General features: G+C 38.0%; 1 protein-coding gene across 1 annotated transcript; it reads right to left on the bottom strand.

Annotated features, from left to right (window-relative positions):
• Positions 1-25,231: 25,231 nt before the first annotated feature.
• Positions 25,232-31,162, bottom strand: LOC124245909 (putative MAGE domain-containing protein MAGEA13P). Its single transcript, XM_046673733.1, has 4 exons — positions 31,130-31,162; positions 30,354-30,579; positions 29,567-29,709; positions 25,232-26,494 (listed from the first exon to the last, which is right to left on the bottom strand). Exons 1-4 carry the CDS (start codon positions 31,160-31,162, stop codon positions 25,382-25,384), a joined length of 1,515 nt encoding a protein of 504 aa, XP_046529689.1. The 3' UTR covers positions 25,232-25,381.
• Positions 31,163-72,089: the final 40,927 nt, after the last annotated feature.

Raw genomic sequence — 72,089 nt, forward strand, 5'->3', positions numbered from 1 at the left:
GCTAGAGTTTAGGCCAGAAGACCTTTAACATTCATTCAGAATCTCAGACTGACGGAACAAATGTCCCAGCACACTCGTTGTCAATTGACCCAGAAGGTATGGTGGGATTTTGTATATTTTTTACATGCACAACTAGCAATTGTCATAGGTACTAATGGAACTTTGAGTCTGAACTACTAAAAAAGTGATTTACTTTTATATATTAGAATCAACTTTAGTTTGGTAGTGAGAAACTTCCTTTTGAAGACCCAGTATGGTAGGGATTAGGAAAAAATACTGCTATTTGGATATGCCTGGCTAGGCCTTCACATTTCGATGTGGGAAATATATATTCATATTTATATTATATGTAATATTATATATTGTGTAGATATATATACATTGCTTTTTTGTATTTTACATATATTTAGAAGAAGTCCTTAGCTATTGTGAGATTATTTACCTTTTCTCTATTACCTTGTGCCTCTGAAAGTACTGGTCATATTATAGCTCAAATGAATATTTAAGCATCGGTTTGTTTTATTTACCAATACAAATTATCATTGTGATTTTACTGTGGGAGAATGTGAAGCAATAACACATACCATCAAAATAATACCTTCGTGAAAATAAGTGAAAAGAATCATTGATCAGTGCTTACTAAGTCTGCAAAATATCTGTAGCATTGGTCCCAGACAGGCAGAGTGTGAATAGCAGTAAGGAAGCTTGTACTTTAATAAAAGTTATACCTCTAGAGAAGCCATTTTGTGTGTGTGCAGACTTTGGTGAAGAATAATTGGCATGTCCAGTTTACTATGGTACTTTCCACTCAATTCATTCAATGCATTGCAGTTAAATTAACGGATTCAGTTGATGAGCCTTGAAAGACTAACTAGGCTAGTAAATCAAGGGAATGCTATTGAACCTACAGGTCTGAAATTCAGCAAAAAATACAGCTAAACAATAGCCCATCAAATATGTTCACATCCTAAACCCTAGAATCTGTGACTATGATAATTTACATAGTAAAATACAGATATGACTAAATTAAGGTCCTGAGATGGGGAGACTAATGTGAAATATCCAGGTGGACCCAATGTAATCAGTCTTATAAAAGCAAGGCAGTAGAATTAGGGTCAGAGAGAGAGGAGCGGTGATGATGGAAGCAGAAGTTAGAATGATGCTTTCAACATTGATGAAGGGAGTACAAGGCAAGGAATGCAAATATTCTCTGAAAAGTGGAAAAGGTAAGGAGATATATTCTCTCTTGGCATCTCCAAAAGGAATGCAGCCCTGCCAATGCCTTGATTTTGACCATGTCAACCCCAGTTCAGACTTCTGACCTTCAGCATTATAAGATGATAAATTCATATTATTTTAAGCCTTTAAGTTTGTAGCAATTCGTTACAGAAGCAATAGTAACTAATACAGATATTCATTAAATTCAGCAAGGAATTTCACTATAGCCTTAGAAACAAGAGGGAGAAACATGGACAAAATGATAGGATAGGTAAGTGGCATCAAACCTGATGGAAACGTACACAAATATGAATGGAGCAATGTTAATATGGGTAGAAAATGCCACTGACATGCTAGCTGGCTTTGTGTTTTGCCTTGGCCCTTTTATCAGTTTCTCTAAAGACATGGAAGGCAGATGGCTTAGATGAGTCTCAAGGGAATTATGCTGAATGAAAACAGCTGATCTCAAAAGGTTACATGCTATATGATTGCGTTTATATAGCTTTAATTTTTGAGATGAAATTCACATAACATAAAATTAACCATTTTAGAGTATACATTTCAGTAGCATTCAGGACACCTGCAATGTTGTGCAACTACCACCTTTATCAACTTCCAAATTTTTTTTATCACCCCAAAAGGAAATCCCATACCCATTTATCAGTCACTCTCCATTCAACCCTTCTCCCAGTCCCTGACAAAACCAATCTGCTTTTAGTCTCTAAGGGTTTACCAATTCTGGGTGTTTCATACAAATGGACTCCTATGACGTACGACCTTTTATGTCTGGCTTCTTTCACTCAGCATAATGTTTTCAAGACTCATCCACATTGTGGCATGTTTCAGTACTTCATTCCTTTTTCTGGCTTAGTAATATCCTATTGTATGGGCATACCACTGTTGTTTATTCACTCACCTATTGATGGACATTCGAGTTGTTTCTACTTTTTGGTCATTGTGAATAGTGCTGCTAAGAACATTTGTGTTCAAGTTTTTGTTTGAATGTTTTCAGATCTCTTGAGCATATACTCAGGAGTGGAATTGCTAGGTCATATGGTAATTCTATGTTTAACTTGAGGAATTGCCAAACTCCTTTCCATAGCAGCTGTACCATTTTGCATTCCGACTAACGATTTCTCAACATCCATGCCAGCACTTTTTATTTTGCTTTTTTAAAATATTTTGGACATCCTAGTAAGTGTCAAGTGATATCTCATTGTGGTTTTGATTTGCATTTCCCTAATGACTAATGATGTTGAGCATCTTTTCATGTGCTTGTTTGTCATTAGGATATCTTTGGATAAATGGCTATTGAAGTCTTTAACCCATTTTCAATTAGCTTGTTTGGATTTTTTATTGTTGTTGAGTTGTAAGAGTTTTTACATATTCTGGACACTGGATCATTATCAGATATGTAGTTTTCAAATAGTTTCTCCTATTCTGTAGGCTGTTTTTCCCTGTTGTGGTAATGCCCTTTGATGCACAAAAGTTTGTTTTTTAAAAAATTTCAATGAAGTCCAATTTACCTATTTTTTTCTTTTGTTGCTTGTGATTTGATACGATATCTAAGACTGAATTGCCAAATCTATGGTCATGAAGATTTACATCCATGTTTTCTTCTAAGAGATTTATATTTTTAGTTCTTTCATTTAGGTTGCTGATCCATTTTATGTTGATTTTTATGTGTGGTGTGAGGTAGGGGTCCAAATTTATCTTTTTGCTTGTGGATATACAGTTGTTTAAACACCATTCGTTAAAGAGACTGTTCTTTTCCCCATTGAATGGGCTTGGCACCCTTGTTGAAAATCAATTGGCCATAGATGTTTGTGTTTGCTTCTGGACTCTCAATTTTATTCTACTGGTCTGTAAGTCTATCCTTATTCCAATACTACACTGTTTTGATCATTGTAACTTTGTAGTCAGTTTGAAATTGGAAAGCGTGAGTCCTGCAACTTTGTTCTTTTTTCAAAGATTGTACTGGCTATTCAGGGTGACCTTCAATTTTACACAAATTTTAGGATCAGCTTTTCCATTTCTGTAAAAAAGGATGTTGCAATTTTAGTAGGATCACATTGAATCTGTAGATTGATTTTGGTAGTATTTAACTATTGTCTTAACAATATTGTATCTTCCAATCCATGAATATGGCATATATTTCCATTTATTTAAGTCCTCTTTAATTTCTTTCAGTAATATTTTATAGTTTTCAGTGTATAAGACTTTCACCTCTTTGGTTAAATTTATTCATAGGTACTTTATTCTTTTGGATGCTATTATAAATGGAATTTTTAAAATTTACTTTTCAAATTGCTCATTGCTGGTGTATAGAATTACAACTGAATTTTGTGTGTTGATTTCATATCCTGCAATTTGGCTGATTTTCTTTTAATAGTGATACTGAACCTCTTAATCTCAAGTTCATGTGCCCAATGCACAGTAAGCCAATCACTGAGACACTAGTGCTTGGGGGTAGAGAAAGGTTTATTTGAATTGACCAAAATGAGAAGGCAGAAGGATAGGTTATCACAAATCTGCCTTAGCAAAAGAAGGAAGAAAGGGGTCTTTATAGAGCTAAATGGCTGGGGAGGTGGAGTTTCAGAGAAACAAAAGGGAAGTCTGTGTTTTTTTCACTCCAGATAAGACCTTCGGCAACCAGAATTCTTGGCATCAGTGGCAGCTGGGGGCTGGTTATCTGGTGGCCAAAACTTCCTTAAAAGCATTCTTTTTCTACTGCAAAACAAGCTCATAAATCCGTGTGACCCTTGAGCCCTCCCTCAGGTTAAATGAGAAAACACAAATTAACAAGCTTATAATAATGTGCGGGTTAACTTCTTTTCATGTGTGTCTGTGTTGGGAACAAGATCAGAGGGTATCCATATTCTTATTGAATATTTACAGTAACCATCAGCTACCTGGCTTTAATAGCACTAATGTTTTGTGTGTATTCTTTAGGATTTGCCATATAAAAGATATTATCTACAAAGATGAGTTGATTTGCTTTTGCCTATAGATCTCTGAGGAATTTTCTCCTCTCATGATTTTCCAATGTGAAAGTTAGGTTTGCCTCATTTTCAGATGAGTTTAAAAGATAAATTTTGTTAGAATTGAAACAAGCACAGATCATCATACTGTATCCTTCCCCTCCACCCCTATCATTAACAGTAACGCACGTTTCCTGATGCATTAGATAAAAACAAACAAATGTGATAGGAGAAAGTGGTTTTTCGCCCTTATGGTTCTCTTTGAAATAGTAAGACCTTAAAAAAAAATCCTAGTTTCCTAAAATAAAGTGAAGTAAAAAATGGGGTCAAACAAAAGTTATGAAGTACTGTGGAGGAGCCAGAAGACAAAGTATATATATATAAAAAATGATCTGAACAGACATTTTTCCAAAGAAGGCATACAGATGGCCAACAGGCACATGAAAAGATGCTCAACATCGCTAATCATCAGAGAAATGCAAATCAAAACCACAATGAGATATCACCTCACACCTGTTAGAATGGCTATTATCAAAAGCACAAGAAGTAACAAGAGTTGCTGAAGATGTGGACAAAAGGGAACCCTTGTATACTGTTGGTGGGAATGTAAATTGGTGCAGCTGTTATGGAAAACAGTATGAAAGTTCCTCAGAAAATTAAAAATAGAACTATTATATGATACAGCAATTCCACTTCTGGGTATGTATCTGAAGAAAATGAAAACATTAATTTGAAAAAATATCTGCACCCTCATGTTCACTGCAACACTATTCGCAATAGCCAAGACATGGAAACAACCTAACGTCCACCAATAGCTGAATGGATAAAGAATATGTATATTCTTTAGAATATGTATACACACACACACACACACACACACACACAATGGAATGGTATTCAGCCATAAAAAAGAATGAAATCTTGCCATTTGTGACAACGTGCATGGAACGTTAAATCTTTAGAAGACAGATTTAGGACGTACCTCATCTGTCCAACAATAGAATTGGTACCTTTGTCCTCCTAGTCACAGCAGATATTTGAGCAGGGCCTAAAAAACCATATGTCCAGAATGCCAAAGAGAGATGCCTCTACAGAAAGGGAGGTTGGACTTGACAAACTTTAAAATAGTTTGAGATTCTATGACTGAAATCAAGGAAGGTAAACTGACATATAACAAAGCAATATGTTGATTATTTAATTTCATAGCTGTCTAGAGAGAGAGGAATCTATGTTATACTATTCCATTTGAAGAAGTGAACTGTGAACCAAGCAGTGAAATTAGAAATGGTTACTTTAACAGTGATAAAAAGTAACTAAGCTATACATTTTCATAAAGATATGTGTATCTTATGCATATACGCACACATATATATGCGTGTGTATGTATGTATATGTCTTATCTCTCTATAGAAATTATATACGTAATATTTTTAAATGTAGAGTTTGGAAATAACTGTCTCTCTGTAAATGTTAAGCAACGTCTCTGAGTTTCAATTTCCTCAATGATAAAATGGTAATGACCATATACCTAACTCACAGAGCTTCTATGAAAATTATGAGATACTATGTGAATTGTTTAGTTCTATGCTCGGCATGCCAAGCTCTCCATGATCCACCCATATGCTTATTATTTATGTACATATGTTAGAGCTTTGATAGGCAATGTAAGACCCATTTTTATTTAACATATAAATGTTCTTTCTCTCCAAGTTAAACTGCTCTTCATATGAACCTCACATTTGCACCTACATTATTCTATATATTGGCATTTAATTGAACAAGATCCTTTGCTACCTGAAGCTATAACCAACGTTACCAAGTAGAAGTTTTAAACCGAATTAAAGGTCAGAAGTTCCCTTTTATAAATGCTGACATTGGCCCGGATAAGTCATCTTGCTGTTCATGTTAGGTCATACCTTATTATGAGAATGACATATGCATTCCACAAGAATATTGATTGATAGTTTTTTCTACAAGTTGACCTATTCCTAGCTGCAATTTCTCACATTATATTCAGGAATATTCAATATGAGACAATTCCACAAATAAGATAAAAAGGAACTCCACCACATGGTTTACAGTAAGTACAGTGCCCTTCCATAATTATATTTTCATTGTATTGAATCTTTTTATGGTATATTGATGAGCAAAAATTAGAACTACATTGAGTAGCAATTTTCCTTCAAGAAGATTTTTAATTATACCAACTTCAAGAATGAGTGATCTTAATTGGTTCTATGGCTTTTATAGTTTTGACCGTATCCAGATGACTCCCAAGTCTATATTGTCAACATAGAATGCTCCCCTGATACCTGTTGGTCATTTCCATTTGGCTAGTCCACTAGCACTACCAGCTCAACATGCCTAAAATATAACTTGTTATCTTCCCTAAAAATCTTGCTCTTCTACATTTCCTGTGTCATATACCCAGTCACTAGGATAGGATCTTTGGAGTCATTGTAGACTCCCTCTCTCCCTTATCGCTCCATTTAGTCAACTTCCCAAACTTCTGGATTTTACTCCTAAAAGTTTCTTCCATCATCTTATCTCCATCTCTCTCAACAACTGTGCTAGTTTAAACTACCATCATCTCTCGTGGATCAACCTTAGTCTATATAATAATTTCCCTGTCCCTAGTCTTATTTACTTCCATGTATGCTCCACGTATTGTCAGAATATCCCATCTAAAAGAGAAGTCTGATTGTATTACTCTTCTGCTAAAAACTTTTCAATAAAAGGGAGTCTTTTCAATAAAACTCTTCAATAAAAGAGAGAGTCTACAATGACTTTTCAAATAAACAATTAATATTTTTTTAGTATAAGTATGTACCATGTAACATGTTGTTTCTTGCCTTTGCTTTTAGTTCATGCTATCACATCTTCCTGGAATGCATTTGCCAATTTTGAGATTCAGCTCATTTACTATCTCTCATAAGACACCCATCCTTCACACTCTCTCTCACCAATCCTAAATGAATGAGATGACTCTCTTATCATCACATACCATAATTGTTATTTTTTCTGCCATCTCCTATCAGTGAGATTCCTTAAGGGCAGGGGCCATATCTTATTTGTCTCTGTATTGCCATTGTCCAGCATGGTGCCGAATATATAGGAAACAGTAAATATTTAACAAATAAATGATTCCGCTGATACCAATGTTTATATTTTCTCTTTATATCCAACAGGAAGAATATTTTTACCACTACACAAAATAAAATAAAAAGAAAACCCTTCCTAAAATGGAACCCCAAATTCAAATTTGATAGGACAATATATTTTTCCCTAGAGATTAAAAAATTAAAGTAAATTTAATGGAAACAATTTTTCTTTGTTTTTTAACATTGTGAAACCAATTCTACTTCATGAATTTTCAGCAGCTTCTTTGACCTCAAAACAACATGACGTACTGGATCATATTTTTGATTTTTGATTATGCTCCCATACAACTTTAAACTCCTATATTTTCCATATTTCACAGATCTAAGGGCAGGGAAACTCATATAAATCCCCATTAATAACCTGAGAAGGAACTCACACTAACAATTCAGTAGGTACAAGTTTATTTGCCCATCGCCTACATTTTATTTCACTAAGGATAAGTTTTTACTTAGCATTTGAAAAAGACTGTGTTTGAATATCCATTAAAAAATGAGTCAGCTACAAATTTGATATTCAAGTCTATGCTCATGGAGGAGACAGGTAAACACATTCATCAATGAGTAAGCAAAGGTTAGTCATACGGAGAATCTGAATACTGGAATGAAATTTGTGCTACCAGTGTATCCTGTTTTCAAAGCACACTCTTTAGGAGTTCATTAAATTATGCTATGATTTTTAAAAGGTATAATATTATCTAGTCTTAGTCATAGTTCTAGCTGCTGAACAAATACCTGAAAATGGAAAGATCCTGGGTTTTACAGTTTGCTAAAGAAAAAATTATGGATGAGACTTGAAAGTGAGTGTATTAGTTTGCTAGGGATGCCAAAATAAAGTACCACAAATTGAGTGTTTTGAAACAATAGAAATTCATTGCCTCACTGTTCTAGAGACTAGAAGTCTGAAATCATGGTGTCAGCAGAGTTGGTTCCTTCTGAGGGCTCTGAAGGAAAATCTGTTTCTCTCCTCTCTCCTAGCTTCTGCTGACAGCCAAATATCCTTTGCGTTCCTTAGCTTGTAGATGCATCACTCCAGTCTCTGACAGCATCTTTCCATGGCATTCTTCTGTGTTTGTGTCTTCATGCCATCTTCCTTTTTTTATAAGGACAGTGGTCATATTGGATTAGAGCCCACAATAATGGCTTGATTACATCTGCAAAGAACCCATTTCCAAATAAAGTAACTTTCACAGGTACTGGGAATTAGAACTTCAACATATCTTCTGCGGGGACACAATTCAACCCATAACAATCTTCCCTCTGTGCACCCCAAAAATCCTTGTCTTTTCCAGATACAAAATACATTAACTCCATCCCAACATCCCCAAAAATCTTAACCCATTCCGGCATCAATTTTAAGTCTGAAATATCACCTAAATATAATCAACTCAAAAAGTTCCAAATCTTATCATCTTCATCGTTTAAATAAATTATGGGTGATACTTTGAGTATGGTCTGTCCTGGGGCAAAATTCCTTTCCATCTGGAGACCTATGAAACCTACAAAAGAAATATCTGCTTCTAAGATACAATTATCGGACAGACATAAGATAGATATCCTAGTTCCAAAGAGAGAAATTGGAAGGAAAAAAAGGGGTCATTGCTCTAAAGTAAGTTCACAACACAGCAGGACAAATTCCATTAGATTTCAAGGGCTAAGACTAATTCTGTGACTTGATGCTTTGTCCTCTTAGCCCTGGGCAGCAGCCCCACCCTCTGGTAACAAGGAGGTAGCAACTTCGCCCCTTGTACCTGTGCTCTCTCTGTCCTTTGCATCCATGGCTCTGCCCTTGGAGTCATTCCTCCTTCATTTTTTAAAAATTATTTTATTGCGGTCACATTGATTTATAACATGGTGTAAATTTCAGGTATAAATTATTATATTTCAGTTTCTGTATAGATGGCATCGTGTTCACCACCAATAGTCTAGTTTTTAATCTGTCATTATCCATATATCCCCCTTTACTCCTTTCACCCTACTCCAAGCCCCCTTCCCCTCTAGTAACCATCAATCTGTTCTCATTATCCATGTGTTTGTTTATCTTCCACATATAAGTGAAATCATATGCTGTTTGTCTTTCTCTGTCTGGTTTATTTCGCTAAGAATAATACCCTCAAGGTCCATCCATGTTGTTGCAAATGACAAAGTTTTGTCTTTTGTATGGCTGAGTAGTATTCCATCGTGTATATATACCACATCTTCTTGATCCATTCATCCATTGATGGGCGCTTGGGTTGCTTCCACATGTTGGCTATTGTGAGTAATGCTGCAATGAACATAGAGATGCATAAATCTCTTTGAATTGTTAATTTCATGTTCTTTGGATAAATACCCAATAATGGGATAGTTGGATCATATGGTATTTCTATCTTTAATTTTTTGAGAAATCTTCATACTGCATTCTTCCTTCATTTTGTCTTACCTCTGTCCCTTTCAATTCAGGCTGGCAATGCTTTGTTGGTATATTTCTCAGAAACCTTTTTGGGCTTCTGTGAATGTCAAGGGAATCCACACCATTAGGCATGGGAGTTCTCCCAGATCCTTCCTGGATAACCACATTTGTATTCCTGGCTTTTGCTGAGATGATTGATTGGATCCATAAGGTGCATACTTAATCTATTTAGCAAACAGTTGTTCAGCCGCACTCTTGGCCTTGTTTCCAGATCATGATACCTGGGTAGCCTGAGAATTTTCCAAAATATTAAGTGCTTGTTGCTTTTCACTTCATAACTTATTCCTTAATCTTCTTCACTCTTCTATTTTAGTACAAGCAGAAATGAGAAATCAGGCTGCATTTTACACACTTTGCTTCAAAAATTTCTCCGTTAAATATCCAAGTTTATAGCTTACAAGTTCTACATTCTACCCAACAGCAGAACACAATTCAAACAAGTTTCCTGCCACTTTATAACAAGGATTGCTTTTCCTTCAGTGTTCAATAACATATTCATCATTTCCTTCTAAGGTGTCTCCAGAAGCACATTTAATGTTCATATTTATACCAACCTCTCTTAAAAGGCAATCTAGGCTTTTTCTATCAATACCTCAGAATTCTTCCAAACTCTACCCATTGCCCAATTCCAAAGCCATTTCTCTATTTTAGCTATTTGCTACAGCAGCAAACCCACTTCCTGGTACGAAAATCTGTATTAGTTTCCTAGGGCTGCCAAAACAAAGTACTACAAACTGAGTTGCTTCAATCAACAGAAGTATATTGTTCTGCAATTCTGGAGGCCAGAAGCCTGAAATCAAGGAGCCAGCATTGTTGGTTCCTTCTGAGTGTTCTAGGGGAGAATGTCTTCCATGCCTCTGTTCTAGCTTCTGGTGACAACTTGCAGTCTTTGGTGTTCCATGAGTTATAAGCACATCACTCTAATCTCTGTCTCTGTCTTCACGTGGCATTCTGCCTGTATGTCTGTGTCTTCACATTATTTTCCCTCTTCTTGTAGGAACACCAATCATATTTGGTTAGTGCCCATCCTAACGTCTTGATTACACCTGGAAAGACTTTATTTCTAAAGAGGGTTACCTTCAGAGGTATTTGGAGTTAGGACTCCAACATATCTTTTTGAGAGACACAATTAAATTATTGGGGAGGGAGGAATTTATCAACCCTCTGAAATTATAGACAAAATTATGAGATTTATGCACATATAAGGAAATTTTCTTGGCAAAAGTTCCTGTTTCCCCTGCTTTCATCAGATTCTGAAAGGGATCCATACTCAAAAACATTAAGAGCCACAGTCTTAATGAAAGCAACATTGAAGGGATTGTCAAAAAGTGTGTCCTTAACAAAGTTCTGGAGTGTTCTTTGAAAACTACTATGTGACTTCAGAATGAGTGTTGTATATCCAATTCATGATTCGAGAGTCTCTCTTATGTTGACTGTCTATGAAGAGCCAAGTAAGGGAAAGTGACAGCCCTACCAGATTCTTTTAACTGCAGGCTGTGGCTTAATATGCTTTGCCTTTCTCCCATTCATGAAAAGTAATTATTCCTATTTCCATATATATTCAACAGAATATGCTAACTTCCTGCCTATATAATATGGGTATTGTTGGACTTAGATGTATTGAAAAAATAAAAATCTTTAAATTTGCAGAATCTTTGCTGAATAAAATGTAAAGTTATTTTATGAACCTAGGCTAACTTGGTCACACATGTTGAGTGACAATTGTTCTAGTTCCACAGTATTTGTAAGTTCCAAGAGATTTGTTGAAATAAATGTTTTGATTTAAAAGAGCATGAAACCTTGTAGAAATATATAGCAATCAGACTTCTAGGTATATGATTCAGAAAAATTAGGCAGAGATTTACGTTTTTGATTTCACACTAATTATGTCCCATGACAATTACATTTTAGGTTCTAAGGAGCTAAGTAGCAATTACTTATAGTTTGAAGTGCATATATTAAATGTAAATATCTATTCCACTAACAACAATTTTAGCCTAATTTGAGCAACTTAACTGGCTTGGCCATAATAATGGTTAAATCAATCATTCATGTAGATAAAGTGTGTGCTAATTAGGTTTGCAGAGGATACTAACTAGTGAATTTGCTAGTACATTTAAATTGGAATTTAAATTCAAGTGACCTGAATAGTTAGAGAAATGCTCTTTTAGAAACAGAGAGAATTATAAGAGAGTACTACAAAAAGCTACACACCAACAAATTGGATAATTTAGAAGAAATGGGTAAATTTTTAGAATCATACAAGGTTCCAAAACTGAATCAAGAAGAAATAGAGAATTTGAATAGACCAATCACAAGGTAAGGAGATCAATAGAGTAATCAAAAACCTCCCCAAAAATAAAAGTGCAGGACCAGACGGATTCTCTGGTGAATTCTACCAAACATTCAAAGAAGACTTAATACCTATCATTCTCAAACTCTTCCAAAATATTGAAGAGGGGAAGCTTCTAACTCATTCTACAAAACCAATGTTACCCTGACACCAAAACCAGGAAAGGACATCACAAAAAAAATTACAGACCAATATCACTGATTAACATCAATGCAAAAATCCTCAACAAATACTAGCAAATCAAATACAACAATACATTGAAAAGATAATACACCATGATCAAGTGAGATTTATTCCAGGGATGCAGGGATGGTTCAATATTCACAAATCAATCAATGTGATACACCACATTAACAAAATGAAGAATGAAAATCATACAATCATCTCAAGAGGCAAGAAAGCACTTGACAAGATTCAACATCCATTTATGAGAAAACTCTCAATAAAATGGATATAGAAGGAAAGTACCTCAACATAATAAAGGCCATATATGACAAACCCACAGCTAATCTCATTATCAATGGAGAAAAACTGGAAGATATTCTTTTAAGAACAGGAACCAGACAAGGATGCCCACTTTTATCACTCTTATTTAACATGGTATTGGAAGACTCAGCCAGAGAAATCAGGCAAAAAAAAAAAAAAAAAAAAGGAAAAGAAATAAAGGGGTCCAAATTGGAAAGGAAGAAGTGAAACTGTCACTATTTGTGATTGACATGATTTTATATATAGAAAACTCTAAAGAATCCACCAAAAAACTTTTAGAAAAAATAAATGAATACAGTAAAGTTGCAGGATACAAAATCAACATACAAAAATAAGTTGCATTTCTATACACTAACAATGAAGTAGCAGAAAGAGAAATGAAGAATACAATCCCCAGGGCTGGCACTGTGGCACGGTGGTTAAGTTCGTGCACTCCACTTTGGTGGCCTGGGGTTCTCAGGTTTGGATCCTGGGCATGGACCTAGCACTACTTGTCAAGCCATGCTGTGGCAGCATCCCACATAAAATAGAGGAAGATTGGCACAGATGTTAGCTCAGCAACAATCTTCCTCAAGCAAAAAGAGGAAGATGCACAATAGATGTTAGCTCAGGGCCAATCTTCCTCACACAAAAACAAAAAAGAGTACAATCCCAATTACAAATGCAACAACAACAAACAGAATATCTAGGAATAAACTTAACCCAAGAGGTGAAAGATCTGTACACTGAAAACTATAAAACATTGTTGAAAGAAATTAAAGAAGACAAAGAAATGGAAAGATATTCTGTGCTCTTGGATTGGAATAATTAACATACTTAAAATATCCATATTTCCTAAAGCAATCTACAGCTTCGATGCAATCCTTATCAAAGTTCCAACAACATTTTTCACAGAAATAGAACAAAGAATATGAAAATTTATATGGAACAACAAAAGACCCCAAATAGCGAAAGGAATCCTGAGGAAAAAGAATAAAGCCAGAGGTATCACACTCCCGGATTTCAAAATATACTACAAAATTATAGTAATCAAAACAGCATGGTACTGGCACAAAAACAGACACACAGATCAATGGAACAGAATTGAGAGCCCAGAAATAAACCCACACATCTAGGGACAGCTAATTTTCGACAAGAGAGCCAAGAAAATAGAATGGCGAAAGGAAAGTCTCATCAATAAATGGTGTTTGGAAAAGTGGACAGCCACATGCAAAAGAATGAAAATAGACCATTATCTTTTGCCGTACACAAAAATCAACTCAAAATGGATCAAAGACTTGAAGGCAAGACCTGAGACCATAAAGCACCTAGAAGAAAATATAGGCAGTACGCTCTGTGACATCAGTCTTAGCAGCATTTTTTCAAATACCATGCCTGACCAGGCAAGGGAAACAATAGAAAAAGTAAACAAATGGGACTACACCAAACTAAAAAACTTCTGCACAGCAAAGGAAACCATCAACAAAACAAAAAGACAGCATAACAATTGGGAAAATATGCTTGCAAACCATATATCTGACAGGGGGTTAATATCCAAAATATATAAAGAACTCACACGGCTCAAAAACAAAAAAAACTAATGACCCAATTAAAAAATGGGCAAAAGATCTGAACAGACATTTCTCCAAAGAAGATAGACAGATGGCCAACAGGCACATGAAAAGATGTTCAAAATCACTAATTATCAGGGAAATGCAAATCAAAACTACAATGAGATATCACCTCATGCCCGTCAGAATAGCTATAATTAACAAGACAAGAAATAACAAGTGTTGGAGAGGATGTGGAGAAAAGGAAACCCTCATACACTGCTGGTGGGAGTGCAAACTGGTGCAGCCACTATGGAAACCAGTATGGAGATTCCTAACAAAATTAAGAATACAAATACCATACGATTCAGCCATTCCACTGCTGAGTATTTTTCCAAAGAATGTGAAAACATGAATGTGTAGAGACATATGCACTCCTATGTTCATTGCAGCATTATTATTTAATGTTATATTAATATTAATCATAATATATTATATAATATATAATATAATGTTATAATAATATTAATAATTAAAATAATATTATTAATTAATATTATAATAGCCAAGACTTGGAAGCAATCTAGGTGCCCATTAAGGGATGAATGGATAAAGAAGATGTGGTATATATACACAATGGAATACTACTCAGCCACAACAAGGATGAAATCTGACCATTTGTGACAACACAGATGGACCTTGAAGGTATTATGCTAAGCAAAATAAGTCAGAAGGAGGAAGTCAAATATCATACATAGAAGATAAAAACAACAAACAAACACATAGAGACAGAGATTGGATTGGTGGTTACCAGAGAGGAAGGCAAAATGGGTGATTAGGCACATGCAATGGTGATGGATTGTAATTAGTCTTTGGGTGGTGAACATGATGTATTCTACACAGAAATCAAAATACAATGATGTACACTTGAAATTTATATAATGTCATAAACCAACGTTACTGCAATAAAAAAATGAAAATTGGGGACTGGCCCCATGGCCGAGTGGTTAAGTTTGCCTGCTCCGCTGCCGCAGCCCAGGGTTTTGCTGGTTCGGATTCTGGGTGCGGACATGGCACTGCTGGTCAGGCCATGCTGAGGCGGCGTCCCACATGCCACAACTAGAAGGACCCACAACTAAAATATACAACTATGTACTCGGGGACTTGGGGACAAAAAAATCAGAAAGAAAAAAAACGAAGATTGGCAACAGTTGTTAGCTCAGGTGCCAATCTTTTAAAAAAATGAAAATCAATAAAAAAAGATAAAAAAAGAAACGGAGAAAAATTCAGTGGATATAAGTGCATGATATGGCATATTTGGCTAGAATGAAAAGCTGACTCCTAGCTACCTACCTACTTCCTGACTCCAGTTTATTCTATCCGTCAAGATAGATTGTCTTTTCTCAAACATAGGTCTGATCACGTCAGTATACTTTCAAAGATCATCAATAGCTCCCTATTGCTCGACACATTAGGTACAAACTCCTCACTCTGCCATTTAAGGCCCCCAGATTTATTTATTTTGTGTCAGCAAGGTCCCTAGATGTTTGGAAATTAAACAATACATTTTTATTAACCCATATTTCAAGAGAAATTATTAAGAGAAATTAGAAAATATTTTGAACTGAAAGAAAATCTAAATACAACATATCAGAATTTATGCGACTTAGCTAGAGTAGTGCTTAGTGGGAAATTTATATCATTAAATGCTTATATTAGAAAGGGAGAAAAGACTGAGTTCAATAAATATCAGCTATCAGCTTCCACTTTAAGAAGCTATAAAAAGGAAAACTAAATTAAACCCAAGGCAAACATAAGGAGAGTAATAATATAGATAAGAGCAGAAATCAATGAAATTGAAATTAGAAAAACAATAAATAATATGAGTGGATCAAAATCTGGTTCTTTGAAAGGATCAGAGAAGCTGAAATATTCAAGAATTCTTTTAAAAGAGCATTATGGGGGCCGCCCGCTGGCCGAGTGGTTGAACTTCCGTCCACTCTGCTTTGGCACCCCAGGTTCACTGCTTTGGATCCTGGGCGTGGACCTGCTCAACTCACTGGTTGTGCTATGAAGGCATCCCACATACAAAGTAGAGGAAGATTGGCACGAATGTTAGCTCAGGGCTAATCTCCCTCAAGCGAGAGAGAAAAAAAGAGGAAGATTGGCGACATATGTTAGCTCAGGGCAAGTCATCATCACCAAAAACAGAGTATAATAAAGCTATGGTTTTGCACACTGTTTTAGTCAGCTTAGGGTCCTATAACAAAATACCATAAACTGGGTGGCTTATCAACAACAGAATTCATTTCTCACAGTTCTGAAGGCTAGAAGTGTGAGATCATGGTGCTAGCATGGTTGGGTTCACATGAGAACCCTCTTCCAGACTGCACACTGCCAACTCCTCAGTATCCTCACATGGCAGGGGGAGAACTAGCCAGCTCTCTGGCTTCTTTTTATAAGGGTACCAATCCCATTCATGAGGACTCCACTTTCATGACCTAGTTAGCTCCCAAATGTCCCACCTGCAAACACATATGCATTTGTGGGAAATAGTGTTATTTGAGGATTGAGTCCATTGCAGACACAGTCTAAAGTATGTGAAACTGTGCGTATAGAGAAAAGGAAATATGATAAAGGAGTTTGCAGGAAGGGTAAAAATGAAAGGACACTTATGGTAATCATCTAAATGAATAAGTATCTTATAGTAGTAGGTTGGAATTCTTTAAAAGTGGAATAGTCATCAAATTATTTAGATTTACAGAAAATGCATATAAAGGAAATAAGGTGATAATGTGGGAAACTAAGGAGCACTTTTAATTTTGCATTTTACAAATTAAGTTTTAATTTTGAAAATTCTATCTAACTATTAAATGGTGTTGGTTAAATAAATGGTATTGGCAAAGATACTGGTCCTTATTAATTCATTTGCATCTTTTTTTGGAGAATGTGAACACATATTGTAAAAAGGGAAAAATAAAAGCATTATAAGATTGTTCCATTGCAAAGAAATAAATAACGTGTATGTATTTTATAACTGAAAATCTATAGAAACATCTTTGCATCAACCTCATTTGGTAAAACTCAGGGATTGATTAGTTTCACACAGAGGGCTATGGTCTAACAAATAAAGAGAAAATGCTCACATGAGGAAAGAGGCTGTGTGGTCTTCTAAAAGAAAAGAAAAGAACAAGGAACAAGCAATACAGTGATGAGAAAATCCTAAGGCACACAATTAATATGGAGTCCTATCAATGACCATTTAAGCTTTGTTAGGGCAGTGTGTGACTGTAGCCATTGAAACTGTGGAATTGTTGAGGGCTGAAAATGAGTATGTCAGGTGTAGCTAACAACAAAGCATATAATACATACAGTAGAGAAGCACTATCAAAATTATGAATCACAGCACTTTGTACGTGATGTTTACTTTGTGAAAAATAATCATGTGTTAAGAAGCTGTGTGTTAATAATAGTCTATGAAAGAAAGTGATAAACATTCTTATGAAAATGTTGCATCAATCATAGGAAAATAAAAGTGCGTTTTCAGGCACAACCTGGAATTAATGCAGTAATGACTGAAGAACATATTTTGAAATAACATGATTTATTTATTATGAGCTTTGACAAGAGATGTATAAACAACATTCCTAATAATGAATGTGATAATTATAATTCCTTCTCCCAAAATTGCTTGTATTCAGTCCTTCATATAAATATTGGATCTAATTATATCATGGGGAACATGATTTAGATGTAAATATGATTTTTTCTTCTAAAATGTAAGTTAATACTTTTTCTGGAGAGAGGCTTTAAAAAGAAGATGGATTCTTATCTGGGCAGCATCGTCTTTGAAAGTGTGAGGGAAGTTGTATGACTACACATCGCTTACTAATTGGATTGCATATTTTTTTCCTTCTTGTCAAACAAGCAGTAGGCACACTATAGGTTCGGTAGAATGCGTCAAGAGGTTGATCAATATCGCAAACAAACCATCTAGAGAATGTGTATTTATTTTTGGTAGTCAAAATCACATTTTAAAGTATTTATATTTTATAATTATAAAGGTAATTCATGTGTGTTTCAGAAATGTTGGAAAATTTTAAGAATGTAAATAAGAAAATAAGAAAAAATCATTTATATTTCTACTAGCAGAGAAAAGCATTGTTGGTATTTTGTTGCATATCCTCCCAATTATATATAAGTATGTCTATATTAACATAAGTGTGTCCCACAGCCTTTCAATCCCGATTTTAATTTGAGTAAGATTGAAATTTTGGGACATTTGTCATGCCTAGATAACTTAGATTTTAAATTTGGATTATAGGATTTCTGCTTCTGGCCACAATGGAGTACCAGGAAGTAAACTCCTACCTGATATATCGAACAATCCAGATGAAACATATGAAACAACAATTTTGAACTTATTGGACAGTTTACAGACCATGAAGGACAGTGATGTCTAAAAATGGAAAACAAACGAGATAAGTCCTATGTAGCACAGTTTATTTCCTGAGAAGATAATCCAGGCCACAGTGCACAGAGGCAGAGACCGGACAGTCTCCTTGAGTTGAGGAGATGAAGCTGGGAGTCTAGCAAGGCAAAGGTGGCTAGAATTTTCATGAAAGAATACTAGAGAGGAGATTGCTGCACAGACAGAGAACTCTGGCACTAATATGGGGCTAGAAATAGTTCCTGTTCCCATTAGTCAGAGTCAAAATCCTCCTAATTCATGTGGCATTAGTTAGAGTACTTGGAACGGTTTTGCCTTCATAGTGAAACATGGGTAAAAAGTCAGAGAAGGCCCTCTGTATAATTTTATGCTGAGAAGCTGTGAGGTAAAGACACTAACAGAGGCCTATCTGCAGAAGAGAGTTCGAAGCAAGCCTAGGAAGGAAGGTAGAGACTGGGATTGGGGTCAGCAGGAAGGAAAAACCTGCTGAGAATGGAGACTAGACATGTGGGTAGGAGGACAGTGTGTTCCTGTATGCGTCTACGTCAGGGGTGGGGCAGTGAAGAGTTGGGGAATGAGAAATGGGATGGTAAAGCCAGCTGGGGATGCAGAGGTTGGGGGCTCACAAGTTTTTGGCAGTGCTGGAAAGCCAGGCAGCAAAATTGGGATTCAATGTGTTGGGCAGAATGGAGTCCACACAGATAGATGCCCGTGCAGGGACACGATGAAGTCCACAGCCCGAGGAGGGGTCTTCTAGCACAGAGCTCTCCCAGCAGTGCTCAGAGGGAAGGCTAGAGTTATGTGGCTGGGTGACAGGGCCCACTACCCCCCAGGGAGAAAGGTACTGGGTAGGCAGGACTCTGGGCTTGTGGTCCTCACTTCAACCAGACTGCTCTGCCTTCCTCTTGTTCATGGGTTGGGCTTCTTTTGGAGGTTTCAGTTGGAATGCAAGGTCCCACATTTAAAATTTTGACAATTGCTGTCCACCAATTAGATATAGGTGCGTTATGGAATTTCAGCCTCTACTTACCTTGGACCTCCAGCCTCTTGTTCTGAGAAATTTTAGTTACTACATGGCTGCCAGGTGCCTAAAACAGACACACTAGTTTAGAGGAAATAAGTGCCTGGGTACTGGTGGGTATAAGCTTGGACTTGGACAAAGGATGCCAAGAGTAGATTCTTAAAAGGGACCTGAGATACTCACATATATCTGTGTTGTGTTTGCATGTATGTGTGTGTATATATATATATATATGCATATATACATGAGTATATGTATATAGAAACAGAAAATTTTCTTTAGATTGATGCATTTTTCTGAGTGAGTACTTTCTCCCTTTAATTTTTTCCCTTGGATATATCAAATTTTGTGTGATTTTGGCTGCCAATTGTTTTTGCAGGAGAGGAGATGACCGCCATATATTCAAACCTCAATTTTACCTAAACCTATGGCCTCAAATGACCTCTATTGATGCAGCCTAACCTAATCTCCAGCCTGAATTAAGTGCTTTGTCATTTTCTTTTGTTTTTCTTGAGCATATTTTCAAGAAATGTTTGCTGGATAAATGAATGAATGATTGAATGAATGAATCTAAGTACCAGAAGTTCACATTTGCTGGTTCAAAATGTGGAGCCTACCACATGCCTGGGCCTTCTGCCTCTGTGGAGAAAAAACACAGAGTGCTACAGCTGCTCATGTAACTTCAGAATTCCCATGGGAAACTCTCACTGAGAGTGTCATTCTGGACATCTCCTCCCTATGAGCAGACACCGTCTTAGAGGTGGAGATGCTCTCAACAGAATAGTACATGATGCTTTCTGCATCGGACTTCCCGCATCCCCTTGCCTCCATTCAGTTTAACAATGAAGAGCACCATCTCCACAGGTTTCCATCCGCCCTGCAAATGTCTGCACCGTGGGCCAATCTTCTATCCCAGACAGTATCTGGTGGCAGCGTAGACCAGCAGTCATAGCCACAGGGCACCTGCCCTCTACTGTGTCAACAGCTCAGAATCCGCAGAAAGCAGCCTGAGCCAGGGACACTAGCTGGAACTATTTCAAGGCACATCCACACCCAGCCCTTTACTTGCACAGTCACTGAGGTGATTATTCCCAGGGCATTGCCCCTCCAATTCCTCCCTCCCTGCAGCTGCACACTCCCTTCCACTGCTCATTGGTGTCCCTGGCCTGTCTCAACTGTCAGACATCAGTCCCCAACCCCACTCACTCACGTAGCCCCAGTCTCTATGGAGGGTCCACTGTACACAGAGGGAGCATCCCACCTCCAGCAGACATCAAGACAGCTCCCAGCCCTAGGACACTGGCAAGGGTGCACTGGACCACTAGAGTACTCAAGAGTGTTGCTCACCCAAATAATGCAGGGGAGCAGCTATGCTCTTCCTGATAGGACACAGGGGAGACTCTAAGGGAGGAGGTAGTGTCTCGCATGTCACTGGGCCTCTCTTCCAGTTCGCCTTCTACTCAGACCACACGGAGACTTCCAGCTGGTAATGATGATTCTGAGCTTTCCCAAGCCTATTCATGTAAATTGTCCAGTACCATCCACCCAGTTTCCCCATCATCTCTGCTTCTGGACTCTTCTCATCCCTAAATTGAACTCTGGACTCAGAGCCCTGACTGCCAGCCTGCCTGGGGCTCTCTGGACTTGGTTTTGCATGTGGTCTCTCTCACAGACTCTGGCAATTGCTGTTCTCCAGATGCTCTTAATGCCTTTCCCTGACTGAGGACGTCTTGTCTGGTCCACTTCCCTGGCTCCTGGTCATTCTGGCCAAATCCTTGCTCAAGTAAAGGAGAACTGTCCTGCTGACATTTTAGAATTTTAAATTGTGCCCAGAGGAATCTTTTTACTCAGGCCATCGCTGCAGAAACCCAGCTTTTTATGGGTGAGGGAGTAAGTTAATTTGCTTCTTAATCTAGTGAGGAAATGGAAGACACAAATAAAACAATAGTGAGACAATATTTTTTCTCCCATAATTTTGCCCCTAATTTGAAAGATTGATAGTATAAAATGGTTCTGAGCATGTAGGTTATTAAAGTACATTAATTTATGAGAAAACAAATTGTTACAGCATTTTTGGAATAAAGTTTCAGCAATATTTATAAAAACTTAAGATATTCACACCCTTTCCACTTTAATCCAATTTTCCACATTAAAATGTCTTTTTATGAGAAAACACACACATTTGCCTAAGAATTCATGCTTAAAGGTGTAGATTTAAGTTCTATTAATTATACAAAAAATAGGAAACAACTTATGCATTGATCAGGAGAAGAAGTGTTTAATTAATTATGGCATATACATACTTCAGGATTCTAGAGAGTATTTACTAAAGCGAGGTGGATCCATATGTGCTGCCGTGGGAAGATTCTGCATCCATTTTATTAAGCGGCGAAGGCAAATGTCAGAGGAATATGTGCTTCATTACCCATGCATGTTGACAAAACACAATATATTTTTATAGTATATCTATAAAAAAAAGCCTGGAATCAGGTTTAACATAATACACATCAGATTACTAACTGCAGTTACCCCTGAGGAGAGGGCTGAATTTGGGGGGTACTTTGTAAAGGAAAGAATTGTGATTGATCTGTCTTTTCAGAATGTTTTGCAAATAAGTATATATACACAATTACCTTTGTAATTAAAATATTTACATAAGCCTAACAACAGAAATAAGCACTGGGCATTAATCAGTTAAAGCAACTGCTAACTTATGCAACAAACAAATCCTGAAATTTGAATGGCTTAATACAACCAAGTTGTTGTTGTTGTTGTGCACATAAATTCCAATGTGGGTTGGCAGGGATTCTCCACTCTCAGGTGACCCAGGGGCCCAGGCCGCTTCCATCTTGTAGCTCCGCTATCTCAACACAAGGCCTCCATGTTTGCTGCTGAGTGGCAGAGGTGACATGGAAATGGCATACTGGCTCCTGCCCAACTCCAAGTGGACCGCCCAGGAAGGAGAGAAAGACAAGAAGTGGATGAGCACTTGGAGTCTCTCCCATAAACTGTCACATATAGGTGCTCAATAAAAGCAACTACCATAATTTGTTATGACGACAATCTTCTTCATTTCTTGAAGGAGTTCCTGGGAAGACCAAATTTGCCTGGAAATTCACCAACATTTTCACGAGCCTGCTATGGGATAGGTGCTTTTAAATACAGGATCACATGTAGTTTTCAAAGGATACTGTAAATATTAGCAGGGAGCTCTGCACTTCCCTTTGCAATAGCCTCTATAATCTCAGTAGGCTGAGAATTTTCTCTGTTCTTAAAGGGCATAAAGTCTTAACTTGTGAGTCTTGCTACCCTCCACATGACCAAACATTCTCAAGCACCTGTACAGGTGCTGTTAGGCATACCACAAACCAGGAGTTTCCCGCGGGGCAGATACACAGACAAGAGGCAGTGGAAGGATGATTAATTATTTTTTTCTTATTTAATCAGAGCTAACGTGTCCATTAAGGAACAATGGTTCACCTCCTAGGAGGACTCTAGGGTTTGAGGAATTCAGCCCCTGCAGATGCTCGCTTATACAGAGATTTCCATGGTGTTTCCTCACCTTCCGCTTATGAGGGAGGCTTTAGTTTTTGACCATTTATGTAATCTCATCCATCTGTCGATGTGGCCAGTGGCTTGTTTCAAATTATACATCTTATTAGAATCCTACTGCAAATATCAGTGACTTTTCAAAACCCCTAACTTCAGGGTTATATCCCAAGAACCAGTAGATTATGTGCAAATCAGGCTCTATTCACTAGCTCCTTTGAAAAATAATTTGAGAGTGTGTTGAAGAAGCCAGGAGGGATACCCAGGTGTCGTAAACATTCTCCAAAGTGCGCTTTTACTTCAAAGGGGCTGTTGCTACGGAGGTTCTAGAAAGGAGAATGGAACAGCCAGATGGCTTCTGCAGGGAGTAGGAATGCTCTATGTCAGGGCTGAGGCAGGTGATTTTGGGTTGTTCCACCGGGAGCAGCACACAGTGTCAGACAAAGAGGAAGTGACGAGTTGGTCAGCAGGCCAGGTTCCAGAAGACACACAGGGGAAGACCAGGGGGAGGTCTATAAAGTAGGAAAGTGCTTAGACCAGACAAAAATGCTAGCACCTGGGTAAAGTCAGCTCTCAAGGAACCCTGGAGCTCTGAGAGGACACTAGGTAAATAAAGCCCACAGATGATCCCCAAATCGTGTTTGATTCTCACTGTCACCTTCCTTCATTAGCCCTGCTTTTAGTACCTCGGCCACAGGGCCCTTCTTTTTGTTGCCTGAAAGACGTTATGGAGTACTGAGAGGCGAGATAAACTAAGAGACAGAAGGTCTGCCTTGGGCTGAGAGGAGTGGGAACAGCCTGGGCCTAGGTGAATTCAGATCAGGGATCTAGTGCTAGTCCTGTCACTTATTATACAAGTGATCTTGGGCCAACTGCCAAGTGCTATAAGCCTTAGGTTCTTCGTCTGTGAAGTAGGTTTGATAAGCCCGATCTTGTAGGACTGCTGGAATGTAATGTAATTAAGTAAAGCAACTGGCACAGTGCCTCCTGGCATTTGTTGGATCATTAATGAATGGCAGTTATTTCTAAAACTTTATCACTCTTTCCTCTGGGACTGTGTGTGTGTGTGTATGTGTGTGTGTGCATTCCATGACATCTCAGAGAATATGCAGCATTCTGGGACACAAAACATCAAGTGAGTCAAAAATGCTACTTTGTAGATAACAGTAAATTTTCCCCATTAGTGGATGTATTTTTAATTTGGATATGAGGAAGTCTTCTCCAGCTGAACGCAACTCAAAGCTCCTTGAATCTGAATCAAGGACTAACTCCTTTCCTCCCTCCCAGTGCCCTTCCATTCAAACCACTATTTTCGTTCATTTCATCCTCTTTGAAAATATGCTATTGCTTAGAGTTGGCCAAATTACACTCAAGATAACCTAATTAAAACATCCTTTCAAGGGAGTGGGCTCTGGCTCTGCCAGACTATGGAAAAAGTGCCAGCCTCTGGGCACCACTTCAAAGGATTATCACCCTATCATCAGGAAATCCTTGCAGACAATGTGTATAGAACACTTTACACACTGCATTGAGTGGCATGGGGACAAGACTGCAGGACACTTTCCACACCTGCTCCAGGTGGAGATTTCTCTCTGGTTTACCCACATCCCAAAGGAACTGCTAAAAGAAGTTTCCCATTCTAGGTTTTGCTCTCATCTGTAAGACACACCTATAGGAATAAATGAGCCAGTGAGCCAGGGCTCTCATTTATTAAGATTTAATTTCACATACATTCTTGAATTAGCCAAGCAAATCCAGGCACATAGCTTTAATTTTACAAAACAAAAGACTAAATGGGATATGGGAATCCTGGGATAATCATCTTTCATATTTTTCCCTATTTCTTGATCCCATCTATTTTATTGCTGGGCTCTTTCACATTTTTAAGGAAATTCCTATTCCAATGCCATGCTATCCTGCTTCAGGCCACAAAATAAGATGGAAGGCTTCTGAATTTGTTTTACGGAATGGCAAAATTCTTATTCTTAAATCTGATAAGCAGCAATAAATATGTAACCAATGTCATTAATGCACCTAGACTCTGAAACTAATAATCCTTTTACAAGGAAGAACATTTGAAAAATACCAAAAAGCAAAAAAAGATAAAATCTTCAACTCAACCCTCCACTGCTTAGAACCTTAATTGACCTCTTCAAACACAGAGTGGAGAATCTCCCTCAGAATTCACTCAAGGCAGGAGAAGCCGCTAGATGTGACACTGGAACTTTCACTGGCTATAGCAGTAGTACCATCGGTGGTGGCAACTTTGGTCTGGGCTCTCTCTTTCTCATCTCTCAAAGCTTCCTCATACCAGGATGGGAAGGAAGTGGGGTCAGCCCCACTGACCTTGGCGAAAAACTCCAGGACTTTCCTCTTGCTGGTTTCAGCATGGGCCCTTGGACCCCACAGGAATTCGTAGCATGGAGTATCGCTGTTGGGCATCTGCCAGTACTCCAGGTACTTTTCCTGCACTAAATCTTTGGTGATGAGCTTCCTGGGCTCCCCATAGATGAAATCCTTCCTCCCAGCATACACCTCAATCATATTCAGCACCTCCCAGATCCTCTTCTCAGGGCCACGGTTGCCTTCGATGAAGATCACACCCAGGATAAGTATCAGGAGGCCTGTCTTGGGCATGCCCTGGTCATCAGTCAGCACCCCATCATAGGTGAGGTCTAGTGTTTTGATGAGCACATAGGAGTGGCTGGTAGGATCCACTTCCTTCACTTCAATGCCAAAGACAACCTCCATGCACTCACAGACTTTCCTGAAGATTGCAGGGAAGTGGCCCTGGTGCTCTCTGATGATACTCTTCAGCATCTCTGCCTTTGTGACAGGCTCCTTTGTTATATACTTAACACTCAGGAACTGCACCGCTTCAGCCACCTTCTTGTTTAGCTCATCACTGAGCAAGTACTTAGGATCTGTTGGAGACTGAGAAGTGCTCGGACCCTCTTCTCGGCTGCTGGAGCCCTCATTTGATTTGCTCAATGGAGTGGCTTTGATGGCAGTGGGGGAGGAGCAGGTTTTCTGAGAACTCTGGGGAAGACTTGTTGTTCCAGCAGCAGGCACCACCTCTGGGGTGCCCTGGATCAAAGGAGAGACAGAGGAGGAGGCGACCTCCTTCCCCTCAGCTACAGGAACCTCTGCACCCATCAGGCCCTGAACCTCTCTTTGGGCCTGAAGGTCTAGTTCAAGCTTGCAGCACTGATTCTTCTGACCGTGAGGTATGATGACTTGTCTTGGGGGCAGCAGGCAGGAGTGTGGGCAGAAGGTGGGTGATGGGTGCCAATTGGCCTGAGGGAGAGAGGAAGAGTGTGAGAAACTCAACCTTGTCAGTTCTGACAAAGGCCATCTTAACAGGTCTTCCCTTAGATAGTGCTCAAGGGGTCTCCTGTCTTCCTGATTCATCTGCCCCCTAAGAACCTGTTGGAAGACCTGAGAAATTTCCTCAGGGTGTAGCCAGCTGGCACGGCCTGCAGATTCCAGGTCAAACAGTAGGGTGTGTGAGGTTGGCCACTGTGCTGCCCCTTCTGTTCTGGTGTGGGTAGGGGCCCTTGGTAGATATTCAGGGTCCTTACCTTGACTGACTCCTGGCACTGCCTGGGCCTCCTCTGCTCCGCTCACCCAAGGACATATGCCTCAGACCAAGGCCCTCCCTCCCAGGGTTACTTGAGCCCCTGTAAGAGAAGTTGAGGGGGCACCTCAGGCTGCAGACTGCAATTACAATCCTGGCTCTCCCAGTGCTAAGAGGAGGGGGAGGGCCAGACTTTGTTATGTCCCCACTGTCCTGGGGTGGGTGGTCCCCTCACTGCTCACTCAGGTCCTCATCTTTCTCTTGGCAGGACCTGGACTCCACCCCTCTGCTGGCTTGAGACAAAAGTCTCAGAACAAGAGCTCACAATCCTGAGACATCTGGCCACACCTCTCTAGGGCCTCCCTAGGGTGAAAGTAAGGGCTGGATGATCTCTGTGGGGATCCCTCTCTCCTAAAATAGGGGATCATCATCAATCTTCATCTTGGGATTCTTCCTTCTATTTGACTTGAGGTCACCCTCCTTAAACCAAGGCCTCACTTTCCTGATACAGCAGAGGACGACGTGAGGGGGTGCTGCATTCAACCACCAAGCCCTGGGTCCTATCACGGCTGACAGCAGGGCAGGGAGGGGCTGGGCCCCACCTGTTCTTGAGTAGGGGGTCCACCCCATCCTTAGATTTATCCCTCTGCTGAACTGAGTCCAGCCCCTTGAGACCACCAGGTGGGAGTGAGGGTGTTCTATATCTGGACACCATGCACCAGGGCCTCCCAGGGTAGAAGCAGGGCAGAGAATGGGTCTTATCTCTCCAAGGGCTGGGGGGGCCCTCAATCCTTATCCAGGGTCCTCACTTTAACTTCTGGCAGCGCCTGGGGCTGCTCCCTGGGCTGACCAATGTGACTCCCTCTGCTGATGTGAAGTTGCCCTATCAAAACAAGGCCTGCACCTCCCTGAGACCAATGAGACAAAAGTGAGGAGATGCCACATCCAGCCACCCCTGCCTCAGATTCCCCAGGCCAGCAGGGCCTGGACCTAGTATGTTTTGGGGTGGTGTGTACACTTAGTCATCCCTCAGGGTATTCACCTCAGTGCCCAGCACGGGCTGGGACTTCTCCCTCTGGTGACGGGAGTCTGGCTTCCTCAGACAAAGATCCTCACCTCCCTGGGACTCCTCATGCCAACTGGAAATGAGATGAGACTCAGACTGACCTGCCTAGGGACTCCCAAGGCTGATAACAGGGGTTGGGCAGGTTTCTGTGGGAACTTCTTTGTACGGAGTGCGAGTCACGCTCAGCCCTTCAGAAGCTATTCATATTTACTCCTACAGGGTCTGCATTCTTTCCCTTCTTCTGTCCTGAGGATGCATCCCTCATGCCAGGGCACTGTCTCCCAGAGATGCCAGATGAGGAAGTGAGAGAAGCACAGGGGACGGGAGGAGGATGCCTCTGCCTAACAGCCCCAATTGGGGTCTCCCAGGGCTGAGAGAAGGAGCAGGACAGGTCTGGAGACCCCTCGATCTGACTCCTGGTGGGGCTGGGGCTTCTCCCTCCGCGAGCTGAAGTTGCACCCCTCAGACCCAGGCTGTCATCTCACTAAGACTGCCAAGAAGGGAGTGAGGCTGGGCCTCAGCCTACAGGCCTGCCCAGGGTCTACCAAGGATGACTCAGAGGCTGCACAACTCCCTCTGTGTTCTGGCTTGACAGTTACCGTCAGTCCTCCTCAGGGAATTCATATCTATTCCCTATAGGGTCTGAAACCCCTTCTTTTTGCTAACTTGAGGATGCTTCCCTCAGGCAAAGTCCCCCATCTCCCCTAGACACCAGGCAAGGAAGTGAGGAGGATGGAGGGGACATCAGTGCCTGACAGCCCTGCCTGGGGCCTCTCAGAGGTTTCTGTGGTGCCCTCTTTATCCTTTCAGCCCTACCTAAAGGTCCTCACCTTTATGCCTGGTAGGGCCTGGGACTCCTCCCTCTGATCACCAGAGGTTGGACCCTTCAGACCAAGGCCCTCACCACCCTAAGACCCCGGATTTGGAAATGGGGGGGGAAAGGGGGAAGTTCACTGCTTTATCTCCAGAGTCCTCAGGGCTGACCGAAGGGATCAGGGTGAATTTCTGTGGAGATTTCTCTGGGTTCTGTGGAAGGGCATAGCCCTAGTCCTTCCCAAATGATTCATTTTTACTCCCGACAGGGCCTGCAGGGTCTCCCTTCAGCAGACCTGAAAACGCAGCCCTCAAGCCAAGGGTCCCAAGTCCCGGAAACCGCCCACACACAAGTACAGATGACTGGCGGAAGTGCCTCTGCCTAACTGCCCCGCACTGGGCCTCCCAAGGCTGACAGCAGGGTTGGGGGTCTGTGGCCCTCTTCTGTCTGGTGAGCTCCCCTCAGCCCTCCATAAGGGTCCTCACCTAACAGCCTGGCAGAGCCTGGGACTCCTATCTCTGAGGACCCGAGGCCGGGCTGCCCCTCAGAAAAAGCCCGCAGGTCTCTCAGACTCCCAAGATGGAGGAGCAGATACAATACATCCGGCTTGCCAGGGGCCTCCCAGGAATGACTGCGGGGGCAGGGTCGGCGGAGAAGGGGCTGGGGCACACTCTGTGGTGAGAGCGCTCCTCAGTCCTTTGACTCCTCACCTTAATCCCCGGCAGGTCCTGGGACGCCTCCAATTGATGAAGCCTCCGGTCCCTCAGAATCCCAATGTGGAAGTTCGGGATACATCACACCCAGGAACCCTGCCTGGGACCTCCCTCAGGAATGACTGCAGGGGCTCAGCGTGACTGAAGGCCCTTCTACCTGTGGTGAGAGGTCCCCTCACTCCTCCCTCTGGATCCTCACCTTGAAGCTGGGCAGGGCCTGAGACTCCTCTCTCTGCTGACCCAAGTCCAGCTCCCTCAGGGAAGATCTCGCTTCCCTCGGATTCCTGAGGTGGAAGTCAGGATATAACTTGTCGGAGTATCCTGCCTGGCGTTTTCCCAGGGCTGACAGCACAGGCAGAGTGGGTTGCATTCCACTTTACTTGGGATGAGAAAACCCCTCAGTCCTCACCTTGACTTCTGGCACTGCCTGGGCTCCCCCCTCTGTCAACCTGAGGCTTCACCCATCAGATCAAAGCCCCTACCTTACCAAGACTACCAAGATAGGAGTGAGACCGGGCCTCAGCCTGACAGGCTTGTGTGAGGTCTACCAGAAGTGAAAGCAAGGGCAGAGTGGGTTTCTGTGTGGCTCTCTGTGTGTTCTGGGTTGGGGTTTACCCTCAGTCCTCCCCAAGGTATTGTGTTTTCTCCTAACAGGGCCTGCACCCCCTGCCTTCACAAGGTCCATATCTCTGAGATGCCCACCACAGAAATGAAGATGGTGTGGGTAGTGGCGCCTGTTCTTGATAGTCCCGCCTGGGTCCTCCCAGGGCTGAAAGCAGGGGTGCACTTCTGTGAGGCTCCTCTGTCTGGGCTAGGTGGGTGGCTAATTCAGCCCTTCACAACGGTCCTTGCTTTGATGCCTGGTAGGGCTTGGGATTCCTCCCTCTGACTGGAGTCCAGCCCCCTCGGATCAAAGCTCCCACCTCCCTGAAAATGTACCTGGTCTCCTGGTGGAAGTCAAGGTCTGCCACATGTGGCCATCATACCCGAAGGTCTTTCAAGGCTAACAGCTGGGGTAGGATGGACGTGGGGACCAGTCTCTTCTGTGGTAGGAATTCTTCTTAGTCCTCCCTCAGGATCATCACACTGACACCTGGCACTGAGTTGGCCTTCTCCTTTTGTAGCGCTGAGTCCATCCACCTCAAAACAAAAGTGTAAGACAGCAAGTAACCCAAGCTTGTCATCCTGGCATATACAGGTAAGGCAATAAATCTGTAAATAATTTAAGGACAATTGACATATTTCCAATATTCTGAATCAATCAGGAATATTTTATAGTTGCCTCCATAAAGATCTTGAACGTTTTTTGTGAAGCTGTTTCTTAGATAAGTTTTGGATTTTCATGCTGTTGTGAACGGGATATTTTAAAAAATTTCATAACACATTTATTATCCTATACTTTTTCCTAGAGACAAATCAGTAAAAGTTTATATTGTCAAGGAGAGAAAGGGCAATATCCCTTTATAAATTTTAATTTTATTTTACTTCAAGTTTTGTTGAATTATATTTGACAAATAAAAATTGTGTGTACAATGTGATGTTTAGCTATACATATACATTGTGAAATGATTATGATAATCAAGCTAATTAGCATATTCATTACCTCACATACTTAGCTTTTTTTTTTGCGTATGATGAGAACACATAAGTTCTACCCTCTTAGCAAATTTCAAGTATACTATAGTGTATGATTAACTATAGTCACCATGCTGTGTATCAGATCCCCAGAACTTATCCATCCCTCATAACTGAACCTTTGTACCCTTTGACCACCATCTCCCCATTTCCGCCGCATCTCAGACCCTGGCAACCACCATCTCACTCTGCTTTTATGAATTCAACTTTTTAAGATTCCACATATAAGTGAGATCATGCAGCATTTGTCCTTTCCTGTCTGACTTACTTCATTTAGAATAATAGCTTCCAGGTTCATCAATGTTGTCACAAATAGCAGCATTTCTTTCTTTTTAAAAGTTGAATAATAATATAGTATTCAAGTATATATATATACACACACACACACATTGAGAAATATTATGTATATATATATATACACAAACAATGGAAATATATATGTGTGTGTGTGTATATATATATATATATATATACTTACATATCACATTTTCTTTATCCATTCATCCGTCAACTGACACTTAGGTTATTTCCATATCTTCGCTATTGTGCATGATGCTGAGATGAATATGGGAATGCAGATATCTCTTTCAGATACTGAGTTCATTTCCTTTGGATGTATACCCAGAAGTGAGATTGCTGGATCATATGGTAGTTCTTTTATAATTTTTTGAAAATCCTCCATACTGTCTTCCATAGCAGTTGTACCAATTTACATTCCAACTGAGTACACAAGGGTTCCCTCTTCTCCACATCCTCTCTAAAACTTGTTCTCTCCTGTCTTGATAATAGCCATCTTCACAGGTGTGAGATGATAATCTCATTATGGTTTTCATTTGCATTTCCCTGATGATTAATGATGCTGAGTACCTTCTTTTGAGAAATGTCTATTCTAGTTCTTAGCCCATTTTTTAATTCAAGTTATTTGCTTTTTGCTATTGAGTTGTTTGAGTTCCTTATACATTTTGGATATTCTCCTCTAATCAGATATATGATTTGCAAATATTTTTTCCCATTCTGTAGGTTGCTTTTTCACTCTGTTTGTTTCCTTTGGTATGCAGAAGCTTTTTAGTTTGATGCAGTCCCACTTGTTTATTTTTGCTTTTGTTGTCTGTGCTTTTGATGTCATATCCAAAATATTAGTGCCAAGATGAGTGTCTCTGTTTTCTTCTAATAGTTTTAAAATTTCAGGTCTTAAATTTAAGTTTTTAATCTATTTGGAGCTGATTTCTATGTATTGTGTGTGATACAGGTCCAGTTTCAGCCTTCTGTATGTGGATATTTACTTTTCCCAATCATTTATTGAAAAGACTGTCCTTTCCTCATTGTGTGTTCTTGGCACTCTTGTCCAAGATCAGTTGACTATAGATGTGTTGACTTATTTCTGAGCTCTTTATTCTGTTCCATTGGTTTATATGTCTGTTTTTATGCCAGTACCACACTGTTTGACTACTGTAGCTTTCTGTTTTGAAATCAAGAAGTGTGATGCCTCCAGTTTGTTCTTCTTGCTCAAGTTTGCTTTACCTATTCAGGGTCTTGTGTGGTTCTGTATGAAATTTAGGACTGTTTTTTCCTCTTTCTACAAAGAATGCCGTTGGAATTTTGATAAGGATTGTGTTGAATCTTTAGACCACTTTGGGTAGTAAGGACATTTTAGCAACATTAATTCTTCCATACCATGAACATGGAAGTCTTTCCATTTATCTGTGTGATCTTTAATTTCCTTCACTGATGTTTTTTAATTTTCAGTGTACAAGTCTTTCACCTCTTTGGTTATATTTATTCTTTTATTAAAAAAATATTTTATGGAGGTCACATTGGTTTATAAAATTGTGTAAATTTCAGCTATACATTATTATATTTCAGTTTCTGCATAGACTGCATTGTGTTCACCACCAATAGTCTAGTTTTTATCCATCACCATACATATGTGCCCCTTTATGCCTTTCACATTCCCCCTACTCCCCTCCCCTCTGGTAACCACCAGTCTGTCCTCTGTATCTATATATTCATTTGTTTATCTTTCACATATGAGTGAAATCATATGGTATTTGTCTTCCTCTGTCTGACTTATTTCACTTAGCATAATACCCTCAGGGTGCATCTATGTTGTCACAAATGGCACAATTTCGTCTTTTCTTATAGCTGAGTAGTATTCCATTGTGTGTGTGTATATATATATATATATATATATACACACACACGACATCTTCTTTATCCATTCATCTATTGATGGACACCTGGGTTGATGGGAATGCAAACTTGTGCAAGTGCTATGGAAAACAACATGGAGATTCCTCAAAAAATTAAAAATAGAAACACCATATGATCCATTTATTCCGCTACTGGGTTTTTATCCAAAGAACATGAAATCAGTAATTCAAGAAGTTTATCAATTTTATGGATCTTTCCAAAGAACCAGCTTTGGGTTTCATTGATTTTCTCTATTATTTTCCTATTTTCAACTTCATTGATTTTTACTCTAATCATTTTTCTCTCTGCTTTCTGTAAAATTTTGTTAAGTTGTAGTTTCATTTTCACTTAGATCAAAATTTGTATTTTTAATCTGTCTTTGGGCTTTTTTCTTTGACCCATGAATTATTTAGAAGTGTGTTATTTAATTTCCAAATATTTGTGGGATACTCTACCTTCTTGTTATTGATTTTCAGTTTAATTCCATTGTGGTTTGTAAACATACTTTGCATGATTTCTATTCTTTTAAATTTATTAATGTGTGTAATGCTGTGAATTTGTTCTATTTTGATACATTTTCTATGTCACTTTAGAATAATATGTATTCTGTTGTTGTTGGATGGAGTATTTTATAAATGTCAAGTAGATCAAATTGATTGATAATGCTGTTTAGGTCACCTGTATCCCTACTGATTTTTTGCCTATTTGATCTACCAATTACTGACAGAGTGGTATTGAAGTCTCCAAATATAAGTGTTATTTGTCTATTTCGCCTTCCATCTCTATCAGATTTTGCTTTGCACATTCTGACACTGTTTTTAGTTGCATATAATATTGCTATATCTTCTTGAAGAATTGACTCCTTTTTAATTATGCAATGTCCCTCTGTATCCATGATGATTTCCCTTTTCTAAAGTCTGCTTCTATGAAATTAATATAGCGACAACAGATTTCTTTGTTGTTTTTTTTTTTTGAGGAAGATTAGCCCTGAGCTAACTGCTGCCAATCCTCCTCTTTTTGCTGAGGAAGACTGGCCCTGAGCTAACATCCATGCCAATCTTCCCCTACTTTATATGTCGGACGCCTACCACAGCATGGCTTGCCAAGTCGTGCCATGTCCACACCCGGGAGCCGAACTGGCAACCCCTGGACTGCTGAAGCAGGACGTGCACACTTAACCGCTGCACCACCTGGCCGGCCCCCAGATTTCTTTTGATTATTGTTAATATGGTACAATTTTTTCCATCACTTTACTTTTAGCATATCTGAATCCTTCTATTTAAAATTAATTTCTTATAGATAAAATATGATTGTATATTGTTTTCTATCACTTTGAGTATCTCTGTTTTTTAATGTGTGTACATGAACCATTCACATTTAAAGTGATTGTTGATATAGTTGGATTAATATTTACCAGATTTATAACTGTTTTCTATTTGTTTCATTTATTCTACATTTCTTTTTCTCTCCTCTTTTTTTGCCTTCTCTGATTTTGATTGAGTAATGTGATTCCATTTCATCTCCTCTCTTAATCTATCAATCTCATAGTCTATCAAATATACTTATTTTTCCAGCTTTAATGAAATATCATGGATGTATAACATTGTGTAAGTTTAAGGTATACAATATAATAATTTGATATATATATATATTGCAAAATGATTACCACAATAAGGTAAGTTTAACACAGCCATCATCTCATATAGTTACAATTTGTTTTTGTGGTGAGAACTTTTAAAATCTACTCTCTTAGCAACTTTCAAGTATATAATACAGTATTCTTAACTAGAGTTACCATGCTGTGCATTACATCTCCAGAACTTAGTCATCTTATAACTAACTGCAAGTTTGTAACCTTTGACTACCTACACCCATTTCTACCCCCAGTTAGATCAATTAAGAATAAGAAAAATAAATCATTTTATTTCTTCTTCATTTATTCCTTCTCTGATGCTCTTCCTTTTTTATGTACAGCCAAAGTTTTGACCTATATATTTCCTTCTGCATGAAGAACTTCTTTTTAACATTTCTTACAAGGTGCATCTATGGGCAATGGATTCCCTCAGTTTTTTCTCTTTTTTTTTTTTTGAGGAAGATTAGCTCTGAGCTAACTACTGCCAGTCCTCTTTTTTTCTGAGGAAGCCTGGCCCTGAGCTAACATCTGTGCTCATCTTCCTCTACTTTATATGTGGGACGCCTACGACAGCATGGCATGCCAAGCGGTGCCATGTCTGCACCTGGGATCCAAACCGGCAAACCCCGGGCTGCTGAGAAGTGGAATGTGCGAACTTAACCACTGTGCCACCAGGCCGGCCCTCTCTCAGGTTTTATTTATCTGAGAAAGTCTTTATTTTCTCTTCAGTTCTGAAGAACAATTTTGCTGGATATAGAATTCTAGGTTGATGGATTTTTTTTTCTTTCAATACTTTAAATATTTCACTTCACCCTTTTTTTTCTGCCTAGTTTCTGATGAGAAGTCCACTGTAATTCTTATGTCTGGGTATTAGTTTCCTAGGGCTGCCATAACAAATTACCATAAATTGGCTGTCTTAAAACAGAAATTTATTCTTTCACAATTCTGGAGGACTGAAGTCTGAAATCAAGGTGTTGGCAGGACCACACTCTCTCCCAAGGCTCTAGGGAAGAATCCTTACTTGCTTTCTCCATCTTCTGGTGGCCCCAGACATTCCTTGACTTGGAGCTGCATAATTCTAATCTCTGCCTCCATTTTCTCATGACCTTCTCCCCTGTGTCTCTCCTTTGTGTATTCTGTATCTTTTCTATTCTTATAAGGACATTTGTCATTGGATTTAGGGCCCTTCCAGATAACCCAGGATAATCTCATCTCAAGATTCTTCATGTAATTACATAATGCAAAGAAATGTGTTTTTTTTCCAAGTAAAGTCACATTCACAGCTCCTGGGGGTTAGAATTTATACGTATCTTTTGGGGGACCACAATTCAATCCACTAAAAGCTCTTTTTCTATAGATGAGGTGTTCCCCCTCCCACATCATCATTTATTTAGGTCTTCTTTAGTTTATATCTGCAGTGATTTGTAGTTTCTGGTGTACAGTTTCTCTACATCTTTTGTCAGATTTATCGCAGTGTGTTTCATATTTTCTGATTTTAAGAAAATCATCAGTATGTATTTTAAAATGAACTGATTTTAATTTCAGTTTCTAGTCGTTTATTGCTAGTACGTAAAAATACAATTGAATTTTTGTATATAAATCCTGAATACTGCAACCTTGCTAAACTCAGCTATTAATTTTTACAGCATTTTTTTAGATTGATATTTTACATACACTACCTTGCAATTTGAATAAAGGCAGTTTTATGTCTCACTTTCCAATCTGGAAGGCTTTATTTTTTTCTCATCTTGCACTGGATAGAACCTTCAGTGCAAAGTTGAACAACCCCTTCCCACCTCCAGGTGAGCTCATCAGTTTTAGATTGTAGTTTCCTGGATGTAAACACCCGGAACAACTTTCAGCATGTGAATATCTGCCTCCTCTCCATCTACACTCAAAAATATCTAAATCTGGGTAATACTCTTTCTGAGATGAACATAAATCTCAGATTTAAAACAAAACCATAAACATTCAAAGAAGACTTAATACTTATCCTTCTCCAACTCTTCCAAAAAATTGAAGAGGAGGGGAGGCTTCCTAACTCATTCTATGAAGCTGACATCATCCTGAAACCAAAACAAGACAAGGACAACACAAAAAAAGAAAATTACAGGCCAATATCACTGATGAACATCCATGCAAAAATCCTCAACAAAATATTAGTAAATCAAATACAACAACACATTAAAAAGAGCATACATCATGATCAAGTGGGTTTCATTCCGGGGATGCAGGGATAATTCACGATCCACAAATCTATCAACCTGACACACCACATTAACAAAATGAAGAATAAAAATCACATGATCATCTCAATGCATTTGAGAAGATACAGCAGAGAATGCATTTGACAAGATACAGCATCCATTTATGATAAAAACTCTAAATAAAATGGGTATAGAAGGAAAATACTTCAACATAATAAAGGTCATATATGACAAACCCACAGCAAATATCATTCTCAATGGAGAAAAACTGAAAGTATCCTTCTAAGAACAGAAACCAGACAAGGATGCCCACTGTCCCCACTCTTATTTAACATAGTATTGGAAGTCCTAGCCAGAGCAATCAGGCAAGAAAAAGAAATAAAAGGGATCCATATTGCCACATTGGAAAAGAAGAAGTGAAACTGTCACTTTTTTCAGGTGACATGATTTTATATCTAGAAAACCCTAAAGAATCCACTAAAAAACTTTTAGAAACAATAAAGGAATACAGTCAAGTCATGGGATGCAAAATCAACGTACAAAAATCAGTTGCATTTTTATCCACTAACAATGAAGTAGCAGAAAGAGAAATTAAGAATACAGTCCCATTTACAATTGCAACATAAAGATTAAAATACCTAGGAATAAACTTAACCAAAGAGCTGAAAGATTTGTACATCAAAAACTATAAAAAATTGTTGAAAGAAATCGAAGAAGACACAAAGAAATGGAAAGATATTCCGTGATCTTGGATTGGGAGAATTAACATCGTTAAAATGTCCGTACTTCCTAAAGCAATCTATAGATTCAACGCAATCCCTATCAAAGTTCCAACAACATTTTTCACAGAAATAGAACAAAGAATCCTAAAGTGTATATGGAACAACAAAAGACACCAAATAGCCAAAGGATTCCTGAGAAAAAAGAACAAAGCTGGAGGTATCACACTCCCTGATTTCAAAATATACTACAAAGCCATAGTAACCAAAACAGCATGGTACTGGCACAAAATCAGAAACACAGGTCAATGGAACAGAATCGAGAGCCCAGAAATAGACCCACACATTTATGGACAGGTAATATTCGACAAGGGAGCCAAGAGCATGCGATGGAGAAAGGAGAGTCTCTTCAATAAATGGTGTTGGGAGAACTGGACAGCCACGTGCAAAAGAATGAAAGGAGACCATTACCTTACACCATCACAAAAATCAACTCAGAATGAATTAAAGACTTGAATGCAAGACCCGAAACCATGAAACCTCTAGAAGAAAACATAGGCAGTATGCTCTTTGACATCAGTCTTAGCAGCATTTTCAAGTACCATGTCTGACTGGGAAAGGGAAACAAAAGAAAAAATGAACAAAGGGGACTACATCAAACTAAAAACCTTCTGCACGGCAAAGGAAACCATCAACAAAACAAAAAGACAACCTAACAATTGGGAGAAGATATTTGCAAACCATGTATCAGATAAGGGGTTAATATCAAAAATATACAAAGAACTCATACAGCTCAACAACCAAAAACCCTATAACCCAATTAAAAAATGGGCAAAAGATCTGAACAGAGACTTCTCCAAAGAAGATATACCAATGGCCAACAGGCATATGAAAAGATGCTCAACATCATTAGCTATCAGGGAAATGCAAATCAAAATTACAATGAGGTATCACCTCACTCCGGTCAGAATGGCTATAATTAACAAGACAGGACCATATGTTGGAGAGGATGTGGAGAGAAGGGAACCCTCGTACTCTGCTGATGGCAGTGCAAACTGGTGCAGCCACTATGGAAAGCAGTATGGAGTATCCTCAGAAAATTAAGAATAGATCTACCATATGATCCAGCTGTCCCACTGCTGGGTATCTATCCAAAGAACTTGAAGACACAAAGACATAAAGATACTTGCACCCCTATGTTCATTTCAGCATTATACATAATATCCAAGACTTGGAAGCGACCTAGGTGCCCATCAAGGGACGAATGGATAAAGAAGATGTGGTATTTGTACACGATGAAATACTACTCAGCCATAAGAAATGATTAAATCTGGCCATTTGTGACAACATGGATGGTCCTTGAGGGTATTATGCTGAGTGAAATTAGTCAGAGGGAGAAAGTCAAATACTGTATGATCTCACTCATAAGTAGAAGATAAAAACAATGACAAACAATCACATAGCAATGGAGACTGGATTGGTGGTTACCATGGGGAAGGGGGGTAGGGCAAAAGGGGTGATTAGGCTCACATGTGAGGGGATGGACTATAATTAGTTTTTGGGTAGTGAACATGATGTAATCTACACAGAATTCAAAATATATTACAATGTATATCCGAAAGCTATATAATGTTATAATCCAATGTTACTGCAATTGAAAAAATAAAAAATAAATAAAATAAAACAAAACTAGGATACCCAGTAGGGAAAGTTTACTTCACTAAAATCTTGACAGAATGAAGGCAGGGATTTCAGAAGGCAGGGATTTCAGACTGGAAACAGAAAACTGAGAAGAGCTACATGGAAATTGAGAAAATGAGGAGGGATGGAAATGTTACCTGGTAATAGCCAAGAAGTAAATCATCTTCAAGGCACATAAGGGAAATTTGTAGGAAGGAAGTGAGATGATTCACATGTTCTCCAAGACTTAAATATTAAATATAGTCACATTACCTTGGAAGGATTTTGGATATGACATCCAAAATAGAAGGTCACGCATGGAGAAGGGTGGGCGAGAACAGTATGAACCACTGAATAGGGTGGTGAAAGCATGGGAGGGAACACCCTCTCTCTGCCCTGTGGGCTGTCAGAATTGAACATGGGGAGATGAGGAAAGATGGAAGGTCATTTTGGGAAGAATTTTTAGAGAGTGCTAATAAATTACTCCCTTTCTCCAAAATACCACCCCCCCCCAACTTATCAGGAGTGGTTCTTTTTAATATCCAAGCCACCCCAGAGTTACCATTGCTGGGGAAATTCCTTGGTGACCAAACAAAGCCTATGGGTATGGTTCTTTATTGTCCTGGGGAAGAATACATATAGGGAAATGACAAAAATTGTTCAAACATTCAGAGAACTGAAACCTTTGTCATTTGGCTCTGGTGAAATATATAATGAGTTTTAGCATGCATCTGAAAAGGTAGAACTAACACTTAATGAATCATCATTGCAAAGTTTTGGTAAGTTTAAAAACTAAACATCCAATCCCATTGAATTGGGGAAGTCTTTAGTATTTCTTCAAATAATTTAAGATAAATAGTTTAACATATATATCAAGCTAAGAAATATGCTTAACAGTGGGAATCATGTTAATTAAATAAAGCTGAGCATGAGTACATCTATTTTACCATAAAAATAGTGTGCTCATTTTGTAATGTTTTTAGACAATTGAGATATGCGTATAATAGACAATAAAAAAGTTACATGCATTCCCCTCCCACTCAACCCCCAGAGTTTACCACTGTGAATAATTTCTGTATATTCTTCCAGAAGATTTTTATGTGTATACTAATATTTATATTAAAAAATTAAATTATAGTACTTTATTGAACTTACTATTCTGCGTCTTGCTCTTTCACTTAACGTTATATCTTGGACATTTTTCCATGTTAATGTATGGCTATCTGTCTCTTTATTTACATTGACTGAATAATATGGATCTTTAGGATTTTCCAAGTTTCTGATATTACAAGCAAAGTGGCAATACACATCTTTCCATCTTGATATACTTACATGACAGTTTTTGTAGGATAAGTTTCCATAAATGGAATTGGTCGATCAAAAATGTATGCACACTTTGTAATTTGTTAGTTACTGTCATATTTTCCTACAAAATTGTGCCAATATATGCTTTCACAGTGTTCAAAAATACTTGTTTCTCTTACATTCTTGCCAACACATTTTAATCTTTGCCAATATCACTGGAGGAATGATATCTTAGAGTTTTAATTTGACTTTTACAGTGATTAGTAAAGATTGTTTTAAATGCATATTGAACAGTTTTATTTCTTATTTCACGAATTCCTTTTCATTTGCTTGCCTATTTTCTATTAGGTTGTTTGTTTCTTTTCTTTCTGGATTTGTAGTTCTTAATATAACAACAAAGATAAGTAACATTTTTAGAGCACCTAACTATGTACCAGGAATATTTTAAGCACTTTACATTTATTATTTTATTTATTGTGACACAAGAACTCAAAGGGGAAAATAGTACATTATCTTCATTTATCTCACCAAAAAACTGAAGTACAAAATGATGAAATAACTTGTGCAAGGTCATAGCAAGTGGCTTCATTGGAATGTGAGCCATGGGAGTTTGTATCCACACTTACTCCCCTCATTGGAATTACATTGACTTTATAGATTAATTTGGCAAGAATTGATATCTTTACTGAGTCTTCCCGTGACCACTGCTCTCCATTTATTTAGATTTTTTAAATATTTTCAATTAAAAACTTTTAATTTTGTATATATTAGTTTTGACATATTTCATTGGATTTATTTCTAGGTACCTAGTATTTTTGTTGTTAGGATAAATGATATTTAAATGTTTTAATTGCAATTTTTAACTCTTCATTGCTAGTGTGTAGAATTGAAATTGATTTTTGTATACTGATATCATTTTCAGCAATGTAGCTGAACCCTCTTGTTAGTTTCCCAAATTTTTTCTGTATGTCCTCTTGGTTTTCTATGTGGATAAACTTTGTGATTATTATCAGTCCTCTTTTCTTCCTTTCCAAACCTAACACCTTCTGTTTCTTGTTCTTGTCTTACAGTGCTAGGAACTCTAGTAGAGTGTTGAATAGATAGGATGCTGGTCCGTTTCTTATCAGCTAGGCTCTTAGAGATTTCACAATGAACATATGCATATTAAAGGTATGATGAAGCCCTGCAGTTAATCAACCTGCTACCAGTTATATAGCATTAGTATGTTTCAGGTACAACAGTGCACCTTATTGGAGAACCCAGTTCACATTGAGCACATGTGACTATATAGCCAAAGGAAAATGGAGATAATAAGTAGCTAGTGGAGACTACTTTTTATATTTCTATTTAGGTATAATTTAAGATGGTTTGCATTTCTCTCACAATCTCAAAATAAATGTAATCTATACTAACTGCTATATGCAGTTTACGTTAGCTCATTAAATCCACCTAAAATTCTGTGAGGCAGGGACTAGTATTATCTTTATTCTGCTGTTGAGGAATCAAAGGCACAGGGAGAATATGTTACTTATTCCATGTCACATGGTTAGTGAGGGATGGAGTCCACATGGCGTAGTTCTAGAGTCCATCCTTTTAACTACTATGCCAAACTGAATTAAAATTTTATTTTCATGTATTTACTTTAAATAGCAGATGGAATCGTAATGTCGCTTGCCTATAATAAAATAGCAGTTAGTATAGATTACATTTATTTTGAGATTGTGAGAGAAATGCAAACCATCTTAAATTATACCTAAATGGAAATATGAAGTCTCCACTAGCTAGTTATTATCTCCATCTTCCTTTGTCTATATAGTCACATGCGCTCAATGTGAACTGGGTTCTCAAATAAGGTGAGCAATTAAATACCAAATGGCCACCTAAAGCAGAACAATGATCAAAGAATAATAAGTAGACTGTTTAGCTGTGTGTAATCATGAATAGTGTCTTTCCCTAAAGAGTTTGTAATCACAACTTTACATACAAAGTCTGGTTAGTTTAAGAAGACTGACACTGGTGTTTCCAAAATTGATGTGAGATAACTGGCATGTCTTTTTGTTCATATGTGATTATACTTGAGTAGTATTTTTAAGGTAGGGAGAGGCATTTTCCTGCCTAGAGTCGATCATAAGTGGAATGCCAGTGCCTTTGTATGGAATAAGTCCATTTTTGTATTCTGCAGTGGAATGATAGGTTAGCAACTAACAATGTGAACTGGTTCATAGGAACTCTGAGTCATATAGTCCACTTATTTATAACTTAAGACTGACAGTGAGTGGGTGAAAGTCATAGAAGTTTTGTTGTGATCACATTTCCTGTGTAAACACACATAAGATTTTTACATAGGTGACATTTGCTATTGTGGTGGAGTGTAGCATTTGTCAAACTAATCTGATACTAGTGTCATGAGAGATGGCAATGGTTGGTCTGTGAAAAAAGGAATTCCATAATTGAATTAATTTAGCCTCTTAACCCTATCCTACAACTCGATCATACTTCTACCCTGTATAAGATTATTCTGGATATGGATACTTACAGTTGTCCTATATCAGCCCAATTTCAAACATCCCTCTTCTCCTTTCTCATGAAACCTTAAGAAAATGAGTGTGTTCTTTGTATTTTATTGACATATTTGTCCTAGCGGAAAAGACAAACATATAAGCCACCAGTAACAATACTGTGTGATAAGTGATTAAGTAGATAATTATAGAAATATATAATAGAAAAGCAAAACCTAAATCTTATGGGGAATTTGGGAAGGCTTCATAGAGGTGGTGACCCTTAGGTTGAGAATAAAAAGATTCCTAGGAGTTTTCTGGGCAGACAAGGGTCCTTAAGTGCAGATTATTTTTTAAGTGAAGGGTATTGTTGCTCTCACCTGTTAGTGCTCAGCATTAAATTTCCCTTCCACTATTGACTCCTTTCTTGGCCTATATCACTATACTTTTAGGAATCTTCATTCCATAGTAAATAAATTCTCCTAAATCTAGAACTTCTACATAGAATACTTTGCTCTCAAGACATGCAGAAATGTGAGAAACCGTAGAGAACTGTCTTCCAACACTTGTCGTCTGAACTGTAGACTCATACATATCCAAATGCATACTGGACATCTCTACCTGGATGTCCTAAAAGAAACCTCAAATTAAACGTATTCAAATTGAGTTCTTTTTCTCTCGAATATATGCATAATCTATTCTGGTAGTATTCACTTCTTACCCAATGACTGAAGATAAACCTAGGAGTCACACATAGAGCCCTATAGAAGCAAAGAAGAAGGAATACCCTAATTCTGCATGTGGTGGCTAGAGAATGGGAATTAGGGAAAGCTTCACAGAGGAGATGACACTGAAAAGAAACCTAGTGGATAAAAAATAAAATGAGGGGTGTTGAAGAAAGAGAGAACAGTGTACCCAAAATATATGCATTTAGGAAACTATGGCATGTTGGAGACTTGCAGATATATCGTATGGTTAAGCAAGGTGGGTAGGGGCAGAATCAGATTTAGGAGGAAGGCAGGCAGGCAGGCAACTCCACAGGCTGTCAATCTATTATGGGGGCAAAAACTTTAAAGTGTTAAATGGTAAACAACACCAGTTAATTCATGTTTCTATCTGCAAATTATTATATAAATGGCAAAACAAAAGTCAGACTCCTTTTGACTGAAATATTCAGTACTTTGAATAGTAATAAAAAGATTCTTAATGATGCTGACTTCTCATTGTTGAATGGTTTTTGCAACACACATATGCAAGTTGCAGGTTCCAATTACAGGTGGCATAGCTAAACCCAAGACCAGTTAGAGGACAGTCACCTAAATTCAGCAGCAAAGTATAAGACTATTTATTTGGAGTAAGAAATTTCATCTAGTAGGTAGATTTTAAATTGTTCACTATGCATCCCAAGAAGTTGTTAGGATTTAGAAACTGTATGGAATAAATTAATGTAATAAATCCTTTACCTTAAACATAAAGAAGAGCAAAATTTTATTATTAGGAAATTCATTTCTTGCCACTCTTGCTATTAAAAATGGCGGAATAAATATTTAAAGAATATTGACTTGATTGGGTGCCAAATTATTAGCCATCCTGGGATTACTATACTACTTTTTATCATTCTTGGTCTGAATGTGAGGAGTAATGAGAGATGAGGCTGCAGAGATCAGCAGGGGACAAATAACTAGCAGACCATATAAGCAAGGTAAAATGTGAAATTTATCTTATGTGTCATTGGGATCCACAGAAAGGATTTAGCTAAGAGATTGGTGTGATCCCATTTATATTTCAGGCAAATCGCTCTGCTAGCCATGCAGAAGCTAGCCTGAGCAGGGAGAGGAGGAAGTACGATTTAAAGGCAAGAAAACCACTTAGGAGGCTGCTGACATAGTCTAGGTATGAAATGATGAGGTATTGAACTACTCAATGCTTGCAGGAATGAAGAGGACATAAGAGATTCAAATCTTTTTAAAGAGGCAGATGCCACAAGACTTGGTGACTGATTGGGTGTGGGGGATGTAGTGGAGGTATGAGCCTAGAAAGACATTCATCCATTCATTCCAAAAATATATTGATCTCCTACTTTTTACCGAAACTGCTAGAGCCTAGAAATCCAAATATAAGTAAAACATAATTCCTGTCTTCACGTAAAAGAAGTAGAACTGCATATCAATAATTAAAAGACAGCATGATGGAACTACAGTAAAATGTACAAGCTACAGTGGGAAATGAAGAGGAGCAAGTGATTTACTCTACCTGGAAAATTTGAGGAAGGCTTTAGAGAGGAGACAAGAGTCTTCAAGCTGAGTCTTGAGCAGAGTCTTCAAGAACATATAGAAGTTGATTGCATGATCATGGATCATCCTGGTAAAATCATTCCCGGAAGAGGGAGCTGTGTGTGCAAAGGCTTATAAGTTTAAAACAACGTAACCTTATTTGGTTAATGAAACTTCCGGTTGTTCAACCTGACAGTGTGGGTGAATGAGAAGGTGAAAGATGAGAGAGGCCATAAGCAATTAATAAAAAATAAGGAGGAAGGGCTAGAATGACTAGCTCATAAAGGGCTTTGGAAAACCCCATGCTAGTGAGTTTGGCCTTGTCCTAAGAGTAAGCATTGAAAGCTTTAAAACGAAGAAGTGACGTGGTCTGCGCTGTGTTTTAGAAAAGATCCTGCTCTTTGAAACAGCGTTCTGCAAACAAAGTTGATCATGTGCTTTTTTGTGTATTTCTACAGTATGTACTCTTTTATCGCTAACCACACTTGAGTCAGACTGAAAGGATTTGCATCCTGGATCCATCAGGCACTTACCATTGGACCTTGGGCAAATAATTTTACCACTGATTCTTTTTCCCCTTCTGTTAAATGGGGATAGAAATAGTGCCACCCGCATTGAGGCCTGGTGGGGATTAAAAGAGATAATGTATGTAAAATCTAACAGTGTTTTAAATACCATAAGCACAAAACAAATAAGAATATTATTTTTGTTTGTGTGTTTCCAAGACATTCTACCTTACTAGACTTTGACCTTTCCAAGGGTGAGAATTGTGCCTATTTTTGTTTCCAGGCCCTAGCATAGTGCGTAGCTATGGTGGATAAGATGATGTGCCACCCAGATCCCTCTCAGTGAAGGACTTGCTGCCCCAGCTGTTGGGAGAACCGTTGGCACACAGCCTTCAGTTGTTAGCTCCTTCAGGGATCACCTCAGCTACACAGAGCTGCCTTGCTCAAGATCACCTCCCTTCCCATAAAAGGCCTAACGGCCTGGAAACATCCACCCATGAGGAGGGCAACTCTGAAGGGCAACTAAAGCTTCAGAGATCCCTTTGGGGTTGGACAAGGCTATCATTGGGCTGCATCTTAACTTGACTTCTCCCACTGCCCACTCCTGCTCCTTTCCTCTCCCTTCTGTAGGTGTTTATCTCAGGGGTACTCCTGAGTAAACATCCTGCACATTGAAGTCCATCTCAGAACTGACTTCCTAGGGAATCCAACCCACAATTGTGGCATTTAGTAGGTAGTCAAAAGATTAGTTAAAAGAATGAATGAGTGAATGCTCATCTTATTTCTGCTGCTGAATGTGAAAATCATGGGCTTTATGTGTTATTTAACCTTTTCTCCCATCATCTTTATGAGTATGTAGTAAACAATATGCTCTGAAAGGAGAATATATTCTTATGTGTGTGAATCCAGGAATAAATTATACTCTGGCAGAGTACAAATTTTCTGTGCCAGAAATATTTCTGTTGGCTTCTCTCCTTATAATTAAACTATGTTTATCCTTGAGGATGTCTTCAAAAGAAATCCTTGGATTTTAAGAGAACACTAATACAAAATGAAGTGAAACTGTGTTGGTAATGTCTTCCTTAAGAGAAATCTAACGCCAGAAACTTTTAAAAAGTTATGCACATGAATGAAATTTCTGGACTGTGTTAATTGAGAGCAGACTTGATAAGAGGCAATGATTTTGCTAAAATGTAGATGGACATCTGAATTCTAATTTCCAAGGGAAGAAATGAAATTACAAAGATATGATACATTCAGAAAATAAAATGCAATTTAAGCAGGAGTAATCAAATTAATCACTTAATAATTGATATCAGTAGGCATGCAAGAACCAAATTAACCTAAAAAATGGCCCAGCAGATGGACTTTCTAGTTTAACAAATATATATTAAGCTCCTAGTATGTACAGTTATTACCAGATTGTAGAGGCAGGAACCACGCTGGACCTGGCTCAAATCTTCTGCCCTTCAGGGTGGTAGGCATTAGGCTGGTCTTGGCTCAGCTCCTTGCCTAGCGTGCTCATGGCATGACCAGCAGTGTATCACAGCCCTCTAGGCCCTGTATATTCCAACCATGACCTGAACTGGTCACTGTAGATAAGAGCTTCACTCCTGCCAGGAGAGGAGTCTTGGGTCTTAAATTCCTCCAAGACGAAGAAAAAATCCTCTGAAATTTCATATAATAAGGAGGACACCTTGTAGAAGAGAAATATGTGCCATTTTCAAGAGTTCTACATTTTCAAGAGGCCCATATGCCAATGGGAAAACCAGTCAGTTTCTGGGTATTTGTTTATGGAGTTCACGAAAAGGACTGGAAGCTACTTTTGTATTATAAACACTATGGAAGGAAAAACAATTATTTGTTTTGAATTTATAATACTCAAATTCAGCAAATCAAACTGATCAAACCAGATAAATAGTTGGGTGTCAACTTGTCATACTTAAAAGACGGCTTTCCTTTACTCTTGCTATGAATATCAAGCCAGTAGCTCAAGTACCTATCAAAAGATTCCTTTCAATAAGTTGAAAGTAGAAAATGAATCCTATGTCTTGGTCCAAACACAGGAAATGTCCAAAATTTAATAGTAAAGGAAATAAGAACTAAAGAACAAATGCAAAAATCTCAGAAGTGGAGTCAACTTTGCGTTGGGTTTAATGTGATGAGGGAATAAAATTACCTCAAATTGGTCTTAGAGTTAATCATTTCTATAGTATCCTCTGAATATCTTTATAGTCCTTCTCAGAGTAAGGGCTGTTCCAATAGTTCATTTTCCCCCAATTTTTAGCTTCAACATTTGTTCTCTCTTTTAAATACATAGCCATTAAATAAAAGAAAACATTCATTTAAAAGAAAGAAATATAGGATATCTCACCTCATTTTATAGCATTTAAGATTAAAATGATGGCTCTTAAGCAGTCAAATTGCTTCTCCAGAGGTATTAGCTGTACAATTACTTATGCATTCATTCATTTGGCAAACTTTGAGATATCATTGACATATAAAAATTGAACATATTTAAGGTATACAACTTGACGTTTTGATATACATATACATTGTTAAATCATCACCCAAATCCAGCTAGTTAACATATCTGTCACCTCTACCTCTGTCTGTGTTGATAAGATTTAATTTAAGATATATCCTCTTAGCAAATTTCAAGTATACAATACAGTATTATTAACTGTAGTCACCATGCTGTAAATTATATCTTGAGAATTTAGTCATCTTATGTAACTGAAAGTTAGTATGCTTTGACCAGTGTCACTCCATTTCCGTTTCTCCTCAGGCCTTGGCAAACACCATCTTACTCTCTGTTTCTATGAGTTTGACTATTTTAGACTCCACATACAAGTGAGATCAGGCAGTATTTCTCTTTTCGTATCTGGCTTATTTCACTTATCATAATGTCCTCCAGGTTCATTTATGTTGTTGCAAATGGCTGAATTTCCTTCTTTTTAAAGGCTGTATAATATCCGATTGTGTATATATACCACAATTTCTTTATCCATTCATTCGTCAAAGGACATTTAGGTTGTTTCCTCTACGTTGGCTATTGTGAATAATGCTGCAGTGAATGTGGGAGTGCAGATACCTCTTCGCAATCCTGTTGTCAATTTCTTTGGATGTATACCCAGAAATGGGAATGCTGGATCATACAGTAGTTCTATTTTTAATTTTTTGAGGAAAATCCATGCTGTTTTCCATAGTGGCTGCACCAATTTACATTTCCATCAACAGTACACAAGGGTTCCCTTTTCTCCACATCCTCTCCAACACTTACATTTTGTCTTTCTGATAATAACTATTCTAACAGATTCGAGGTGATATCTCATTGTGATTTTCATTTGCATTTCCCTGATGATTAGAGATGTTGAGCATATTTACATATGTCAGTTGGCCATTTGAATTTCTTCTTTTGAGAAGTGTCAACTTAGGTTCTTTGGCTATTTTTTAATTGGGTTATTTGTATTTTTGGTATTGAGTTGTATGAGTTCCTCGTATATTTTGGATATTAATCTCTTATTAGATATGTGGTTTGCAAATATTTTTTTCTCATTCTATAGGTTGGCTTTTCATATTGTTGACTGTTTCCTTTGATGTGCAAAAGCTTTTTAGTTTGATGTAACCCCGCTTGTCTATTTTTGCTTTTGTTGCCTCTGCTTTTGGTGTTATATCCAAAAAATTATTGCCAGGATCAATGTCAGGAAGGTTTTTCCCTATGTTTTCTTCTAGGAGTTTTACTATTTCAAGCTTTGTGTTCAAGTCCTTAATCCAGTTTGAGTTTATTTTTGTGTATTGTGTGAGATAGTGGTCCATTATCATTCTTTTGCATGTAGATATCCAGTTTTCCCAACAACATTTGTTGAAAAGACTATCTTTTACCCATTGTGTGTTTTTGGCACTGTTTTTGAATATCAATTGACTGTAAATTCATGAGTTTATTTCTGAGTTCTCTATTCTGTTCCATGTGTATGTGTCTGTTTTATGCCAGTACCATACTGTTTCAATTGTGTTCACTTTCTAATATAATTTGAAGTCACATTCAACATACTTTTTATTGCATATGTAGTTATGTGGAAAAATTATACAAAAGTTAGGGACCCGAAGGTGAATAAGACTGTCTTTGCATTCATGGAGCTCACAGTCACTGGGACATGGAAAAGTAAACAGAATACTGCAATCCAGTATAAGAGTGACTATGAGAAAAGCTGGCAGTGAGAACAAGGAGCTTTGGTTGCCCACAAAATGTATACCTAATTAAGAATAGAGTAGGGAAAATGTGCTAGGCTATCTTACTGGAGAAGGTGGTGATGACCAAGCCAAGTCTTACATGACGATGAAGAGTGAATCAAGCAAAGAGACAGGGGAGAAGCATTCCAGACAGAGTGATCAGTACATGCAAAACATTGAGCTAAGACTAAGAGAGTCAGGATGGGAATTCTGGAAGTAACAAAACAAGCAAGAAATTCAATAGGATAGAAAAGTTCATTTTTAGTCCTAGTGTGATATCTCATCATCTCATTAAACAATTCATTTCAGAAGTCACCTCTATATCAATGGTATATTTCTTTCACTCTGTGACTCATACATTTCCCAGAAGAATCTTCTGATCCTTGAGTGTTTACTATCAATTTTATCCATTTGAGAAATAAATTTCAAATGGCTCAGCTTTTATAAATATCTACATATGGGGATTAATATAGAATAGATGTGATAGCTTCACTACATGTTCAGTCCTGAAATTGGCCCAACCCTGGGCTTTTCAATCTCATTCTCTTACACATCCACCCTGGGGCCAGCATGCCATAATAATGGAAACTTCCAGCTTTCTGAATAATAGCACATGGCAGCACCACTTAGGTAAGTGTAGAGATCTCATAATTTTAAACTCATCATCACTCTTATAAAACACCTTCTATGGTAGCCCACTGCCTTCAAAAATACAGCCCAACTTCCTATGAAAAGCATTCAAAAATTGGAACAAACTCAGCCCAAACTATTATTGCAGGCTCCTTTCCTGCATTTTCCCTCTTCTTCACACCCTGAATGCACCAGCCATGTCAGAATTCCTTGCCATTGCCTGAATATATTCTATAGAGTTTTAGCTTTGCCCATGCATCCCTCTGCTTGGAATTCCCTTCCTCACTGCACCCCACCTCTTTATGCTCCCTTCCTTAATATTTAATATATTACTTCTTTTTGAAACTATTGGGCTTTATTTCTAGTAGGAACACTTATCATCTATTGGACAATGGTGATTAATACTGAGTCCAACAGAATTGTGTTCAAATTGAAGCTCTGCCTTTTTTACTAGCGAAGAAACCATGCACCAGTTAATTAACCATTTAAGCTTCTGTCCCCACATCTGTAAAGTGGGAATAATGATAATACTTTTGTCATAGGGTTGTGCTGGGGATTAAATGTCATAATTACCATATCACACAACACAGTGCCTGGCACAAAGTAAATACTCAGTAAATGTTAGCTCTTTTGTTAGTATTTTTATAGATGTCTCTCTCCTTTTTTAGACTTGGGTTTTCCAAAACCATGTCTGGATGCAAACAGCATTTATCTTGGGTGTTGTAAATAATGAGGACCCAGTAAAAAGTTGTTAACATGGATTGATTCAAAAGGAGCTATGGATAGCTCTCTAGTGTATCAACACATTTGTGAATAGATGAGAACTTGTACTGAGCCAATTGTTTGTTCTTATCCAAACATATGTCTAACTATAACCAAAACTTACGATTCTCTTAGATTTTGTAGCATTCTGTAGACATGGTGTTATCTGGGTGTCATGTGACTTCTTACGGGGTTTCAGATTATGAAATATTGTTAGGGTTTTGACTAACAAAAGATTTGTAGAAAATTTCAAATTTACATTAATTAGTTCTTGTTTTTCATTTTTTCTATGTTTAGAGTTCACTGAGTGAAATAATTTCCTAGTCACAGTTGAATGGAAACCCGTAGTCAAACTACAAATTAGAATAAAATGCTAGCTTCTTGATATATTTGTTCAAAATGCAATTCCCCTCTGCTCCCAATATAATTTACTAAATAAGTACAATCTAATTACATGTCAAATATTTATTGTGATACAGTAAGATATTTTTCTAACACTTAGTGATTATTTGGAAACTTTCCAACTAGGAATCATATAGCAACTGCTGAACATCCCATTCAGAGTCTCCTCAACACAAGAGGCTTAGGGAGTGTTAAAGCATACACCCATTAGAGCTGGATAACAATCAGGGAGCAGTGTACAAATGGCTAACAAATGCCTAGAGCACAGTTTCAAAAGCACAAAGCCATTTATTTTTCTTATCAAATTCAATATATTAGTTGTGATATTCCAAAGCATTGTTAGATAAATATCTGTAGCTCAGGGCATACTGTGCAGGTCAGCACACCAATATAGCCCTGTATTAGAAATGTATATATTTATTTAAATCGCATAATGTAGAACAAAGGTACAGGTACTAAGACATTTTCAGTAGTCTCTGACTCTGACACTGAGTTGGCATTCTTGAAGTTCATTTCAAGAAGGTCTAAGGGTGAGACTCTCAAATATGGTTTGAATAATCATGACTCATTCATATTGATTTCAGAATTTTAATAATCAATTATTACTAAAGTTTTATTGTAGATCACATTATTTGCTTCAAATTCCTCATCCTTCCATATGTTTGTGTTCAGTAGTGTCCTCCCAAACACAAATTTGAGTAGGACTGTGTGATTTGCCTTGGACAGTAGAATAAGATGTAAGTGACAGTGAGCCAGTTCCAAACCTAGGCCTCAATAGACTTGCATGTTTCATTTGTCCTTGGACCTCTGTTGTTGCCAGAAGAAGAACATGGTGAGCTTAGGATAGCTCACTGGACTTCAAAGGAGGATGAGAGAAAAGAGGAGCAGAGTTGCTACCACAGCAGAGCCCAGCCTAGATCAGGCAAACCCTAGGTGTGCCAGCAAGCATATCTGAGATTGGTAGAGCTGCCTAGTCTATCCCAGATGAGATCAACCAATCCCCAAATGTGTGAGCAAGCACACACATCTGAGATAAGGAGAGCTGCCCAGCTGACCCCAACCTAGATAAACCAACTCCTAGATGTATGAGCAAGCAAAATGGAGATTGGCACATCTGCCCAGCGGAGACCAGTCTAGATTAGTTGACTCACAGTGTTGTGTGCTAAAAACATGCTTGCCAATTATGCCACTGAGACTTCGTGGTTGTTTGCCATATAGTGTTATTGTGGCCATACTTAACTGATAAGTTGTGTACACATATGTAAAATGTTTTATAATATTGTGTCATAACAAGAACTCTGTTTATCATGGGTGAAGACCAAACAGATTTATAGAATATTACACAGATGTATCCTATCAAAATGATTTTATTTCCTTCTCTTAGCCTGTCTACTTATCATAATTCTAAAACCTAACTATATTCTCTAATGAAAGTTGATTGTCAGGAGTTAAACCAACTAAGAAAATTTCAATTCAGAAAGAAATATTTACTCTTTTTTAAAAATCACACTTCCAGGTACCCAGTTGTTTATATTTATATAAAAGTAATTCTTAAACATTGGGCCTTGGATTTCTGAGGGAGAGAGTCCATGGAGTTATTCCAAATGGTCCTGGAAACCATATTTATGTTCACTTTCACACACTAACATACAGTTAGTATTTTACATGAAGGGACTGGGAACGGCCATCATAAAGGATTTTATGTAAGGCAATGAATAATCTGAAAATAAAATTAAGAAAACAATTTCATTCACAATATCATCAAAAAGAAAAAAATGCTTAGGAACAAATTTGACAAAAGAAGTCAAGTCTTGTACACTAAAAACTATAAAACATTGTTGAAAGAAATTAGTGAAGATTTAAATAAATGAGAGACATTTCATATTCATGGATTATAAATTTTAATATGATTAGGATAGCAAATTAACCTATAGATTCATCACAATCAAATTCTTGGCTGACTTTTTGCAAAAATTTACAAGCTATTCCTAAAATCCATGTGGAAATGCAAGGGACCCAGAATAAACAAAATGATAGTGAAAAAGAACAACATTGGAGGGCTCAGACTTCCCAATTCAAAAGTTCCTATAAGACTACATCGGTAAGGACGGTGTGGTAGCAGAACTGAAGCCTAAGTAGCTACTGATGGGAATAACAGGAAATGAGCTCAACTTTCTTTGTCAAACTTGAACGAGGCTTTGATTGAAGGCCCCAAGTACCCCAGAAAGCATGGATGAACTTGAGGGGATATGAAAGCATAAAGACTGGTTAAAAATCTAAATAAAATGATGTTAGATTTCCTGGTCCCCAATACCAATGCATGTAGCCGCATGTCTATCCCAAAAGATTAAGAGACATGAGGTTGATTTTTTGGAGAAATAGTACATACTATAGAGGTTCTAGACTGCCTAGTGTGATGTCTAATCATTGGTAAGCTTAGAATATTCCCCATTAATCCAATGTGTCAAAAGCTTATGGTGCATTTTTACGCTGTGAATAAAAGTCACTGTTCAGTATAAACTGAAAAATAAACTTTATCTGTGACCGAATAAATAGTGGGAGTCAATCATCAGTAGAGAAATGTGAATTGTTTTTGCAGATAACCTTTCTCAGATTGAAGAAGTTCCTTTTTACTACTAGATTTCTGGGAGTCTTTTTCTTTTTTTTATCAGGAATGGATGTAAAATTTTGTTAAAGACTTTTTCTTCATCTATTGAAATGATCACTTGGTTTTCTTCTTTTGTCAGTTGATATGGTGAATTCCTCTGATATTTGAATGTTGAACTAGCCTTATATTTTTGAGATAAATCCGCTTGGTCACGATACATTATTCTTTTTATATACTGTTGGATTCTATTTTTCTGTTTTGTGTCTATTTTGTGTTTGGTTGAGGATTTTTGCATTTATGTTTATGAAGGATATTGTGTGATTTTCTTTTGTTGCAATGTCTTTGTCTGGTTTCCTTATCAGTGTAATGCTGGTCTCATAAACTGAGTTAGAAAAGGTTTCCTCCTATTTTATATTCTGGAAGAATTTGTATGGAATTGTTATTATTCTTTCCTCAAACGAGTGATAAAATTTGCCAGAGAAGCTATCTGAACCAGGTTTTTGTTGTTGTTGTTGTAAGTTTTTTTTTTTTTAAGATTTTACTTTTTCCTTTTTCTCCCCAAAGCCCCCCAGTACATAGTTTTGTACTTTTAGTTGTGGGTCCTTCTAGTTGTGGCATGTGGGATGTCACCTCAGCATTGCCTGATGAGCAGTGCCGTGTCGGCACCCAGGATTTGAACCAGCAAAACCCTGGGCCGCCGAAGCGGAGCGTGAGAACTTAACGACTCAGCCATGGGGCTGGCCCCTTGTTGGAAGTTTTTAATGTACAAATTCAATTTCTTTGAATAACATAGCACTATTCAAGTTATCTATGCTTCCTTCAGTGAGCTTTGGAAGCTCATATCTTTTGAGGAATTCACCCATTTCATCTAAGTTGTAAAATTTATTGCCATACTGTTGTTTGTAGTATCCTTTATAATGCTCTTACTATCCATATTGTCTATAGTAATTTCCCCTCTTTCATTTCTTATATTTGTAATTGATGGCTATTTTTTCTTGGTCAGTTCAGCTGGGTTATCAATTTCATTGACTTTTTCAAGAGTCTGATTCTGGTTTCCTTGATTCTCTCTACTGTTTTTACTTCTTATTTTCACTGCTCTTACATTTATCTTTATATTTTTCCTTCTCTTTACTTCTTCTTAAATTTGCTCCTCTTTAGCTAGTTTCTTTTGGTGAAATCTTAGGTCACTGATATGAGAACTTTCTTCTTTTATGGTATAAACTTAAGGTGTTATAAATTTTCCTCTCAGCACTGCTTTAGCTGTGTCCCACAAATTCTGGTATGTTGTGTTTATGTTATACTTTAACTCAGAATATCTTCCCGTTTCCCTTGTGATTTTCACTTTGACCTATGGGGATCAGAGAGTATGGTATGTATAGTTTGAAGTATTTTAAATGTGTTAAGCTTTGTTTTATGACCCAGAAGATGTTCTATCTTTGTGAATGTCACTTGTGCACTTTTCTTAACAATGCCTCTTTAAGAGCTAAAGGTTTAAATTCTGATGTAGTCCAGCAGGGGTTGCTGGTTGTTATTAAGTTGAACTAATGCCCTTCAGAGAGAGTATAAGAAACTAAGGATGGTTAACAACCAGCTAAATGCCACATGAGAGAGCTCACAAAGAAGCCTGTCTCTCCTCCAGTGGGAGAACAGGCACAGCTGTGGAGCAAATTCAGGATCTGCTAGTTAGGATCCTAGAGCTCCAGAGATGATTAAATTGTCAGCCAAAGTCAAGACTGTTGTTGAGAGGGTCCCTGAAACATGAGATGGGGATGTCTGAGATGCTCTTGGAGATTTGGGCTCTGTAGATTCCCCCTAACCCCCCCAGAGCTTGCAGAGATGGCCCACCATTCTGGAATGAGAACTGACACTTCTCCCTTGAGGGAGGAAACTGCAGTCTTCTCCAATACAAGGCAATAGGTACCCCTCAGCCCTCAGAGATGCCTCACCTCCTCTCCTGGTTGCCAAGCCAATAACTACAGTTAAATCCTTGCATAACCTAGTTCAGGGTGTGATGGGTCTGATAAGGAGTAAAGAAAGCACACCGTGAAGGAGCTGCAAGAATTTGCTAGCGTGTCCTGTAGAAGCCATAGTACTCCTTGGGATTGGATTTTGAGGATGCTTCTACAAGGGATCCATAATAGAAGATTGGGTTATCAAGAATTAATTGACTCTGAGCATTTTCTCAGGGCACAGGATTTAACACCCTGACAAAGACCCCTCTGGGTGGTACAACTTTACTTAGTGTGTTTCTTAGAAACCTGGAGAAAGCTAGATCTCACGTTGTGAGAAGTGAAAATTTCATAGTTGCCCTGGCAGATGGCAGAGGAAGGAAGAAAAAGGCTCAGGAAAGGGGAAATACTGTAAGGGATAGAATTATGTTCCACAGGGGAACCCAAAAGACTCACCCTTCACCAAGGTCCTCAGGAATGTGCTAGCGAGAGGGGCACTAGCGTTACGAAGAAGTTAAATGAAGAAAAAAAAAGAAAAACAAAGGGGCCGTGCCCCGTGGCCGAGTGGTAGAGTTCGAGCACTCTGCTTTGGCGGCCCAGGGTTTCTCTGGTTCCAATCCTGGGCGCAGACATGGCAGCACCGCTCGTCAGGCCATGCTGAGGCAATGTCCCACATAGCACAACCAGCGGCACTCACAACTACAATCTACAACTATGTACTGGGGGGCTTTGGGGAGAAGAATAAAAAAAAAAGATAAATGGTACACACTTCTACAGGCTAGGGATGATGGCAGAAGGGGCGATCACAGAGCATGCCTTGTTAACAGCCATGAGGGTTTTAAGTAATTGAGTAATAGAGTCTAGAAGCCAGAACTGACACATTCTCCAAGAAAGATGATTTTTAAAAAGAGGTACTCTGGTGATTCTGATGCACATCTGGTTTGGGGATCCACAATCTCTGGTGACTAGCCCAGTGTGCTTTCCATTAAATAATTATGGCTTTCTTCTTATTTATTCAGCTCTGCTCATAAACAATTATTTTTTTCCTATAACAAAAGTAACTGTTCCTCGTAGAAAATTAGGGGGAAAAAAGGAGAATAAAAAGAAGAGAAAGAACTAATTTTTCGTATCACATATAACACTAAAATGAGCATTCTAGTAGCTAACTCTCTGTATATTTCCATGATTATTTCCTAGAAGCAGAATTGCTGTGCCCCAGTTGATGTATGTTTTTAAGGTTTTTTGGTACATGCTGCCAAAATGCCTCCAGAAACTCGCCAGCTTGCTCTCCCAATTTCAGCCTATCAACATTCCCATTGCTCATTTCATTGCCAACAAGAATTATAATTTTGTAAAGTTCTGCCATTTTAATAGGTAAAAATTGTATCTTTATTTATATCACGTTATTATTTGTGAGATTGAACTTTTTCATTTTTTATCTTGTCTTCATGTTTGTTTGCCTTCTGTATTTCCTCTTTGAATTCATATAGTTATCAATTTGGGGAAAATGTTACGGTTCTTTTTGATTTGTAATAGCGGCTTACATAGGACAGCTTTTTTTCCTGATTTGTCATTTGACTTCAATTTTCTTCATACTATTTTTTCCTTACATAAGGTTTTGTTGGTTTACTGGGTTTTGTTGCATCATGCATGACAACTTTCCTTTCTCTATTAAATTGACATGACATTTTAATCATATATTTATATCTGATATAGTCTTCAATATCTCTGAAGAGTTTCTATTCTGTTTCACTGAGCTGACTCTTTCTATGGTAACATTATGCTTTTAAAATTATTTTGTAATACAAGTATCTTCTAATTTTTTCTTTCATACAATTTTTTTGGTGGATCACATATGTTTATTCTTCCTGATGAGCACAAGATTAATTTTAAGTTCCACAATAAATTTCACTGTTTTTTTAACTGTGTTCAGTGTACAGAGTAATTTGGAAAAAATGAACATTTGTATAATATCGAGTCTTATATTCAGTAACATGGCATGAGACTTCACTTATTCTTGTGCAGTTTTGTTTTCCTTAAATAAAGTTTTGTGATGTTTTGGTATATTTTAAATATTTCTTAATAATTTATTCTTAGAAAAATAAAGTTCTTAGGTATTTTATTTCTTCCCCCTCCCACCCTCACCGGATGGTTTTCTGCTTCACTAAAAATTTTATTTAGTGGTCTTATGCTAACAGCCACTTCCCTTGCCTACCAAATAAATATACTATGCATATTTTGCTGAAATAGATACATAGGATAATTAAAAAGGAGGGAAAACACCAAGATAAATGGATATCCAAGGAAAGGATGGCTATGCTTTAGGGCCTTAGAGAGCAAGCTTGATGAAAGTTTGACTCATTGATTCAATAAAGTAGTTTAATTGATTCTCAGGGTTTGGTGTAATAGATTGTTAGCTCCTGTCTCCAGGCAGTGGTTATTATAAGCCTGGCAGTTCACTTTGATGATGAGGAAAATCTCCCTTCAGCAACTTGAAAAGCGATTTGGTCTGAGGATAGAGATGGTACCACTCAGTGTGAAAGTGTTAGTGGAAAGCAATCACAGTTTCCATCAGAGGTATCATTCTCATTAATGAGCTTGAAACCTTAATGAAATTGTTCAACATTTTATGTGTTTGATTGTATGCATGTGTTTTAAGGATGAAAAGAAAAACAAAAGACTACAGAGAGTTTAAAGTTATACTAATTATTTAATTTGAAAAAAAAGGAATTTTTTCAAAGCAGCTTTTCAAACCAAGAGAATAAATTCTGTGATATTTTTATCATACATTCCAGCTTTTAATTATATGAAGTTTAGCACTTTATTGTATACTCCCATTTTTGGGTGTGTATTTGTGTTGATAATGTTAATCCTGTCTCCCAAGTAAGGTTTTAAAAACTTTTAAAGGCATACACACACACACACAGAGAGAGAGAGAGAGAGAGAGAGAGAGAGAGACAGTACATGGCACTACATGGCACTACATGGTTGGAGTCCCCATAACATTGTGTTAATGAATTTGGACTAAAATATTGCCAATTTTTGATTTGCTCTTCCATTTTCATTTGCTATATCATAAACATGTGTTCAGGTTTGCATTTAGGTAACACCTTGGTTGTTGCATAAATTTAAATTTAATGGGGATAAGAATGGAGAAAGAGAAAAGTTAAGATACTATTGCAGCAGCGTAGGGGAGACACAACAAGAGCCTGGATTACACAGGCCAGTGCTAGTAGGCATGGAGTAGAGGGGACAGATTTGAGGCCTGTTTAGCAGGCAAATTTTATTAACAGAATGTATGCAGGATTCGATCAGTAGGAAGAAGCAGTCAAGGATAATTCCTAAAGTTGACTTGAAGTCAGGAAATTTAGGTTTGAATTTTAGTCCATTTTTAGTTGTGTGATTTTGGCCACTTGGGGATTTGTTTAAATGGTCTTTGGTTTTGTTTCACCTATTGCAAAATTGAGGATATTAATACCTACTTCGTAAGGCTGTTGTGTGAATTAGATTGATTATATAACAATGCTTTGTCAATTCTAAGGTACTGCATAAAAGTCAGACTTTATTTACCTCATTAAAAATACTATATCTCAAGGGGGTACTGACAGATATTTATAGATCCATGTACAGTGAAGATCAACTAATGATATCTGTATCTTCTTTCCTCAATATGTAAAGGTATCTAAAATGAGATATTGATGAAGTATTTTCAGTATCACATAGCTTGTTTCTCTTGTTGCCAAAAGACACTAATGTATAATGAAAAAAAAAGAATAGAAAAGCTAGAATGCAAACCATTCCTTAAGGCCTAGCTCAAAATCGAGATCCTTAACATCTTGGTGGTAAAGTCACATTCTATCCCTTGGCCTTATATACCCCATCTGTAAACTAAGGTATTGGACAAAGTTCTTATTTCCACCATGAGATGGTAACTATCTCTCAACTCCCAACATTTCTATTAATCCACTTCAACAAGAGCTGCTGAACTAGTTTCAACCTTTGCCAACCTAATGCAAATGATAATCTTCTAATTGGAAAAGTAACTTATTTTCCTGAAGCTTCATCAGGAAATACTGAGTGGTATAATTTTTCCCTGTTCTTCTTCCCCAAAGGACAATCAGGACTTTTTATCTTGGAGGCTGATTTGTCCTAAGTCTGTGACTTGATATTGTTATTTTCCATAGTGTGGCCTCCCTGTTTTTCTCCATGGTAAAAGCTTTCCTCTCCTTACTCTTCATTGCATTGTTAAAGGTAAATCTTCTCATTCTTTAAGGTCCTCCTCAACTATTAGTTTCCCTGAAATTCTCCCCCTTCCCCAGGATTTTCTATTTTTTGATTGTTAAGAACTATATTAGTCTGTTTAGTGACTAATCCAAACTATTTTTTGCAAAAACTGTATTCCTTGTCATGTATGGTCACTGGTATCTCTGTTCTTTAGCTTGTGTTCAGCTAGTGTTCTGAAAGAGATTTCCTTGAGCTTCAGGAGCTAAAACAAACAAACAAATAAATGGCACCTCTCTCAGTTATTGCAGATTAGCTCTATGCCAGGGCACTCCTTCAACATTTAAGCTTGCACTGAATGTAGAAACCACCCCAAGGTGACAGCTTAGGGTATTCTTAGGTCTCTTTTTAGCATAAGTCTTGCCCGGGGCATGCATGTGGCTTTCTAAATTACCACAGACACATGGTTGCTTTCGAATATCCTAGAGTCACAATGAAGCTCTTCCCAGGTCTTATTCCCATGCCTTAGGTGGTCTATTGTATGTTTCAACTATAACTTTTTACCCTCAGTGTCTGAGGGTTGTTAGTCCAGCTTGCAGTGTTTTCGAGCAAAGTCTACCACTTTTCTAGCCTGAGACCTGAGTTTGGATAAACAGAGATGAGGTCCTTGTGTCAGTCTTTCAGGTAGCCCCAGAGAGGTTAGAACAGACATATACAATAGTTTTCAAGTAACATCTGCTCTGCTCCCTCCAGAACCATGGACCACAATCTCATATTGGAATACAGGTTCCGACTGCTGGAGACCAAAACCACCGACACACAGGGGAGAAGATGGGACAAAGGCAGGTAAAAACGCCACAAAACTTATGTACAATTTTTAAGTTGCCTTTTCCTTGATTCAGTGTTTGCTTGATAGCTGTCAACTTTTGACTGTTTACAAACCTATGACAAAGTTGGTCTGACAGTTTCTGCTTGCTTTTTGATGTTTCTTTGGGGACAGGGATGGATGGAAGCCTGGAGCTGCCTACTCCACCATTTTGCTGATATCACTCATCCACACTATCTTTTATAATTATGTATTTCTACACATATATATAATTATATATCTTTAATATATACTATCTTTTATAATTTTATAATTATATAATTATATATAATTACCTTAACATGTGTGTGTACTCAAATTACTCTCTGGGATTAATTATTTTCAGCCTGAAAGACTTCCTTGAATGTTTTTTGTAAGGCAGGTCTGCTAGCAGTGAATTCTCTCAGTTTTTGTTTATGTGGGAATGAATTTATTTCCTCTTCATTTTTAAAATATAGTTTTGCTGGATATAGGATTCTTGATTGACAATTTTTCTTTTAACATTTTGAATATGTTGTTAGACTGCTTTCTGGCTTCCAATGCTTCTGATGAGAAGTCAGATATTTATCTTATTGGGTCTCCCTTATAAGTGATGAATCATTTTTCTCTTACTGCTTTCAAGATTTACTCTTTTCTTTGTCTTTCAGCACTTTTACTATGATGTGCCTATTTTGTGATTTCTGCTTTTATCCTATTTGGAGTTCATTGAGATTTTTGTATGTGTAGATTAATGTTTTTCAAGAAATTTGGAAAATTTTGAGCCATTATTTCTTCAAATACTTTTTCTTTCCCTTTCTCTCTCTTTTCTCCTTCTGTCAGTTCCATTACACGTGTGTTGGTGCCCTTAATGGTATCCCACACTTGCATGAGGCTCTCTTCATTTTTTTCTTTCTCTTCTCTGTTCTTCAGATTGCATAATCTCCATTTATCTATCTTCAAGTTCACTAATTCTTTCTTCTGCTATGTTCAATCTACTGTTCAGCCCCTCTAGTGAAATTTTCATTTTAGTTATTGTACTTTTCTGCACGAGAATTTCCATTTGGTGCTTTTCAATAACTTCTACCTCTTTATAGTTATTCTCTATTTGATGAGACATTGTCATCATAACTTCCTTTACTTCTTTGAACACACTTTTAATGACTACTTTGAAGTCTTTGTTAAATATGACATCTGTTCCATCTTACAGGTTGTTTTCTGTTGTCTTATTTTCCCCCCTTATGTTGTCAGTCTTTCCTGTTTCTTCACATATCTTCCTTTGTCTTCACATACATTATTTTGGAAACTAGACATTTTAGGTAATATATTGTAGAAATTCTGGATACTGGCCCCACTCTCACCTCTTGGGCTTGTTATTATTGTTTGCCTGCTCATTTCTTTTTTGTAATTGGCTGGATTACTTCAGTGAAGTCTATTTTCCCCTGTAGTGTGAAGCTCCCTATGTTGCTCCTTGGAGGGTACAGACTGGGCATGCACACAGTCATCCAGGGATGGATAACAGTGGTTTTAATAGGGCTCTCTTTGACTGTCTCTTTCCTGACTACATGCAGATGATGATAAGCTCCACTAATTGCAGGCTCATTACTATATTGCTCTAATTTTTAAAAATTAAAAAAATCATGATATGTCTTTCCAGAATACTCTAATTTCTTGAGAAATAAGGCAAGAGGTTGCAGAAACCATGGTGGTATTGGCTATTGGAGGAGTCAATACACAAAACTGAAAACCTTGGGGATTAGCAGGTATGGCCTTAGCAGAGTAATAGTTGAGTGATGGTAATAGTAGTGGTGGTGCTGATGGTAAGGAATGAGTGGTGAGGTTAGAATTTTAGAAAGTCATATTGTAAAGAGATAAAGATGATTACTAAATGAAGTCCTCTAGTGTTTCCCTCCTCCTGCTTGCTAAAGAGAATTCTAGCTTGGTATGTGTCAATCTCTTCTTTTCCTGCACCCTGGAAAGAGAGTTCTGCCTTCTCAGTTTCACTCTTGGAGGTTTGTGACATAGAATGAATCAAGAGTAAGAGGGAGAGCAGGATGATAATACATTAATAAGAGGCATATAGAGTGGTGAGCTGGAGGGGCTTTTTATAGGTTATGATGAGAAGAGCTGTGATTTATGAAGGAAGTAGGTGAAAGAGAAATGGGACATTTTAAGGAAATGTTGATGTGGCTTATGAATCCCTATGCACAATAATTCTCCATTTGTTCTGCAGAGTTGTTCTCTACCCTTCTCTGCTCTGCTTTGTACCCACAGATGCTCTAGGTACTGCATCTCCTGGGTCTCTAGCTAGGGCTAGGGTAAGATTCAGTCAATAGGAGACACTAGCATAAGATCAAAGGATAAGAAGAGAGAGAAGTTGGGTAGGATATTGATTCTTCACCCCACACCTAACAGGGCTATGCTTTTGACAGTGGCTGCAGTGCTTTACTAAGAGCCAGAATTCCTGTTGAGGAGCCTTCTCCCATGGCTACAGCTCTCATTGAGTTCTAGTAACACCGCTTCTCTCCCCTGGGTCCTTCAGTCACAGGTATGGTAGCAGCTTCCCTCTGTTCTTAGTCCCCAGGCACTTTATCATCTTTGTTGGTTTCTCTTACCCTGCCTACATCATTGTAAAAATGGCTCCTATATTAAACTTTCTTCATTTATACCCATTTGAGTATGGCCATCTATGTCCTGCTCGGACTCTGATTGTACAGCAATGTTTAAAAAATACAAGTAAAGATTTGGCTTATTCTGAAATTACTCTTGATTGTATATACTGTTTTTGTATAGGATACAACTCCAGGAGTGAACAGAGAATAACAACCTTGTAGGTGTCTTACAATATAGGATAATTTTAGCCTATAATATAAAGTTCTATAACTCTAACTAGGAAAAGGACATGAGAAAATAAATTCTGTTTCTGGCAGAGTTTTGAAGTAATATTGGATAAATTTAGAAGAGAAATAGATCCATTCCATACTTATTGCTCTATCTGTGGGCTTCATGGTTTTAGACATGTAATTTGATTTCCTAATGGTTCTGACTTGTCTTAATGAAGTCAGCTAATGCTTTTCTTTAATTTTAATAGAAACTAATTTTATTTCCTTCTTGCCTTTCTAAATTATAATTTCTCCTCTATCACCAAAAGGGCTATAGCTGACACATGTGGACTGCCTGGGTGCCTAGAATCAATATTTAATAGATTTAACAATAATGCATAGCTACAGTTCGTAATACTTATTATAAGAGATTCTAGTGCACGTAGCAACTTTGTGACAATGTTTGATTCCAAGCAGACAATCAGGAGCCACACTTATAATTTCAGCTCCTTAAGTAACTTTTTCAGCTGTTCCTAGTGATTGGGTTTTAGCACTAGATGACCAATGAGAAGGCAGTTGAACAAACATAAAGAGTTGTGTCCAGTTCATGCTTGCTTTCCTTGGCTATTCATAAATCATCACTTCTTTCCATCTTTGTGCAGCACTTGCTGCCTTTGCCCAAGAGGTACATTCTTGAGGAGTTGCATATGGAGAAAAGCCATTCGAAAATGCACTATTGAAAGAAATCCTGGTGTGAATCTTTTTTATAAAGAAATAGCTTCTAATTTACCCTCAATCAAATTCAACACGGGAAATTTCAATTTTACATATAAAATATGACACATTTGTAACATGTTTGCTTTTTGCCAGCATTTCTTAAAGCACCTGCAGAGTCTAGCTAAGGAAACAACTTGCCTCTGATAGGCATTTGTAACTTTCTGCTAGTTGCTCAAAGTAAATTCTTTATAACGTCTGGGTTTTAGGCCACTACTCCATTAGGTTTGTCTGAGAGAAAACTTTGTGGCTGATCCTAGGCAAGGCAAGTAGGGCAGCCTACTTGGCAACACTGCTACTTGCCTCCTTCTTTGTTGGTCTTCCCCTTCTCTGTTCTCAAAAAAGGCTACCTATAAAGATTTTCAGTTAAGCTCTCCAATTCCTAGACTTCTTTGATCAGTCGATATGAGATCTTCATGAGTGCAGATGATTATCAGGTATTTGGGGTGAAGCTGGAGGCTTGCAGTCTCCCTGACAAGCCCATGCTCTATCAGGCCCATCTGGCTGAAGTCTTCAGAGCAAAGATGCACAGAGCAGACCAAAGAACCTTGAGAGGTCATTAAATTTTTCCTCCTGCCTCTTTTACTAGCATATTTAATGTTCTGGTTTAATGAATTGTTTATTTTAATCTCTCTTCTATATACCCCAGATTGTTATGGAAGAGCCTTTCAGAGCCCACAAGGCAACAATGGTCATGCTTAGTCACCTTTTACTTTCTGGCCTTCCTAGGCCCATCTTTGTGTGTGTGATTTAATCCCATGTACTCCAAAAAGTGAAGAAAAAATGAGGTCAAAGTATAGGGGAAGTGAACAACCATTCATAGAGTACCTATTATGTGCCCCTTGTGCTAGGGGCTTTATACATAGTGTTTCAGTTAATCTTCATTAAACTTTAGTAAGTAGGTGTTATTATTAGTCTCATTGGACAAATGAGAAAGCTGAGACCATGTTGATTGAAGTCACATTCAATGATAGGCCTGGGATCTGAATCCAGGTTTATTGGGCTCCAAAATCTGAGCAATTTTCATCATACCCTGATGTAAGGCATCTGTCTCTCTGAGTTTCCTATACATTTTGAACTAGGTCTTCATGGCTGGACAATATCCCTTACAGCATTATATCAAACTAAAAGAGGTGTTTTGCTATTACAACTCATCTCTCTGCCTCTTGGTAGGGCTGCATCTACACTATGAGATGATGTGCAGCAATTGTGAACCTCCAAGATCCTCCTATGCTTGCTTATAGGAGTGGACTTAATCTTCTATTTTAGAATCATAATGTTTGCATTTTAATGCTACTTTTCTCACACTCACAGCCTTTCTCACACTCAGCCCTCAGATTGAACAGTTAAATGACTGGTGTTGGTATTGTTCTGTGGTACTTCTCCTTCTCACCCAATAACCACAAAGTAGACTGAAAAGGCAGCAGGAAACTAGCATAGGCATGTGACCAGAGACACTACATGCTTCCACATCTCAAGGACCCAGGTAGGATGTGGGTCTTACCCTGTGGTTTGTAAAGCTTAGTGATGCCACTGATAACCACTTCATACTACTGTTGCTTCAGCTGCTCTACCTATTATAGGTGCTGTTCAGGGGAGCCTACCAAGAATATCCCTGCTGCTTCTTGAAGTTTCCTAGACTTCTTTTGGCCGTGTGGCTTTTGAAGTAGCTAGAACTCCTGGGGTCTCCTGGTTTTTGGTAGAGATGAGCAGCTATGAGAATTTCCTTCAACCAGCAATAGAGGAAGGCAGAGGTGATATGGGGAGGTTGAATAGGTTCCTCCTTGGACTGCTAAACCATCTGGTATCTATTAGTTCTTTTAGCTATGTGTACCCCTTCCCCAAGTCTTCTTTGTCTTATTAATTTTGTCATTCCTTAAATAGCTGGCAGCATTGGGCTGTCAAATGTAAAATAGGAAAGTTTGCTTCATGAGAACTCCCCTGACCTCTCTCCAGTGACTCTCTAGAAGAGGCCTTCCAATCCATGAACAGTGCATCTCAGGTAAAATCATGACTGGAAACTCTATGTTGCAAAAATCTCCTGAAACAGTACTATAGCTTAATTGGGCACTGGCCAATTAGAACAGATGCAAACAATAGGTAGGTTTGTAGAGTAATGTACTAGCTGAATGTCAGCCATGTTAGGAATTATTCTTATTTTACTGATAGGGATGTATGACCAAGAAAGATTAGAGACATGCTTTAGTGGTCATCTAGTTAACCCTTTGCTTTCCATTATTAGGTAGAAACTTGAATTTTCATTTCTCCAAGGCTCTGCCAAAAGCTGTCTTGGAGGAACTTTCAAGGATGTGAGCAGAAAACTTAACAAAAGAAAATGGAGCTTTTGGCTGCTTCTCTGAATGCCTTTCTGCCTTATCACTCCTTTATTCTCTTGAGATTCTGTAAACTGGCTGCTGATTCCATGCAAAATCCTTTGTTCCCTGTTCATTTCTGTAAAGTCCTCAACTGGTATTTATGGCTGTGCTGCTGGGAACTAGTGGCATGTGGATCCAAGTATCAATAAGGAAGGTTTATATATCATTCAGTCTGTTTTCCTGCTGCCAAACTTCAAATTACTTGTGACAGTGCTTTGTCACTTCCCCTTATATTTCCTGATGTCCTTCAGAGAGACACCCCCATAGATCTGTGAGAACAAAAGAAAGGTACTTGATACTTCCTGTCCTTCAGGAAGCATCCTTTTTTCCCGGTTTCCTATGGCTAGTAACAGGGAATAGTAGGGTAGTGTACTTCACAGACAAAATCTTTGATTCCTCCAGTTTTCTTGTCTCTCTCCACCTCTCAAAGACTTCTTGCTGGCTTTGTGCTCTTGGTGGTCAAAGCAAACCAAGAAACAATTTGAATTGAAGAGAAACCAGGTCTAAGGCAGGTAAACATGGGAGCAGTGCAGGGGAAAGGGGCAGATGGCTAGAAAAGTGGGGCTTCTCACTCTTATTCAGGAAGTGTGGCTGTGATTAGTGTTAAAAACTTAGAGATTCCGATGACAGAAATCTGAGATTTCTAGGTTTTTCCTGTCTCTGGTCCCAGTGCTTTATCACTGTGGGAGCTTGTCAGAGCTCTGCTCCTTTATATCATTCATAATCTACTCTGTCAGCTGTGAGGTCTTGAAGAGCCACATAGTTAATGACATTCTCAAAACTTGACTCACTAAAATTGAGCCTCAAAAAACAAAAACAGGCTGTCTCATTAATAACTCTTATTGATATACATATACAATTGTTTTATTACTTTTTAAAAGGATTTAACTGCAGATACAGTTCAGGAAATATTAAGCATAACTACTTTAATAAGACTATGAATATATGAATAGGGAATATGATATTATAATTCAAAATCTTAATATAATGAACTACCAAGCTTGAGACTTCCCTTGGTGTTTACCATGGGCCTCTATCAACCCACTACTATGGGACTAGAATGAATGAAAAATAACTGAAGAAAAAAGAATGTTATGATAGGAAGAGGACAGTAGGGGGTCAAGACTCTAACCTCAGCAAATCAGTGACCTAGCATTATCTAATGACTATTTACAAATATCTATAGTTGTAAAGGAGACCTTTTTATTCTGTTTTTCACTGAAAAGCATTTTTAGAAGGGCTGACACAATTTTTTTCCTTTACCCTTTCCCGCATCTCCAGTTAATTTAATGCTATAGCTATAACTGCTTAGTATCATGACCTTTTTGAACTGGATATGCTGTTCATTCAACATCCAGTGTATAATACCTTGATCACCTGTACCTTCCATCTAGATCAGAATATGTTTTTGATGAGTTTTCAGATCATTTCAAATATTCTCCCTCTCCTAACATCTCCCTCATTCCATTCCTAGATAAGAAAATGAAGTTAGTAATGATTTAGTAGCAGAGTCAAAATTCGAGTGCAAATCTCCTAATTCCCAGACAAGCAGTAGTCCCAATTTTTGGTGGTTTTTAATCATAGAGGCTCAAAACAGTAAGACATATGCTCAGTCTTCCCTGCAAGGAGCTTATTTGACACTTGTTGACAGCTACCAAAGTGATTCATACTTTGTTGGAAGTTACCATGCCTTCAGTGAGGTCTTTTAAAAGGGAGCTTCACAATAACTGGCAAAATTGCTAAAACAAACATCATAGAGTTATCTTGACAATGCATATACTCTTGATTTTCCCTCTTAGAGCACTAATAAAAATCAACAAAAAGATTAAAATTGATAAGAACAGATGTATGAGTGTTAATTAGGAAGCATCAATGACATAAGAAAATTAAGAACAATTTTTTCTGATTAGAGAAAATATTTCTTTTGATGATATGCACAGTGAAATTCCTATTTACAAAAAAAATATGCTAAAATTATACAGTTTTAGCAAGTGGTAACAGGAGTAATATCTGAGAAGTAGGATCCAGGTGAATTTCCTTTTCCTTTTGTGCTTATGTATTTTCCAAATGTTCTACAATGGCAATGAATTACTCTAGTGACTAGAAAAACATTTTTAATTGCTTTGAGACTTGAGATAAATGTATATCATGTGCAGGATTGGAAACCACTGAGCTATGTGCCCATCAGTAAGTGGTTTTCCCATAAATGACTATTCTAGTTTTTTAATGTCATACGAATGAGGCGTATTTATGTACTAATACTCCAACTTTAAAGTTATCTAATTTATTTTTACTATTCTAGCACACACATGGTGTGATATTGGGCCATCTCTCTTGTCACTTGTGTTTAGGTCATATGGTTCAAAGTTAGGTCGACTACATTGACCTAATAAGTGTGCACATATTGACTGCTTTCAGGAACTGCCTAGTTAGATGAATGTTCTTACAAGAAACTACTTAATCATTTTATTTTTCATACATTTATTAAGTTGGCACCATGGTCCAAATGGAAACCATTTTGCTATGTTTCAGCATTATATGGTTTTAATGAGTCTCTGGAGGTCTCTGGATGGATTTTGCTGCCAAATATGATTCACCTTAACACTGCATGTGAAGCACTGAACTCAAGGCATTTTCTTGGCCAATAGATTTCTGCTTGGAGTAGCATCATATACTTTTGGAAGATTCTCAAATGACAAATTCCTAATACTTTACCACAAGACCACTCAGATGAATTCAATGTGGCATTCTTGGTTCTAAAAAACTGCATATAATTATCTTCACATAGCTATAGTACTACAAAAATATCCCATATCTACCTTTGATAAGTGAATTGATTCAATGATTCAATCTCTAGTTAACAGCTATTTATTGTACCTGTGTACTGTATAGGTATTAAACAGTATTTGTATAATATTTTTGTGAACAATTATTGGGAGGGGGTTGATGCTATAGTCTTTGCCTTCAAGTTGTTTACAAAAAGGTTGGAAGAGACAAGAAACAAGTCTCCCAAATGTCTAATAAATATGTACAGAGGTAATGAGTGAGAGTATTTTAGATGGGAGTGACAGGAACAAGGGAGCCATTCTTCAACACTGTCACTACCTAAAAGAATGAGGGAAATCAGTTAAGCTTTTGCAGTGGTCCATGTCTGAAGATAAGGGTCTGGATTAGGGTGGTGAAAGTGGAAAATGGAGACATGGAGTCCCAGAGCATTATAAAGAAAGACAAACAACTGGCTTAGTGATTAATTCATCCTGGGGAGAGAGAGTTGAAGATATCAGAGATAGTTTAACTTTCACTCCTGGGTTGCCTGAAGGAGAAAGGGCCTCTTTGGTGGAAATAGGGAAATTAAGGGGCAGATTTGTTATGGGGATACGGTGATGAGATGGATTATGTTGAATTTTGTCAGACTGACAGATAAAAGGTATTCTGTGAAAATGGTGTAACTGGATTTCTATGTGACATGTTACAAACCCTTTCCTAGTATCCTGTGCATAAGATGGATAAATTGGGAGCAGACAATTGTATTGATACATATCGGGTTAAATTATCTTTGTCCTAATTAATAGATCAATACTAACCCATCTGTAATGGGTATCTATCTTATGCCTTGTCATATTAATCATTTATATTAACAAATTGAGTGAGAACATAGTTGACATGCTTATCCAACCATTAGTAGATACAAAACCAGTGGGGATAATGACTTATATTGGAAATTAGATTTTGCCCATCTCTTTAGCCTCTTGATATTGGGTTTTGGATTCTGATTTTAACGAGGTGAAATTTAATAGTGACACATTTCAATATCCTGATTTTATGTGTAAAATAAGTTGTGTAAGTACCGTAATACAGTTTGGGGGGGACTTGCTTTAAAGAAATAAGGGATTTTTTAAAAGACTTGCTGACTCAGTAGGTTCCATGAGTCAATAGTGTTATGAGGCTATATTAGCAGATGTTCAGTATCTACAATAGGTGATAGGCCTGCTCCATTTTGCACAGTTCAAAAGATATCTGAAAAATTTACTGTGTTCTTGTTTTGACCTTTTGAAGGACCTATACTAGGATGGGCTCAGAGGAGAAGTACCAGGATGGTGAACAGACTCAAATCCTCAGCATCCTTCAACATTTAAAGGAACTAGAAATGTTTAATCTCAAGAAAGCTCAGAGAGTAAATATGAAAAATGTTGCAATCTGGCTCACTCAATACCCGTTCCAGTACTCCTCTACCATACTATCCTCTACTAAGAGTCTTGTGATCACAGAACTGCATTTCCCTGATTCCTTTGCATCTAAGCTTCTGCAAGTGATCTGGGTTTCACCAATCAGATGTACTTGCCTGTTAAATTCGAGAGGGTGGTGGGGGCTGTGAATAAAGAGAGAGAATCTTCTAGGAAATCGATGTCAGAGGTTCTACTCTTTGTTGTCCAAAATTATAGGTGCTGAGTGATAGGCA

This window comes from Equus quagga, chromosome 10 (genome assembly GCF_021613505.1).
Source record: "Equus quagga isolate Etosha38 chromosome 10, UCLA_HA_Equagga_1.0, whole genome shotgun sequence".
In the NCBI taxonomy this organism is placed as follows: domain Eukaryota; kingdom Metazoa; phylum Chordata; class Mammalia; order Perissodactyla; family Equidae; genus Equus; species Equus quagga.

Excerpts from the sequence above, each read along its gene's own strand:
- LOC124245909 (XM_046673733.1), bottom strand. The coding sequence starts at position 31,162 with ATGCGGCGGAAATGGGGAGATGGTGGTCAAAGG. Across the intron at positions 29,710-30,353 it reads TAGCCTTGAAAGACCTTCGG|CCCTGGGAAAACGCCAGGCA; the intron begins GTATGATGGCCA and ends CTGTGCTGTCAG. Across the intron at positions 26,495-29,566 it reads AGGCCCTGCCCAGCTTCAAG|GCCAATTGGCACCCATCACC; the intron begins GTGAGGATCCAG and ends TCTCTCCCTCAG.